This window comes from Carassius carassius, chromosome 27 (assembly GCF_963082965.1).
Source record: "Carassius carassius chromosome 27, fCarCar2.1, whole genome shotgun sequence".
Lineage (NCBI taxonomy): Eukaryota > Metazoa > Chordata > Actinopteri > Cypriniformes > Cyprinidae > Carassius > Carassius carassius.
The window spans coordinates 21,697,178-21,769,266 of NC_081781.1; positions in this window are offsets into that span (position 1 = coordinate 21,697,178).

The window sequence follows — 72,089 nt, forward strand, 5'->3', positions numbered from 1 at the left end:
CATGCATCTCCAACCCCCCCCCCCCCCCCCCCCGAAAAAAAAAAACCAGTGCAAAGTGTGGTTCATCCAGCCTTAGGACTAGGCTGTGTGTTCACCTCCAGCCCGATATTCATGGCTGCCCGAGAAAGCATGGCTGTCAACTCTGGGTCTGATTTAAATCTTCATCCTCGGAGGACGATAGACCATCCCCCGATGCTGCGATTGACAACAGATCCTCTGGTAGCACACCGAATTAAATGCTGGGACAGTCACAAGCTGGGCCAGCGAAATCCCTCGGGAGCAGCATGGGACATTTGTTGCGTGAGGAGTGAGAGGTCTGCGGGGATTGGGGCTCTCTAGTAAACTCCCTATGCTGTGCAGCAGCAGTTACTTTGACAGTCAGGATGCTGAACTTTGATTGCACATGAATACAGAACAGTGCAATGCACAAAATGACCACGTTTCTTTGCTGCAAGGTGGGTCACGTGGAGCACATGCTTCTGTTAAGCAGAAATTTTCTCAAGTACAACTGAAATTGAACACTTGTATTCATACTTAATAACATTTCTAAGGGAAAAATACTTTTTATATAGTTTCAAAGCACAAGGAATATATTCAAAAGTTTGGGTTCAGTAAAAAGAAAAATATATATAAAATAAATAATAGTAAGAATAATAATACCTCATTAAGAAACAGTATTATAGTTGCATAATTGAAGAAGGAAGCAGCTATTTTGTTTGTATAAATTCTTTGACAGACTGGGGTGGGGTTCAATAAGTTTTACTTCTCCCCACTCCATTTCAAGCATAAGTATAAGTTATTATTATTATTATTGTGTATTCTTCTGTTGTCAGTCTATTTGCTTGAAATAAATAAATAAATAAATAAATAAATAAATACATTTGCGCATGCTGATCATGCTGATTTGATGCCTAAGAAACATTTCTTATTATTATCAATCTTGAAAACATCTCGGTTACGTATGGTAACCCTCGTTCTCTGAAGGAGTGAACGGAGACGACACGTCGGTGACCGACGAATATGGGATATCGCTTCGATAGACCAATCTACTTTGAGTGTAAACTAAACGAGCCAATGCACATTGGCATGCAATTATTGCATCCAGCTGCCGCTGATCACTGCGTGAGTATAAGAGAGCAGCAGGTGCAATGCATACCAGTTTTTCGCTGAGGAGCCGAGCTGGGGACCCGGCAGTTCAGTGGCGGTACAGCAACCATGGCGACGGGACGTGGCGTCTCCGTTCCCTCCTTCAGGGAACGAGGGTTACCATACGTAACCGAGACGTTCCCTTTCAGTCGGTCACTCTCGACGCCACGTCGGTGACCGACGAATATGGGATCCCTATCAAAGCGCCATGGGTGCTGCCCCTTCCAGTGCCCTGTGCGAGCCGCCTGCACCCCTATTAGGTGTAGGCCGGGGCTCAGAACAAGTAGCTCCACTCACCATTGTCAAAGCACTACCTCACTGGGTGAGATTGGATAACACTGGGAAAACGTACCCGGTCCGCTTGGAGCCGGGACGCTGCGGAAGCCCCATCCTTCCTGAAGGAGGTCTCGGAGGCAAATACACATATAGCATCCGTTTAGGAGTATACGGAGAAATTTGAGGTGATTAGAACCCTCTTGGGAAGGCAGAAGTCTGCCGGGGAAACACGGGCTCTAAGGCTATACCGTGGACTATACACATATGAGTACCGCTTAGGTCTCAATATGGAACCCACCCTTCCATGGTTCTCACAGATTCATCATGAAGGTCTGGCGCCGGACGTTCTGCTGCGTCCAGCTGCTTAGGGTGATGGAGGATCTCAACAGGGTCTACAATACGGACACTCTGGAGCGGTTTAAGCAAGCTGACACTAACCGGGGCCTCTCAGTGCCACTACCCGTTTGAGGTGAGAACACAGGAGGATACCGGCTCTACACGAAGGCTATAGAACCTAGCGAACGTGTTAGGGGTCGCCCAGCCCGCAGCTCTACAAATATCTGTCAGCGAGGCGCCACGAGCCAGCGCCCAGGAGGATGCAACACTTCTAGTTGAGTGAGCTCGCAACCTGAACGGGCAGGGCACACCCTGAGCCTGACAAGCCAGGGTTATGGCATCCACAATCCAGTGGGCCATTCTCTGCTTAGAGACGGCACTCCCCTTCTGCCGGCCTCCGTAACAGACAAAGAGCTGGTCTGAGGTCCTGAAGCTTTGTGTCCGGTCTACGTAGCACCTTAATGCTCGGACGGGACAAAGCAAAGCCAGGGCTGGGTCTGCCTCCTCCAGGGGCAGCGCATGCAGGTTCACCACTTGGTCTTTGAAGGGTGTAGTGGGAACCTTGGGCACGTAGCCAGGCCGGGGCCTCAGGATTACCTGGGAGTCAGCCGGCCCGAACTGTAGGCACGAATCGTCGACCGAAAATGCATGCAGGTCCCCTACCCTCTTGATGGAGGCCAGTGCAAGCAGGAGCAGAGTTTTCAATGAAAGAAACTTTAGCTCAACTGAATGCAAAGGCTCGAATGGGCCCTGCTGTAGTGATTTAAGCACTAGAGACAGGTCCCAAGAGGGTATACAGGGGGGCCGGGAAGGATTTAACCTCCTGGTCCCTCTAAGGAACCTGACGATGAGGTCATGCTTACCCAGAGACTTCCCATTCAAGGGGTCATGGTACGCAGCAATAGCGGCAACCTGGACTTTGAGGGTGGAGGGAGACAGCCTTCGCTCCAACCCTTGCTGCAGAAAGGATAGCACAACCGCAATCGGGCATCTTCGGGGGTCTTCTCGGCGAGAAGAACACCACTCAACGAACAGGTTCCACTTCAAGGCGTAAGCGTGTCTCGTAGACGGTGCTCTCGCCGAAGTGATGGTGTTCACTACCTCTTGGGGTAGGTCACCTAGAACCTCCGCGTCCCGTCCAGGGACCAGACATGGAGTTTCCAGAGGTCTGGACGCGGGTGTCAGATGGTGCCCCGTCTCTGAGTCAGTAAATCCCTCCTCAGAGGAATTGGCCAAGGAGGGGCTGTCGCAAGGAGCACTAGTTCGGGGAACCAGGTCCGAGTAGGCCAGTATGGCGCTACTAGCAAGACTTGCTCCTCGTCCTCCCGGACTTTGCACAGTGTCTGTGCGAGAAGGTTCACTGGGGGAAACGCATACTTGCGTAGGACCCGCGGCCAGCTGTGTGCCAGTGCGTCCGTGCCGAGAGTTCCTTCGGTCAGGGAGTAGAACAACTGGCAGTGAGAGGTCTCTGGAGAAGCAAACAGGTCGACCTGAGCGACTCCGAACCGTCTCCAAATCAGCTGGACCGTCAGGGGATGGAGTCGCCATTCTCCCGGGAGCATTGCTCGAGACAGCTCGTCGGCTGTACGATTGAGCAGGCCTGGAATGTGAATGGCACGAAGTGACCTCAGAACCTTCTGACTCCAAAGGAGGAGGTGGCGAGCGAGTTGCGACATGCGACGGGAGCGCAGACCACCTTGTCGGTTGATGTACGCAAGGGTCGCAGTGTTGTCCGTTCGGACCAGCACATGCTTGCCTCGTAAGAGACCTTTGAGACGGTTCAAGGCAAGTTGTACTGCTAGCAACTCTAGGCAATTGATGTGCCAATGCAGCTGCGGGCCCGTCCAAACCCCTGAGACTGCATGCCCGTTGTACGTGGCTCCCCAGCCGGTGGTGGAGGCATCCGTGTAAACCACAGCATGCCTGGAGATCTGCTCTAGGGGCACTCCCGCCCGGAGAAATGCAAGATCTGACCACGGACTGAGGGTTTGGCGACAGGCCGGTGTAACTTGGACCCGGTGATTGCCACGCTTCCACGCCCACCTCGGGACTCGGCCATAAAGCCAGTGCTGGAGCGGTCTCATAAGTAACAGGCCGAGCGGTGTAAGTGCCGCCGCGGCCGCCATATGCCCCAGGAGCCTCTGAAAAAGTTTCAGTGGGACCGCTGTCCTGCCCTTGAACGTATTCAAGCAGGCTAGCACCGACCGCGCACGTTCCTCTGTGAGGCGTGTTGTCTGTTCGACCGAAACCAACTCCATACCAAGAAAAGAGATCCTCTGCCTCGGAGAGTTTGCTCTTCTCCCAGTTGACCCGAAAGCCCAGCAGGCTCAGTTGCCGGAGCACCACATCCCTGTGCTCGCACAACTGATCTCGAGACTGTGCTAGTATCAGCCAATCGTCTAAGTAGTTGAGTATGCGAACACCTTGCTTTCTGAGGGGAACGAGAGCTGCCTCCGTGATCTTCGTAAAGACACGGGGAGACAGGGACAGCCCAAAGGGCAGGACCTTGTACTGATATGCCCGTCCTTCGAACGCATACTGCAGAAAAGGTCTGTGGCGCGGAAGGACGGACACATGAACGTACGCGTCCTTCAGGTCGACCGCTGCAAACCAATCTTGGGGACGGACGCACCCGAAAATGCGTTTCTGTGTCAACATTTTGAACGGTAGCCGATGGAGGGCCTGATTCAAAACTCGCAGATCCAAGATCGGTCGTAACCCACCGCCTTTCTTGGGTACAATGAAGTAGGGGCTGTAAAACCCTGTCCTCATATCGGCTGGAGGGACCGGCTCTATTGCGTCCTTCGCCAGTAGGACTGCGATCTCTTCCCGCAAGACAGGGGCATCGGACGCTTTCACTGCAGTGAAGCGGATACCACGGAACTTGGGGGGACGCCGGGCGAACTGAATCGCATAGCCGAGGCTGATGGTTCGCAGAAGCCAGCGAGACGGGCTGGGTAGCGCTGACCAGGCACTTAAAAACCGTACAAGCGGGACCAGCGGAACCACAGCCATACCCGCAGTGGGGCAGCGAGGTGGAACACAGGGACCCAACTCGGGCGGCTTGTGAGCAGGCCGGAGTGTGGTGCGAGTGTGGGGTGCAGGGCTCACCTGGTTCCACGGGTTGGCAGAGGGAGCATGAGTAGGGCCTTTGTTGACGCTCTCGAACCGCCCGCTGCTGCCATCTGGCGAAGGAGGAGGATGAGTGGGGTCCGGAGCTTGGCCGTCCGCAACTCTCCGTGCCCCCTTGGAACCCAGAGATAAGGGAAATTGCTCTTTTATCGAGTATCTGGGTACTGTCGGCCGTGAGGCCAACGGCGGGAAAAAATTAAACAAAAGATTCTCCACCCGGCCCTCCTCCGGGGGAAGGAGTGGTGCGTTCACCATCTCCCGAAGAGCAAATCCCTCCATCTCTGGGTCGCCTGTCTCAGGGCCGCTTGCTCTTCCGTTTACCACCAGGTTTGGTGGGGGCCTGGACAGGCGGGGCTGCCCGCCCACGCCCGGCTCCACGGCGCTGCTTTGCTGGAGGCTGCTGCGGATGCGGCGCGGGAGCGGGGGAAGACGCAGGGGGCCGCCCTCGGCGACGTGCAGGCTGGGGCACTGCGGTCGGCGGACGGGAGGAGGCAGCAGGTGCCCGCCGGGGCAGGATGTGTCGTATCGCCTCAGTCTGCTTCCGGGCAGCCGAGAACTGCTGGGCGGAGCTCTCGACCGCGTCGCCGAATAGGCCAGTCTGGGACACGGGGGCATTGAGGAACCGGACCTTGTCGGAGTCCCTCATGTCTGCCAGACATAGCCAGAGATGGAGCGGGCGGTAGCAATGGAATTGTGTCCTAAGTCCGCCTCCTCCTGGCGTGGAGTCCCGGTGCTTCCTTCCCGGGCCTGTAGGCACTCGTCTGGTCTGACCGGCAGTGCCTATACGGCTTGCGGGGAAGCTGCTTCCGCCTTACACGCCATGGCGTTACTGATCGCGGCAGAGGCAGCGGGACTCCGCCCCCCTGAAGGTAGCGGAGCCTGGTTCGCAACTCCGAGATGGTCATCTTCCCGCAATGGGAACAGGACTCATCCACGAAAGCCACCTCAGCATGCTTAACGCCCAGACACGTGAGGCAGCGATCGTGACCATCACCCGGTGCCAGGAAACGACCGCACCCAGAAACGCACGGGTGAAACGGCATCCTTAAAAGGACGACCCGTCGTCTTTAAAAAGACGCACCCGTGAAGCTCTTTTAGAGAAAATTTGCTCTTTTAGGAAATTGCTCTTTTCAGTGCTGAGGCGCACAGGGGAGATGGCCGCTTGCCACACGACAGGGGATAGTGCAGCCTGAAGTGTGCAACCCACTCGATACTGGAACGACCGCCGCTGTAGCGCCGTCCCGCCAACACAGGAAGCTTCCCAGAGCGTGCTGAACTCGCAGTTCAACGTAGACACAGTTCAAGGTAAGCAGAACGACACTGTCGCTCGGCTTCGAAGCGAAAAACTGGTATGCATTGCACCTGCTGCTCTCTTATACTCACGCAGTGATCAGCGGCAGCTGGATGCAATAATTGCATGCCAATGTGCATTGGCTCGTTTAGTTTACACTCAAAGTAGATTGGTCTATCGATGCGATATCCCATATTCGTCGGTCACCGACGTGGCGTCGAGAGTGACCGACTGAAAGGGAACTGATTTTTTTTTAAACAATGTAAAAGTAACAATTTACTGTCAGTTTTGATCAATTTATTATGCACATGCTGAATAAAAGTATTCTTATTCTTATTCTTCTTATTATTTATTTTTTAAAGAAATCTTACCCTAGATTTTGAATGGTAAGAATTAAATTGTATTAAATTAGAAAGCTGCAAAATAGATGCATTTTCATAAAATTTTTTGGACCTCAGTACATTTCTTAAGAAAGAAGTATCTCTTCAGCATGGGATGTCATAAATTCAAATTACTTGTCAATAATTTCCACTCCAGTATTCTCAACATATGCTCCTATTTTCACTTCTTTTTAAAATAATGAGGACAAATTTCATGAAGCCATAATTTACGAAAGATTGTCACTTAAAATGCATAAGAACTAACAGTGTAGAAAGGTGCAGATGGCTTTTATGTCCATTGCTTTAATTGTTACGAGCATGATTCTGCTCTTAAATTTTATGATGTCATTGAAACCAAACTGTAAGCAGAAGCATGACATGAGCAGCGTTATGAAATGGAGGTTTCATATGCCAAAGCACAGTGCACAAAACAATGGTATTATCATACGAAACTAGTGCAAATTTAAAAAGTTGAATTGAATGGAAAAGTTAAAAGGCTATTTTATAAATATTTAAATAAATCATTAAGTATAGACATTTTAAACTCAGACAGCAAACTTAGATCACCATACTCAGTATGCAGAACTTTTTTCAGTTTCTTTTGTTACTTCATAAAGACTTGCTGTTCTTAAACAAATTCTCATGAGTCACCCAACAGTGATCATCTGAGGCCAAACTTGTCCAAAGAGATCGATAACTTAAGGCTTAGAAAAGCTTAAAACATCCGCAGGCAAAGACACAGCACAAGTAGCATTGTTTTTTTTCTCTCAAAAACTGAAAGAGCTTTGATAAAACTCTCTGGAATCAATACAAAAGCCACGTTTATCTTGCTGCTGTATAGTCATGTGGACTTGGACTGCTGTCAGACAACCTTAAAGAGCCATTTCTGGAAGAAGAGACTGTTCTAAACCCCAAACTATAAAGCTGTGACTTGAAAGCAAGGATTTATTCATCTCAATTTCTGTCCTCTTGATGAATGTGTTATTATTTTAATACGAAGCTTTATTTTAAGGTTACAAGCAGTTTTACTCAGAGTTTAATATTAAGCAAAAGATTAAAGTTATATTAAATGTCTCATTTAATTTATCATGCAAGCATTGAAATCATAGTGGAAAATAAATGAAGCCTCCACAGTATCTGATGTCATTGTTTTCCATTAATAACTCTGACCTGATTTACAGAGAGATACGGTTTCCAATCTCCCCCATTTCTTCATTTAAATCAAATAATATCATGAACTAAACTAAATGTTTATTGGAGGGTCAATGCCCCTTAATAAATTCCTAGAAAATTGATGATAAACAAATCTCTCAGTGGGACATGGCAAAGAATATAAAACAAAATCTGCAGAGCCAAGTACAATAAATAAATAAATAAATGATAATAATAATAAAAATAAACAATAAAAAGTGTGTACATGTAAAACCAGTGAAATCCTCTTCAGAAAAATTGTATATTTTTAGTCTTAAAATCCATAAAGTTAGGCCAGGATGAACTGATAAACTGTGCCCGGATCAGTGATACAGTATAACTTCTTCTATAACTGTCAAAGCTGACTTCACTGTGACTGTTCATACTGGATAATAAACATTTTCTACATGGTTTGTGGATGATATGGTTAATCATCTCCAGCAAAAGATGACAGACATATTGATAGTCACATCAATATATAATTTTACTTAATTATACAGAAAGATAATAAACATTATTGCTTTTTCATGCAGAAAATTAATAGTTTACAGATTTATATTCCAGTAAATATCAGTTTACTGCAGACACAAATAAAACTGTGAGTCATTCAGCCAGGAACTCTCTCTGTAGGGAGACGCTGAAATATTTCTTCTGTCTCTCTTAAATAATTTATTTCAACAGCAGTGCATCTCAGCTGTTGTACTTGTCTGATAAAATTGAATTACAATGTGGTTTTGCCTTCATACACAGTCTCTCACTATCAGTTTGCAGACAAATGAAATGACAGTAAAATAAAAAAATAATTCTAAACATTGTTTTTCATTTTAACGAGTGTGCATCTAATTAAATCTCCACAAATAATCCCTGCAAAAAGAAGGATGAGGCTTCGGTGTTAGCTGTTTCTTTCATTACTCAATTTGGTATTAGATGCACTTAAAGGTGCACTAAACAATATCTGAAAAATGCTTTTGATCACTGTGTTGGACTGAGTCCCAAAACACACTTGTAGCCTGTCAGCAGTAAGGGGCGTGTCTAGTAATGATAGAGAGTGCTCAATTTGAGTAAACAGGTCGGATATTAGCAGATCGACTATAGATAGAGAGAGATGGCTGAGGATAATATCAGAGGAACAAAACTATAAAAAGAAAGGTTATGATCAGGCAAGAGGTAGGAGGGTTGTGTATGTACGTATGGGGCGGAGACAAATTAATAGGGGCAAGGTTTAGGTGGAAAATGGGCATGTTTGTTTGTTGCTTTCAAATATCAACATCATTTGGCAAAATTTGGTTAGTGCACCTTTATGGGTGAAGAGTGTCATTTCTGTACCCCGTTACATAACTGCAAAAACAATGACGTTTCTCCCCTCCTATTGTTAATGGAAATTAATTACCCTAAACTTTTGGTTGAGTCAAAATGAAACAAACAAGCAAACAAACAAACAAAAACAAGAAGGAATAACAAAGAACCAAAAACACACAAAACAAAACACAAAAATGAGAATGAAGAACAACAACAACAACAACAAAAAAACTAACAAAACAAAACAAAAAAAATAAAATAAAAAATAAAACAAAACAAAACAAAACAAGAATGGAGAACAAAGAACAAACAGTAAGAAAAAAGCAACACACACACACACACACACACACACACACACACACACACACACACACACACACACACAAAAACAAACCAACAAGAAAAATAAATAAAACAAATAGGAAAATAATTAGATTTTGTATTAGTATTAAATTTAAGGTGTCTACTTAAAAATGAGGTGTTCAATTTCTGTGACACCAAATAAACTAACAAAGTCACAAAACACAAAGAAAACAAATAAATAATTTACTTTCACTATGCATGATGTGTGAGAACCAATGAACCAATGGTTTATGTCTCTTTGCAAGACTTGGATGCCTTTTATGATTTTTTGGATTTAAGTTTTGGTTACCTAAACTATTAATAGAGATCTTAATGACATGAGAGTGAGTAAATTATGACAGAAAACAATTTTATGCTCAACGTTTTGTGCTCCATATTTGTTTCAGTTAATCAAACGTCTAATATATCTAAATGTGAATGTTTTTGATCTGAGTAAACATCTGCTAGGATGACACAGTATTTCTAAAAACAAAAAAAAAAACAAAAAACAAAAACAAAACAAAAACAACAAACAAACATGATAATGTTTGTCCAGTTATAAGTGTGTTCAGAAAGAGAAATTTCATTTGGAATTTTATTCTTGTTTTGACGGAGGGTATGAGGTGTTAGTGTTAATAATTAACTTCCTACAGTTTGGGTCTTGGGAGACAAGAAAAAGAGAAATATTTTGATGTCTGGAAAACGCAAATTAAAGGAATCAGCCAGTTTGAGTTTTCAAGCCATCAGTCTGCCCTGGCAGCCTGAATTCACAGCTCAGCCAGGGCTAATAGTGCCAGCGCTGTGTCTGGGGAAAGGCAGGCATGAAACGACAGCGCAAATGCTAATGAATCACACATCCCTCTCCAGCACGAGGGAGACCATTCACACACTTTCCATTTCACACCAAAGACAAGAGAGGATCCTTCATCAGACCTGAACTCACTGTGACGCACTCTACCGATACAAACTCAAACACGACTGCGCTGCTCCACTTACAGTCTGTTAGCTGTCAGATTCAAGCGGCGATAACTCTACAATTTATCTGAAATGCTGAAGAGTACTGGACCAAAATGGGAATCTGATTTCTGTTTGTCTTTCGCAACATTTCCTTCCAAATCAACAAATAGAGCTTAATTTTGTATTTTTATCTTAATGCATTTTAATATCGTTTGTCCAAATCCATGAAATACGACCCATCAGAGCGTATACTACAATTGCGCCCCTATCGGCAAAAGGTCGTTTTCATATTAATGTTTTGTACTCTTTTATTTGCCCTCTGGTTTGCGTTTCGTGTAGCTCAGTTAGTAGATTATTGTGTTATACCTTGATATGTAATCATGCTATCATGGGTTCGATCTCAGGGAACGGATGTGCACAAAAATGTATATGCTCAATAAATCATAATTTAGCATGATTTCTGTGAGGGTTAGGTTTAGGGGTGGGGTTAGGTGTGGTCATTCGAACGAATAAGCCACCTAGTAAAATATGTAGGAAATATTGTGAGATCGGTGTAAAACGCCCACACATTGCATTTAAATAAACGTGCGTTTTGATTGATAATGACGTTATACGTCAATTCATGACGACAGACGCAACGCGATACTGTCATTATTTTTACGCCCGCTAGAGGGCGCTTAACTTTAAAACATAAATATAGGTCGTAATAAATGCTTGCACAAACGACCTATATGGTCGTTTTTTGTTGGAGGACAGGCTCCTCTGTCTATATTTTTGCAAAACTCCATAAAATGTACCTATAAATGCAATTTGCTGTAGTTTATAGTTAAAGTTGAAATGACCACCAGTGACAACAACCTTTATTTTAGTTTTATGTGATTCCTTGCACAATACTATATTGCGTCTGATTTGTAAATTAATACATTTTGACGTTTGCATCACATAACCAGGTCCATTTACATGGCTTTTCTCATGTGGTAAACTTGCTCAGTATCACACCTGGTACAGCATTTCACTTGTGATGTGGAAAGTACAAGTCCTCTTGTTTATGTACTGTTCACAATAAAACACAAGTTATGATAAAATAGCTCAAAGACTTGAACACAAATGTATCTTTATCTCACGTTTGCATTAACTATCAATTAGGTTTAGCGTTAGAGTTTACATTATTTTCAAGCACGATAAAGCATTAATCTTTTATCACCACTCACTAGAGATTTCATTTCCAAACAGCTGTGATACATACAACAAACAACATAATAAAATGCTGCCAGATTCACATCCAACTGTCTGTCCATCTGCCTTTAGTGCTACTTACTGGACATTTCACTTTGAAAGTGTTGCAAAATGTACAATAATCAATGTAATATAATTTTACAGAAATGTCACCACAGGCACTTTTTTTCCTGACACAACAGGATCATTTTTGCCACCACACCACAAAAAAGTATTTTTGTTTAACTTCTGACTCTTTATTATCAGCACAAATTGCAACTGGATTTGATTAGATGATAAGCATTTTCACACGTTGTCACTCTATTTTAAACCAACATCAAAATATTACCTCAATACTATTATATATTATCAAAACTTTCTTTGCATTAGAGCGCAAAACAATAAGAAGCTGCCTGATGAAAGTATAAATCACTGCAGGCAGTGGGAGGATCTGCCTGACAAAATAAACTGTTTCAGTAATGCTTATGGGGCTTCCTCCCACTCGGGCCATTTTTAATCCACTCATAGTTTAATTAAAAGGATATTTCCTCTTCTATGGCCTATTTGGATCAAGAACTACACTTAGACAGATTAGTGGGATTGCCTCCAGGTTGTTAAAGATGAATAAGTATCCCAAACATTAGGTGGCCTACAATACTTTGTAGGTGCCATACAATATTCCTTTTTAGAAAACTCTGATTTTATGAGGCACACTCAGGTTTGTTATAACAAATCTGGTTTTTAATAAATGACATGGGGGGCGGCAGTAGTGCTTCATCTGTCTTCTTTTATGGGACCTTAAAATAGTGCCAACATTATTAAACACAGCAGTAATGCTCTTGACAGACTTGTGACACAGTTACAACTCCACCAGGCCTTGAGCTCTTAAACAGAGGGGAAAATGAGTCTTTTTAAACTTTAACATAACTCATGAAATGAAAGGGCCATGTCAATTGGTCAGCTGTGTTGCTTGGTTAAAGGACATTTTATCTCATATGTAAAAATGTAAATGGCCTGATCATGAATGTACATCCTTTAATGCTTCTAAAACAGTTGTAGGTGTTTCCATGCACTTAATGGCTAATTTTCCATCATTATCCAGTCCATCTCACAAAACAAAACAAAACAAAACAAAACAAAACAAAACAAAACAAAACAAAACAAAACAAAACAAAACAAAACAAAACATGCTTAATGAATAAAGTGAAAATATTTCGCCACAACCTATAGCTGGTTTAGTTATATTAATCTCTGCATGTTAAACTGGGATAAAATGAGGTAGGTTAAAATATATGGATCACCTTTCTAACCGAGAAAATCCTGACCCTGTACAATTACTGGAAAATAAAGAAGGGCTGTCTGAATAATCCACAGAAAAATCACAAATAGTTCAGCAATTAGTACAGTATAATGAACTCAGTTGTGCTGAAATACAGAGAAAAGTGGGTCAGCACAGCACTTTTTCATTCTCAAATGAAGAAGATAAAACAGAGGCTGGGAGATGACGCTGTATAGTGAGAAACACTATTTCTTATTGGCCTTCATGCATTGTGTCTCTAATTATGCTAGAGTTGTGGATTTTCTTCTGATAATTGAAGGAAGAATGTTTCTTTAATCTTCTGTGTAAGCTATAACTGTCTGTAAAACAGAAGACTGCACTGGAATTAGAGCCCTGGTCAATAACCAGTCGATAGATGAGTGTTTATTCGGTTAGAAATAAAGGGAAAAGTCACCGCATTTAGCTCATGCCAAGGACACATATAATTGCCATTTTGTTTGTATGAATTGATGTATTTAGATTGATTCAGTGATATTAAATATCTTTCATTAAAAAAATCAATTTAAATTAGCATTCTTTTTAAAAAAATCAGTTTTCAGTGTAGTGGTGGGATTTAAAATGGTCATTTGCAATTAATCAATAAGAAAAAAAAATAACCAAGTCATGTTTAATTTCAAAATATTATATTATAGTTATATGAACCGATATTTATCAGAACTGATATTAATATCTAAAAAGCAGTGGCTTCTTGTTGCAACCCAGGCTCATGGGGTAAATGTTTCTGCACTTTTCTGATAACCCTTCCACAAGAGGCACTATAAACTACTAAACTTTTTTTTTCTCCGTTGAAGATAAGGGTTAATTAAATAACACAGTTTCATGAAAAAATTTAGCTGTGGATACAAAATAGTTGCAAAATAATATTGCGTTGCTTATAGCATGATTTGCAGTATGAAAGTGAAATGTCCAGTGTCTGGTGCTTTCTATGAAACTCAAAAATGTTAGAACTCTTCAAACTATTGTGTTTGAAATTAACAAACTACATACACTAAAACCTTAACATAACCATGGTGTGAAAAAGGCAAATATAATATTTGCTGAAGCAACCATGCCATTTTTCCTTCTTTATACAATATTTGATCTCTTTTGTGGAGTAACTGTGACTCACTAAATATCACAAGTACAATGCTGTACCAGGTGGGCTGCTGAGCAAGTTTACCATATCAGAAAAGCCATAATATATGCAATATGGATACGTTCAAATATATTAATTTACAGATCATGTGCTACGATAATAGATCAAAGGTCAAAACTTAGTATGATACAAAGAATGTGCCCCTGTAATAATAATTAGTGTGAAAAGTAACACAAGTTGTTTGTCTTTTTTACTTTACAATGGTGAAACGTTGAGTCAAGAAAGCGCACATGCAAATGTACAATGTAGGACATCAGCCGTTGGTTATCGAAATGAATAAGTACTGAAGATGATGTGCAATAAAGACAACTCAATGCAGAACTCAAATTCACACTGACTCAATAAGAATCTCTCACAATCTCTTGTTTGTAAAAACTGTTTTTTTAATTATTGTTCCTAAATCTCACACTCAGTATGTATTATAACAGCGGTTCTCAATTCCATTCCTCGTGCCCCCCTGCTCTGCACATTTTGTATGTTTCTTTTATGTTTCAGGTATTTGTTCTATTCGAACGTAAGTGTCCTGTGAAGTGGACATCACAGGATATTCCGGCATGATTCCAGTTAGAAGCAAACGTTCTATTGTTCTATTCAAAGTGCATTAAAGTGTGCGTGACATGAATTTTAATTGTGTTTATTTACAGAGGTATATGATGTCACACTTGTCCATGTGTGAAGACATTGCGCAGCGCAAATCCGTGAATGAATGTTCGGAAGTAAGGTATACTTCAACAGATTTCCCCTGCTCAGGGAGTAGGGATCAATGAACACTGTGTAGGGACCATGTCAATGGGAACACAGTTCATGCATGGAGCTCACATCCACAAGCTGATTATCTGAATCAGGTGTGTTAACAAAGAGAGACATGCAAAATATGCAGAGCTGGGGGGCGTGAGGACTGGAATTGAGAACAGCTGTATTATAATATACACAGAGGAGCCGACATGAGCAGAGGTGTCAGTGACAGGAAAGAGAAATGGCGGGCAACAGAAAGAGGGCAACGAGAGGAGCAGCTCATGGCAGCTTTGATGGATGGGGCTTGTTAGGAGGCCCAACTGTTAACTAAGTGACAATGACAGCTGGAAAAGGCCTCCATTACCACTTTTAAGATGTGGCTAAAATCCCCATCATCCCGTTGAAGCAGATGTCGATAACCCAGGGTGAGAGTTCTGTCAGCAGTGATGACAGTTGCAGGAAGTGACACATTTTCATCAGACTGACGGGGCCACAATCCAGACACTAATGTATACAGTCAGCACAGCAATAACATCGGAAAGCACTTAGCACACAAGAGGTTGTGCCAGGTCCTTATAGATTGTGCAGTAAGTGCTTTGCATGTAGAACAAGGCTGAGGAGAAATGAGAACTCAGCTCAGTCTGCATGCATGAGTTCTCCACACCTCATGACACGACATCCATAAGCGCAGTGACCAATGCCACTCACACCGGAAAATCGACAACCATTAGCGATGCTATTTTATGTGTCACGCTTACACAGCCAAATATTCTTCACATAGTCTTAATTACGCTGTTAATGCACAACAAATGCATAAAATGATGTCAACGTTAATGGGATTTGTGATTTTAAAGGCAGGGTAAATGTTCATTTGTAACATTTACATTTACTTTTGCATTGCATTCCATCAAATAGTTTTTGCTTTATATTACTTTCTCTGTGTAACTTCTTGTTAAGATCTTCTAAGCCCACTCAGTTCTTAAGTTTAATGTGTTGGAAGTGGGGAAAAAAGGGGAAGCAAAGAGATCTGAGTGACTGTGACAAGGCCCAAATAGTGATGGTTGGACGACTGGGTCAAAGCATCTCCAAAACAACTAGTCTTATGAGGTGTTGACAGTATACAGTGTTTAGTACCTACCAAAAGTGTTGCAAGGGAGGGACAACCAGTGAACCGTCATCAGGGTCATGGGTGCCCATTACAATGTATGAATTCGTAACATTTGGCTTATACTCTATATTTTGTCTCTGTTTTTATTCAGAAGCAACAATGACCCAGAGAAAAGGCCAAATACTGTTGTCAGGCACAGCACATCGACCCAAATGAGGCACTCTTCATTTGATTTAGTGGGCATTTTTCCCAACATAAATAGGTCTGAGAGCTTCTGGAGAGTTGTTGTTTATCTTTCACTTCATTAAAAATGGCAAAAATTTAAAAGTACTGCAGTCAAATACCCAGATTTTCCAAGAATATTTATTTTGGGAAATCATCCACATGGATAATCAATACTTAAAAATATAATGATGTCTCAGAAAGCTCAAGGCCAAGCATGATGAGGATGCCAACACATCCAAAGATATTTCAGTTACAGAAGAGCAAAAGAAAATGTGAGTAAGAGACATTTGTAAGAAATGTTGATATCAATACAGATTCTGGGAAATGTAGAATGTGACTCTCCAGGCTAAAAAGAGTTTACATGAATCAGTTGCATCAGTAACAAATGATCGTTTGTCAAATATTTGCATGCATGTTGCATATTCTGTTATTATTACAAAACACAAATTACATAATTACATGTTACTTGTCAGTGGGGTTTGTTTTCTTTGCAAATAACAAAAACTAATGCAATTGTTCATAATTTTTCAAATCTTTTCAGTCACAACAATAAGGAAAAGTGCAGTGAAGTTGGAACTATCTGAGGTCTAAAGGAAATAGTCGAGACAAGCGGTGACTAGTAAGCAATCGGCAAGTGTCATTGATTCTTGTGCTTTAGTCTGTTCCCTTGACAACTCAGTGGTCAAACAGCACAGCAACACAAGCTATCACTTTGTTGTATACCCTTTTTCTCTGTTCCAAATGTTTTTCATCACCTGAACAGAGACTGAAGGTTGTGACCATAGGTGTAAAACTCATAAGAAAGGGTCGGAAGCGACAGCCAGAACAGTAACTGCAAAAGGGTGCTGAAAACCTCCATCAAATGTAGAATCTTGGCTACTTCCTTATGCTGTGGACATACAGTACATATTAAACAATGCATGCCAGCAATCTGTTGAGAGTCCAAACACAAAGTTCATGGTATCCAAACCATTTGCTTTGAGGAGAACACTCCTCTACGATATTTGTTTTTGTTATTGTGGATTCAAAAAAGGTGTTTCTTGCTTGAGTAATTATTCACTTCTGAAAAATGTAAAGGTATTCATCACCCTCTAGATTGGTTCTTTCTTTCCTGAGCTAAATTCGTTCCCACATGGGCCTGACGTACTTTGGCACTGGCAGCTCCATCTGTTCAAAAACTGTGCCCAGGCTTGACTAAGTTTCATCTTCCTTTCTATTATCGTTCAGGCACAAACCAACAAAACACCTGCTTCTCTTTTGGAGATTTTAGGAGGAATTGTATTTCTCTAATGTAATTTACTAACATATGTAACACTGTTTATAGCAGAGATTAGAACTGTTTTTTTTTTTGCTAAAACATTTCAGTGATCATTATTCATTTAAAAGTAAAAATGCTATAGCAATTTCAAAGCATAAATATTTAAAAACTGACAAGTTTTGCTGCATGGAACAAGGCATGGGGTTTTGTCCCTTGCTTCAAGAATAAGTGAAACAACAACCAGAGATACAAAGCTGTAATTGGATGTCACAAACCAAAAATGGGAGCGGCTCGCATACAGAACCCTGTGGAACATCCATTGAGTCTGTGAGGCACAAATGAGTCATACAGCTGATTTTTGCCATGTGCTTATTTACAGGCATAATGTTAAGCACAATAATGTTGTCTATCATATCCCATGATGCTGTTGTTTAGCTATGTCACATTCAAATCACAGTTTCACTATTGTACTTGATACACTGCTCCGCTGCCACCTTTTTTTAATGTTTTGAGAGCGAGTAATTGCAAATGATAAAAACTCTGGATGTTGTGCTCTCTGGCCTTTCCTACTGGTTGCTTTATACCAGGACTGGAGTGACATGCAAATGTGGCACAGGGGTGTTGGTGACATGCACCTAGCGATATGCACACAAAAAGTACGGTAGATTTTACACACATTAAAAAAAGATAAGTCATTAAAAAATATATATAAAAACAAGCCATTCAAACACAAAATCTATAATGGGTTCAAAGCTCATAAATGTTTTTTTTTTGCAATGCCTCACTACTGAATATAAAACTAGTGATCTTCATGATGATGTTTATACATAATCTACAATCAGGGGCTTACTTGACAACGTTAACTAGACAAAACTTGACACCCTGACAGCAGCCAACTACAGTTTGCTTTTTGTATCCTACATTTAGGTTCAGATAAATCTGGGATTGATGGCACAACAATAGTAAGCAAATGGTGCAGTTCATGTCTATTTGAAGCACTGAAGACAAAATAACAGAAATTAGACTCTGGTTTAGTTAATCCCAATTACCTCAAACATAACAAAAAAAAAAAATAAGTAAAAAATAAATAAATAAATGCCATGTCTATAACACAAAAATGTTGGCAGCACCCTTGTGGGCCATCTGACTCAAGAAATGAGTGAGTACGGTAAATCCTGCTGAATCATAAATGCCCCAGAGATGCCAGATGCTAAATGTAGAAGCAATGGCACATTTATAGAATAGCTTCATTGTCAGTGAGTGCTATGACATTAACGTGTGACAAATAAAAACTTTAATCTTACACATTGATGTTATTATCCTGAATATGGAGCAGTCATGGTGCTGATAAAAGGATGAAGTCTACCAATACATATAAATAAAAAGTATCCAATTTGCTGAAATATACTGTAATTAGCTATTTTTATCCATTATAACATGGTATTTTTAAAAGTAAAATTCCTTCATGTTTCACTTTCTCTCACACATATTCAGATAATAAAAGTATTTATTTATTTATTTATTTATCAACACACTTTTAGTGTGTTCGGCACTATACATTACTATCTTCATTTTGTTTTTGTGCACTACAATATTGATGCATCTGACTCCACTATTGTTGTAAAACTTGTCTGCTCCGCACTAATGACAACAATAAGCACGTCTCAATTGTTTGAGAACTTCAGTTCTGTTCATCAGTGTGAAATGCAAGGGCTTGCAAGAAACATAGTCAGCTATTTATGGCATTCATTATGGATGCTGCACATTATTCTATGATGGGAAAAAAATGTCAAAGGAGATTACAGCTTGATTCTACAGTAATGAACAAATGCAAACTGAGCTGCCCACATGGGAGGAATTAAGTTTACAAAGTTTTAATAGATATTGTGCAGGGTAAATAAATGTGATAATGATAAAACATTTTAAACCTATGCATGCAATTTTCACATTTATTTGGATGCTCACAAGGGATTACACTATTACATTATGTTAATACATAATAATTGTGCAATTGCCTTGCTTGATGCTTAATGCTTATGTCAGGTCTTGTGTGTTTTGATTAAATCCAATGGCTGTGTTATTTTAGGTTCATCTTTGAAATAAGATACCTTATTTCTTGATAAGGTAATTTTTAAAAGTATTTTGAATATATGGGGAATTTAAATGCCAATGCAACCCCTTTAACTATATATCACGTTCCTCAAGTGTGTATGTGTTAAAGTAACATCATATGAATGCCGGGACCCAAGGTCACACAGCCAAACATTTTCCACATCACAACACTTCCTCTGACAGCAGGCCTTCTACCCATAGTGCATCTGGCTGGCATTTCTTCCCTAGGTAAACAACGCTCATGTATCCGGCCATCCACCTGATCTAGAAGAAAATCTGTTTCATCAGACCAGGCTACATTATTCTATTGCTCCTTGGTCCAGTTTTAATGCTCACATGCTCATTGTTGGCACTTTTGGCAGTGGGCATCATGGACACCCTGACCGATCTGTAGCTGTGCAGCCCCATATGCAGCAGACTGTGATGCACTTTATGTTCTGATACCTTTCTATCAAGACCAAAATTAGGTTTTCAGCTATTGGAGATACAATAGCTCTTCTGTGTGATTAGACCAGACTGACTATCCTTTGCTCCCCACATGCATCAGTGATCCTTGGGTACTCATTGACAACAGGTTCAATAATTGTCCTTCATTGCACCACTTTTGGTAAATACTGACCACTGCATCCTGGGAACACCACACAAAACTTGCCATTTTGGAGATGCTCTGACTCAGTTATCTAGCCGTCACTATTTCGTCCTTTTCAAAGTCACTCAGATTTTTTTTTGCTTGACCATTTTTCCTGCCTTCCAAAACATGAAGTTCAATAACTGGCTGTTCACTTGCTGCTTAATATATCCCACCCCTTGACAGGTGCCACTGTAACAATCAGTGCTAATCAATTCACCTGTCATTGGTTTTATTGTTGCGGTTGATCAGTGTATGATTTAATCATAACATGGAAACACAACTCAAAGACTATCACTATAGTGTCAGTTAAAATCTTTTAATATGCAGCCTATAGGTCTATAACCTATACATTTTGCATAAGCATATCTGCTAGCTAGACCATACCCAATGGCTTAATGTTGTGTTTAGCTCATATAAACATCTTCACATATCAAAGGTTGGTATTAGTTATTCATTATTAAAGTTATGTTTTACTTATAATTAGTTCAGTAAATTTTTAAGGAAGTGTTCAGCAGTGCGTTTGAACCAGCAGCAGTATGTAACAACATGTCTCCCAGAGACCCTTTATACCTTTCAGTGGACTTCGAATGAGCTCGCTCTCATTCTCTGCACTTTGTCTGTCTCGCTTCCCTTCCTCTTTGAAATGTGTTTGGTGTGGTAAAGCATTGGTCTGCCGTTACTAAAGATTCTGTCTGAAGAGCAGTCCTCTTGTGTATTGAGGCAGGAAGCTCTGAGCTCAAATGAAATGCTCATTATAAAGGCCCCTCAGCTGGACACACCTAACACAGGCACATCTCTGCATGGCTCTTCAGATGAGCAAGGAAGATGGCTAAAATGCTAATGGGATAAAACTGGGGGTCAAGTGTTTGAACTGACATTTCACAGATCAACTTAGTGAGATGCCGTAAGATACTGTATGCATGTTCTCATTTAAAGTGCAGTTTGAAGATTTAACTTAACAAAATTACACAGATTCATTCAAAGAAAAGAAATATGATTTTCTCATCATGCATCTTAGCTATTAACAGGTAATAGATTAAATGTTTCAAAAGAAGTTTTATAAGGCATAGTCCAATTTTCATTGTCTAATCTTGCATTATGAGTCTCACACTCTGAACCACTTGGAAAAGTGGCTCAATGTTGCCAACATTTTACTTTAACTTAATTCTATTTAATTAAAGTCAAATTGTAGTCAATTTAAATAAGTGTAAAAAGTTTTGATAATCCAAATACAGTTTGCAAGATGATGGGTCTATATTTAAATACTGTATTTAGCATTTTTTTTTGTTAGAGAAACCATAAGAATGACAAAACGCCATCTATTTTCAAATGAAAGACATAATCCCCAGCATACTTGTATATTTACAGTAGGATGCCAAATGCATAGCTCTAAATTGGGTGCGGAAACGAAACTGCAGGTTATCACGCATGCTGAAATTCAGAGCAACAACACAACTGATTAATAAAAAAGTAATTTAAGTTGCATTTTCAACACAGAATTGCAAGAACTAAAGCACAATAAACTGCTTCAGATCTCTTGAGTGGTGTTTCATACCTAAATGCACTTGTGTGTTCAGATGAACCAGCTGTGTAAATGAATCAGTGACTCATTCATACTTGTTTTGTTCATGAAACAAATCTTTTAAATGAATGATTCAGTGAACTACCTATAATATAGGCACTTGTCGCCACCTACTGGTATATCTATGTAACCCGCATTAAATTCTTTTGAAAATCCTGATAATCAAAGTACAGATTGTGAATGTAATCTGGATGTAATCCAGACATTTACCATACTGTCATTGTCACATGACCTACAGCATCAGTTGCGTTACTTCACTGCTGTTCGCAAAATCCTCTCCCAACGGTCCCTTCATATACTAGTTGGGAAGTGTGCATTATTGAATGTAAACACTGTCATACTTGCAGTCATTCTCATACTGTCTGATTGTATATCAGCACGCTTTGAGTGCAAGTTCGAGAATGTAGCTAACTCTTATATCATCAAATTCATGGTTCAGTTTGCTGATAGTCGTCAACACCCTGAGCTCTTCTATGATTTGTTCTGAAAAGCCATTTTCTTGAGTGAAAGAAAAGCCAAAATCTGCTAAAAAGTTCTCTACTATCAAACATCTGGCTGGATATCAGTCACAAAGACAGAGGCAGATGGTAATCGGGGGACGACAGCAAACAAGAGAAACATTTTAACTTGGTGAGATTAGATATCAAGATAAAACAATGGATGGATTTGCATAGCCCAGGGTTGACTGTGGCCCACTTTCCACTGCCCTCCCCAGACATTGCATGCCATTATCTGTGTTGAGGTTCCACAGCTGGTTGGCAGTGTTACAGCCTCCAGTGTTCGGTCCCATAGCCTACAAGAAACGAGTGGCCCACATTTGTTTGTGGTGTGTGGTATGTGTCAAGGGATGCTTTAGGCATTTGGAATGGAGAACATGTCATAGAAACATATCTTCAGAGACACCACAAATAGGGGCATTTGCAAGCCATGACCAAACATAAGGATTTGACCCAGATAAACAAAATTTCATCAAAATGTTTCTAGGGTAAAATATTGTAAACTATCTCAAGTATTTTCAACTAACAAGTCCTTCGGGAAGAACTAAGGAGCATCATAAATTATAGTATCATCTAGAAATAATAAAACTCTGCTATCATTTACTCACCCTCATGTCTGTAGTACTTTATTCTGTGGAGCACAAAAATCCATTCAGTGAAAGTCAAAGGACTCTAGTGTTGTTTTACAACACTGATGCACAATGGTAGGGTTAATAAGCACAAAGATTAGTGTGACTTTCATTAACAGTGCTCTTTACTAAAAGCAGTTCACACACAGGTCACCATTTCAAGTTTAGTTAGTCCATCCATTTCCAGCAGTTTGACCCATTCAACATACTCACACAAATGAGGCACAAATGAGACCAACTTCTTCCCTCTAAATCTTCATCCACTAATGTGGGCTGTTGGATTACTGTTATTTTAGATAAATTAGTTGTTAAGGCACAATTTGTTTTGTGAGAGAAATAGATCTTGGTATGCTGCTACGATGAGCTAAACACTTCATATGGGAAGATAATTTCCTGTTTTGTGGTATGAATAGCAATTCCACTCATTCTATTAAACATTTGGATGAGGACACAAATGCTTGATCAGATTTCATTCAAACATTCAGGAATGAATTAAAGTATGGATTGATGCCCAGGGGCCTACAATGGGTGGTGGAAGCTCAGGAGACTCATTTTAGTATCAACAGCATTTCAGATGTTTCTCCTCAAATTCCTTAGGAGAAACAGAAGTAGACACAAATGAGACATGAGAATATTTGAGAAAAAAACAAACAAACAAACAACAAAAAAAAGTCAAAACTGAGAATGTGGTGGAAAAAATACGACAGGCACACAGTATATCCTACACGAGTTTTTGTTGTTGTATCAAACACAAAATAAGATACTGTGAAGAATGCTGATAACCAAACAGCTGCTGCTAGCCACTGACTATATAATTATATAACTAGCAATTCTCACAATATAATCCCCCCCCCCCCCCCTCACAATTCTGGCTGCTTTTCCAGCAGTTCTACGGAGCCCCGTACATGACATGCAATAAAAAAATTAATAAATTGTGTGCACGATTTACTAATTCTTTCCCTCACTGTACTAAAACGTGCACACGGTTTACTATTGTGTTCCTTCGATTTGCTATTGCGTTCCCTCGAAAATGTAAAAAATTTTTTTTTTTAGAAAATCGAGGGAACAAATGAGTAAATTGTGCGCACAATTTATAAATTGAGTGAACGAAGTAGTAAATCGAGGGAACGCAATAGTAATCGTGTGCACGTTTTAGTACAGTGAGGGAACGAATATGTAAATCGTGCACATGATTTAGCCTACAGTTTTTTTCTGCATGTCATTTGCGGGGTTCCGTAAGTTCTGAGACCCCCCCACCCCCCCCGCTTCATAATTCTGACGTCTTTGCAAGAATAAAAATGTGAGAATTATGAGATAAAATCTTCTTTTGTGGTCAACGGAACAAAACATATCATACTGGTTCATACAGGTTTGGAACATGAGCAAATAAGTAAATGATGACAAAATTGACATTTTTGGGTAAACTATTCCTTTGAAGATAGAGGTTAATTTGAAGGATGAAATCGATCATTAATATTTGTCATTTCAAATCTGATAAGACGTAAAAAAAAATTAATGTCCCCATTGTTAATATTACTTCTTAAGTCACTGTCAATATGGTTACAGGTGATATATTCTACTTGAAGAATCAATAAGAATCAGTACAGACAATATACTTTGAGTGGCGATATAAACAGGATATTCTGACACTCAAATACAAATCTGTCAATCAATCAATCAATCAACCAATCAATCAATCAATCAATCAATCAATCAATCAATCAATCAAATAAAAACAAATGTCTAATGAGAGTGACATTCTCCAAAATGTAATTTTAGTGATATTATCTTCTTAGATTTTAGCTTAAAAAAAAAAACAATTGGAAAGAAAAGTTTCTTATGTCATTTGAATGTATCCATACATAAGCACAAATTCATAAGCATATATATATATATATATATATATATATATATATATATATATATATATATATATATATATTATTTTTTTTATTTTTTTTATACACTATTCTAGCTTCCAGCCGTCCATATGGAAAACTCAAGATTGGCTTTGCTTTCCTTTTCTCCATCATGTGGAATTACCTTCAAAAATCACTTATGACAGTTATGGTACAGGGATGGTATGAATAACATGGTTAGGATACAGGCCTATAGAATAACAATATTCATGTTCCGTGACATTTACATGGTACTAAAATAAAAATAAAGCAATAAAAAACTTTTACTGGGGAGCAACAAACAGGTCCAAATGGACTCTTTAGAGCAAATTTTAAGAAGTACTGAGCAATAAACCTGTAGTATCCAATAAATTAAAGATAAATTAAAAATGTTAAACTTGAGAAGAACATCAATAAAATCCAAATTAAATTATATTTTTTATGTATTATACGAGTTTATTTAGAAAAGTGACCCGAGGAAACAGATTGAAAAACTGCTCATGAAACTAAGGCAGAAAGCACATATTAATCAAATTAAAAACACTCTTTGATCTATTTTTTTTAAATAATGCAATTTATTATGTTCATATTAAATAGGATCTGCTCATAAATAAAATTAGAAAAAAAATTCCCATCGACTCTAAATGGTGCTGTCATGATTCAATATGCTTTTAATGGCATGCATTAAAAAAAAAAAAGTTATTCTGTACTTTGCCACATTGTCCGCCTGTGCCAGACTGTCAGCTATTAAAAACTTTGACACATTTATATACGTTTATTGTGATGCCAGACCATCTATGTAAGCTCTGGCAACAATGATCACTCAATACCAAGGGCAAAGTGTGCGTTTCATTAAAAAAGAGCCTCTCCTGGACATTTTATTGTCCCTCTCTTGTCTTCATTCTCCACCACAGCATGTCTAGACAGTCTATTTAGAAACATATCTATCTAAACGACTAACCAAATGCAGAAGATAAATTACAACTGTTCGGGAGCTAGTAAGGGTGAAAAGGGAAGTATGAATGTAACAGTGGCACTGTCTCAATTTTACTTCCAGCCAAGGCTGGGCACAGAGCTACATTTCAGATGAACCTGAGCAGAATTGTGTATAACTCATTAAACATTTAACTGGAGCTGCAGGAATTGTAAAATGAGTATGCAATTTTATGCTTCTATTCTGGTTACATAATATAATGTTCATTTAGTCCTTAAGTTTAGCATATTCTCTTTTGTCATATTAAAACAAGACCCTTGGTATGGTCAGTGGAATATATTAGGTGGTAACTAGAGATTGGTGGTATACCCAATATATTTAAAGTTTGACAAAGAAAAGATTGTTCTTTCTATCCTCAGTTAACTAAAAAGGAGCTGAAGAGAGAAGCAACATACACAATAATACACTATTCTAGCTTCCAGCCATCCATATGGAAAACTCAAGACCTTTTCTCCATGATGCTGAGTTACCGTCAAAAATCACTTACAATGACAGGAGCCTGTTATGGTACAGTGAATAACATGGTTAAGATATAGGCTTATTAAAAACAATATTCATGTTCCTAAAATAAAAACATGAATAAATAAAAACTAAAATAAAAAGTAACAAAATACAGCAATAAAAAGGTCCAATAAAAATGTGACAATGATACTTTTAATGTTTTTGTGCTGGTGTTTTAGTCATTCATAAGCTGCACAGACGACAGAACACATTTTTAGGTTGTTTTATCTGAATGCTGGTAAATATATGTACTCCATCCAGCACCAATATTATTTTAAAGCAACTGTGTATTTTTGGGACCTTGGAGCCCCTACTGTTACCACTATTATAATTACAGTGTGCAGCACTACACAAGCATTTGTTAACAAGTTAAAGATTTCAAAAGCTAAAGCAATATTCTGACCAAAAAAAATACTGCGTTAATGTTTAACATAATGAGAAACCATTTCAACCGTTTCACTGAATGAGTGAGATGTTTTGCTAAAGCTGTGTCTACTCGGGGCACTAGCTTTTGTCAGAAGAAGGACAAGGGCATAAAGTACCTGGACACAGAGCTGACAGCATCAGTGATTATAATGGGTTGTATTTGCTTTTGCCGCGTTATCCATTCATAAACCATTTGAACAATCCATGGAAGAAAACCAACTCAAATAAGAGATTCCTTTTTACACAGATAAGTGATTCAAACTACTCAAATTCTTGAAGGGGATAGTTGACTCAGAAATTAAAATTTGCTGCTAATTTACTATTTACAGTGTGATGTAGTTTAATATCTTTAGCTGAAACTGTGGTCATTTGTGCCAAAATACCAGCATATATGATCAGTATAAATTAAATTAAATTAAATTAAATTAAATTAAATTAAATTAAATTAAATTAAATTAAATTAAATTAAATTAAATTAAATTAAATAAATGCATTTAGCAGACACTTTTATCCAAACCAACTTATAGTGCATTCAGGCTATCAATTTTTACCTATCATGTGTTCCCGGGGAATTGAACACCAATGCTCTACCAGTTGAGCTACAGGAACACTATAAAAAGTATAAAAAGCTGTTTTTTGCCTACTCATTCAGTGCTCCAGTTACTCCAACGGTCAATGGAAACTCAAATTCTTTCTCGGACTGCAGAAAGATGAGCCAATGTGTATGATGTGCACATGCATGAACAATTGCCTGAGGCTATTGATTACAGGTAATATTGTTCTAAACAATGATTTTTTAATTTTTTGTCTCTCAAGTGCAGGTGGCCACCGACTTGCATTTTATGAACCACCAAAGATTACGATTTCTTTTCTACAGAAGAGAACATACAGCCAAAGACTTACTAGGGTTTGTTCAAGGACCAAATTGGATTTTGTATTGTTAAAATTGCTACAAAAATACAAATCTGAATTGAATATTGAGTAGAAGAACCATCAGCCCACTTAGTCCTCAACAATCAATGTGAGCAAAGCATTTCAACAAACAAGGATAAAAAATGTAATAAAACAATAAAATGAAATTTCCTGGATTCCATTGTAACCTGAGCTCATATAGGTTTAAGATCCTTTTTATTCTTCCTCAGCGTCATGAGAGTAACTTTGAATAAAGGATTCATTTTCAACACATCCAGTCTGAATCTTACTCCTGCAAGAAATGGCCACAGTTCCCTAGGATCAACTACATGAGTGTTTGTTAGCATCAGATTTCCATTCATCTCCATATGAATCTACTGACGGATTGCATTGGAGCAGATTTTGTAATGTAAAAGGGAAAATTAAAGGTTAGAAAGGTGCACTCCAATGAGAGTGCTATTTTTGCAAGGTTTCATTGTGGCAGTTGCCATGGTGAGATTTTACAAGAACACCTAGAAACAGCACTATGTTCAACACGATCAGTGTGACAGGTATGAAGATTTCTGTTGAAAGGGTCCATAATTCCTTGAGTGGGCCATGTGCAGGCTTTAAAGCGGTTGCACACAGAGGGAATCACACACATATACTCATAATACACACTCAACACAGCAAATACAATTTTTTTTTGTAAAATGGCTCTCATGCAGTACCATTTCGTATACTTTGACGAGTGGGGCGGGGCCGAGGGATGTGGGAACACGAGTGAGGCCGGTGGAGTGATTGGGAAATCCGCTACACCTGTGACCCACCACCGGTCTTGAGTCCCACAGAGGAGATGGAAGGATATAAAACTGGAGCGACGACAGTGAAGGACGAGAGAGGACCAGGCCTGGGCTTTTAGTTGTGTTTTGATTTTTATTTGAGCTCACCAGTCGTCCGTGAGGGGCTGGTGCGCTGTTTTGTGTTTATTTTTGAATTATTAAATGTTATTTGATTGTCCGCCGGTTCCCGCCTCCTTCTTGCCGATGACTGGGATGTTTTAATTCATTACAGTGGTGCCGAAGCCCGGGAGAAGGAGGGACGCGCTGCTGAAGATCCCTCGCCGCTGTGGTGAATCCGCGGTGCCATTGAGCAGGCGAGGAGGATGCTGCCATGGACGCTCGAGGCGGTGGACTGGAGCGAGTTGCCGGGGACGGGCGAGCTCGCTGCCGACCGCCCACGATAGGGAGGGGCGGCTGCCGTCCGTGAGGGAGCGGATTAGTCGGCGCCGTTCGCCAGGGTGCCGGAGCCTGCTGCCTCCATGAAGGAATCCGGAGGAGCAGGGAACGGGGGACTCCTGCCGGCTGCCCAAAACCGGAGGAGCCGTCGCCGTCCACCGGGCGGCGGAGGAGTGTCGTGCCGTCCGCCGAGGGCCGTCCAGTGCCACCGCCAGGCACCGCGGAGGAGATCACCCAGCCGGTGGAGGGCCGAGCAGCAGTGCGTCTGGGAACCGGAATCTTTTTTTTTTTTTTTTACCTCTCTCCCCTCTCTCGTCTCTGTCGCTCCTCCTTCCATCTCCGTTTCTCTCGCCTCGTCTGTCCTACCCCCAGGTTCCCGCAGGTCCCCGTGAGTGGTCCCCCCCGGAGGGAGGGGGGGGGGAGTAGAGCGCAGTCTTGAGGGTACCCCCCGGCCTGCGAGGGGCGATGGGGGTATGTGACGAGTGGGGCGGGGCCGAGGGATGTGGGAACACGAGTGAGGCCGGTGGAGTGATTGGGAAATCTGCTACACCTGTGACCCACCACCGGTCTTGAGTCCCACAGAGGAGATGGAAGGATATAAAACTGGAGCGACGACAGTGAAGGACGAGAGAGGACCAGGCCTGGGCTTTTAGTTGTGTTTTGATTTTTATTTGAGCGCACCAGTCGTCCGTGAGGGGCTGGTGCGCTGTTTTGTGTTTATTTTTTGAATTATTAAATGTTATTTGATTGTCCGCCGGTTCCCGCCTCCTTCTTGCCGATGACTGGGATGTTTTAATCCATTACATATACGATCAGGGAAAATGTAACTAGTCTAATGCAAGTCTAAAGTAGCTCTCATGTCACATAAAACTATTCCTTAAACTATTTTCTTTATAGTTCCTGCTAGACTTTGAGAAAAATGACTGTGATATTAACCAACACTCACAAATCTTTCCGGCAGCTTCTGCTTCAATTCAACAGAACTTGCTAAAAATCATCTAAAATGACCTAACATTTAATTTGTTCACTCAGATTTCTAAAACATTCATCCCTTGAGATAGATCTCACCGTAATGATTACTTATAACTCCTCCCCCTTTGAAAAACGGTACACTTGCCACTTTAAAACTGAAGATAATGTAAGAAATACTAAGAAATAGATGAGTCAGTGAGAAACACAAAGGTTTTGATAGACAGGTATGTGTGCTTGAGTGTGGCGAGAGTGCAGAAAATGAATGCGGGACCTTAGGGGTCTTGACTAGATGTGCTGAATTAATGTGCTGGAAAACTGAGGTCAAAGGGGAATCCAAGAGCAATTAAAAGCTGTTTAAAGAAGAGGATTTGAAGAGACTCTCGGGCCCTTGGATCTACCACTATTACCATATCACTGACTAAATCACGTGCTTATATAAATACTTGATGATTAAAACGTGACTTTACATAATTCCATTATTTCTCAGAACCAGAGAATAAACGCTGAGAATAAATGTCTTCTGGATAAGGTGAAGTCCAGTGATATCCTCTTACATAATCTCTAATACTGTACTCATATACTGTATTTGTATGCAGGTGTAGTAAAAGAAAACGTGTTTATACTCTAATAAGAATATTTGTCTGTCCAAAATTATGGAATGTGATTATTTTACAGACAAAACTCACAGTATACAAAACTATATATAGAGTTTTGTGGCCTTCTAGAGGAGGAGTATAACATATAATTTAACATAACATAGGCATTTAATAATAATGATAATAATGATAATAATAATAATAATTTTCAGCTTTTATATTGTAGCTGCAGAAATATCAATTGCAATATTATTGCAATTTTTACAAAATAGTTTTTATTATTATTATTATTATTATTATTATTATTATTTTTGACCGACTTTGATACATCAGGCTTTTATGGCTTTTATAAAAAAATAATATAGGAGATGATGGAGGTCATACTCCAGGAGAATAAAAAACAAAACAAAAATTGGAAAGTTGGTTTATAAGAAGTTTATTCTCAACTGTCTGTGAGGTTGTTGACTTTATATGTACAAATTATGCCTCTTAGTGAGATATTTACAGTGACCCAGTAGTGCACAACACAATGAAATCTTCACAACACAATTAAATCTTCACAACAAAACATAAACCAGCAACCACACATAGGAAACAAGCCGCAACACCATTACATTTCCACAACAAAACGCAAACATCCCATAACACATCAAATTAGCAAAACACAGCGGAAACAAGCCACAACACAATGACATTTCTACAACACAACTAAAACAATCCACAACACAACAAAATTAGCACAACACAATGGAAACAAGCCACAACAGAAACAATTCACAACACAGTAGAAACAAGACGCAGCACAGCAAAATTAACACAGCGTGCTTTCTCCTCTGGAGAAATTATGATTGCGATTGCGATTGGGTTCGCTGGGGGCAGTTAACGCCCCCTCCCCACTGTTTGCAGGGCCCCACACAATTGCATGATTTGCAGGGGGTTAAACAAGCTACTGGTGTTATGTTGCAGAGATTTCATCATGGTGTGGGGATTTCGTTGTGTTTGTGCACTACTGGGCCTCCGTAGATATCTGATTTCCCTTTAATGTTCTCTGCTTGCGTGGCTAAATGAGTGCATAAGTGGCACGACTGAACTCTGATAGTGTGTCCTCTACTGACAGCTCTGTTACTTGTTTAGTGCTTGATGCTTGTATGTGTAAATGCCCAGCGTCGATGTCCTTCACTGCGAGTGCTGAAACTGACCTGTCACTGCATGGCCATTCACAAAGTGACACCTTAATGAGCAAAATCAAGATGCTTCCCTTGCCACTGTAGAAAATCTGCAGTAAACAAGGAAGATTTGTTAGGGAAACTAGGAACTTGTTTTCTGAGCACTTGCTTATGTCTAGATCGCACAAGATGCTGCCTTGTAGAGACTAAAAATAAATGTATCCCAGATTGCTTTAAATTTCGATTTTAAATTAGAGTAAAACCAATTTGTATACAGTACAAAGTGAGTATGACTGTCCTAGTGAGCTCTATTATATCACAAAACATCTGCCAAATATATAAATGTAAATGTTTTACGTCTTCCAGTTAAGAACCACTTTTCTTTTTCATACGCCAGCGAAAGTATTCTGTCAGCTCTTGTATGGATTGTCTTTTTTCTATATGCATATAGTTCATGCAGGCACTACATATCCTAGGGATTTTATTACCTTGCAAAAACATCAGTCGACCAACCTTTTTTCCTATGATCTTCTGGCAATCACATTAAGAGCAAAGCTCAATCGTTGCAGTGGTGATGTAGAGAGGAGAGATTTGGAGGGGTTAGATGACATTTTCATTAATCACAATGAGAATACACAGTTCATAAAAGCTCAAATTACAGCATATAATGACATAATAATATGATAATGTTGCCCTCTAAAAAAAGTAACCATCAATGTTTACTTGAAAAAAAATAAAAGACTATCTGAATGTAAATGATTAAATGATGTACATTATATACAGTATATACACTACTGATCAAACATTTGTAATCATTACAATTTTTTGGATCAAAAGTACAGTAACTGCAGTAATCCTATGATACTTTTTGTTACAATTTAATTTTAACGGTTTTGAATTTGAATGTATTTTAAAATGTTATTTACTCCTGATGACAAAGCTGCATTTTCTTAGTGTTTCTTACAATGTCTTAGTGTTTGGTCTCTTTTTGCTTTCCAGGGAACAGCTCTCAAGCTGTATGAACTCCTTAAGCTTGTGTAAATTCAGATGATCATGTTCCACTTTCATACTCAGAAGATTAAGATTTACCCAGTTTTCTCAGTAGCTATAGTGTCCTCAAAGCACATCATCAGTCTCGGTGCTGTTCTCAGTCTCTTTGAGGTCCTATATGTACTTTAAACATATGAGAAAGTGCTGACTTTAGTTTTCATGGTAATGACAGTGCTATCTGTGCTGTTACTGTAGGCGCTATGCAAAGTTTGAGAATTAGTTAGAGGCAGAGACAGGCAGTTCGCTGAGTTTGTAAATGATAGGAGTAGGGGCAAAATTTGTAATTTAGCAAAGAACATACTTTCCTGGGAGGGCTGTCCACAGACTTCTGAAACAAAGCAACAAAGAACAATCTGTTCAAATCAAGCTTTATGTGATTTTAAAAAGAAACTTTGAAAACTTGTCCAAATGGAACACTAATCTCTGTAGTGGAACTTACAGCACTATGTGGAACTAAACGTGGAACTACAGCAAAATTACTTTTATAAGACATAACAGATTACAAGAAATACAAAATTTTGCCTCTACTTCACTGGCTTTTTTGACCAACTTGTTTGATGTCTATTAAAATGACATCATGTATTTCAATATATTTGTAGTCACACATTTGTAATGGTGATGTTGCAATTTAGTACATTTAAAATGTATTAACTTTAAAAGTAATATCAAATGACACTGATCTGTTACATTTTTAATTCATTACATTTCAGTTTGCTTTATTACAGTGTTATACAACATACTGTATCAAAATAAGTATACTCCTTGGCAAAAGGTTTTTTAAAGCAAGACTATATTTTAAACCATAATTAAGTAACAATTTTGCTTGACAATATTACAATCCCTTTGCTCACCACTGGTACACTCAAAGCCAGATACAAACAAAGAAGCCTTCAATACCTGGAGAAAGCTATTTGCTAGCATTTCCATTAATCTCAGTGACACTCTCAAGTCCATTCCACACTTTTAAGAGCCCCCATACACAATATGTAAGAATATCTTCAACAAATACACTTGAAATTCATTTGAAAGGCCATATATGAAGAAAAACATTTTGCCCCCAAATGATGTACTTCAGCAGAAGTTAAATAGGCCATCCAAACTATGACCTCTCTCGACCATTTCATTTACATAGCCACAAGGGGGCACTCTTATCATATACTTCTTGTTTTGTGTGTGGGCTCATGCAGATTGATGTTTTCAGCCTCTGGATGCACCTCACATGCTCACACACTGGTAATTGCTTCCATTCGCCCTCTTTTTCTGTGTGTCTCCTGATCTGTCGTTCTCTCTTGTGTGCACATGCACAAGTAGCTCTATTCGTGTTGCCATACTATGCTCCTGTCAACAGGACAGCGAACTAGGCCCACTGGAAACATACTAATGTGGGTCATACCCAGCAAAATACGGTTTGTAAGTGTTTCATTCTGAACCAAACCTTTTTTTGTACATATGCCACATAACGCTCAGGTTCTGGAATAAGAGCCAGTTGAAGCATTTGATAAATCTTAAAGTCATCAGCCATTCTGCTTGATTTAAAGATGAAAAGTTTACAACCTGGCCCTCATGGGCTCTCTTTCTTCATGTTGTCCCACTCGCGCACACACATAAACACACAAGACTTTTTCTAGTAGTTTCTGCCGTAATTCTTTTAATAATTTATAATTACAAGTATTTCATGTGTTGCTGTTTGTTTTGAATATTTCACTGCATCTAGTTTCACATGCAAAGAGAATGTCAACATACAGGCATTTTAATGGCATAGCAGAAAAAAATATTCTTCAGAGAGAGGGTGGAAAATAAAATGAAATCAATGGCAAGTGGTTTTCACAATATACGAAAAAATCATGATGTTAATGTTTATGTTATCTCAATGTCTCCATGCCTTACAGTCCACATTTAGAGCTGGGCGATAACGTAGTTTACATTTTGCAACAACACAAATAATCATAAAAACAAAACAAACATGGGAGGTATGCCAAGTTTCAAATAAAAACATTAGCATGCATAAAATGCATAAAAACACACACACACACACACACACACACACACACACACACACACACACACACACACACACACATATATATATATATATATACCATTTAAATTGTTACTTTTTTTTGTGCATTTTGGTCAGTTTTGAAAAGGTTGTTAAATTACGTAAAAACATGATAATAAAACGTAGCATTGAAAATTTATGTTAATGATCAGATACAATATGGTTTAATTGAAAAAGATTCAATTATGACTCTTTTATAAGTTTACCCAGGAGTGCAAAAGGTGTATAGTTCCTCTTCAGGAACTCGAGCTGCGTCGAAGCGCTTTGGGGAACGCGTTCAGCGTACGCGACTCTGAATATCGTGTGTAATCAGTCCAATGGAAGGGCGTGACGTCACCGACGTGGTGACGTAAGCGACCAGGAAGCTATAAAAGCACGTGCCACGCAGCTGGCGTCAGCTTCGCGTCTTTCAGCAAGCGCTCTGTGTGTGAATGTCATTTGTCCGTCTTGTGAGTCTTATTTACTGTTGTCTGTCCAGTTAAAAGAGCTCCTAGACATGCCAAAAAGCAAGGCGAAAGTTAAGCACTCAGATGGCGATTCCAAATCGCGTTATAGGCTGTGTGTTCCTCCCTGCCCGAGATATATATAATGGGTGGGGATACACACAACCTGTGCGTGGTTTGCCTGGGTTCGAAGCACGCTGAGTCGGCTCTCGAGGGGGCCGACTGCCCGCACTGTGAGCGAATGTCGGTGCGGCTGCTTGTTTCCCGGAGGGCCCTCTTCGAGGAGGGGGCCTTCGCCAGCGTTCCCCGCGGTGCTGGTCCCGCTTCTGCCGAGGCAGAACGGCGGCTGCACTCGTGGGGTTCGCAAGTCGATCTGGTAGAGGGAATGGAGACGGGCCAGTCCCTATCTCCTTCCACTTCTGCCAGATCCGGCACCCAATCCCTAGAGTCGGAAGCACGCACAGCGGTTCCTTCCACTCAGGGTGAGGGATCGACGCTCTGCCTCTCTTCCTCCAAGGAGGTCGATGTGGAGTCGCTCGATAGGGATTCGCCACCACACTCGCTACAATATGAGGAGCTCTTAGAGGTGGTTACTCGCGCGGTGGCCAAATTAAGTATCGATTGGCCCGCCGAAAAGTCTACCGAACTGCAGAGAAGCAAGCTGGATGAACGCTTCCTGCGCGCGAGTCAGCCACCTCCCAGCCGGGGCCTTCCATTCTTTCCCGACCTGCATGATGAGATCGCCAGGTCGTGGAAACGTCCATTCTCGGCCAGCCTCTACATCCCCTCGTCTGATTACTACGGAAATGTAGTGGGGATGGGAGAGCACGGTTATAGAGCGATGCCCCGGGTGGAACAGACGCTTGCGAGCTATCTGTCCCCTGGCGCGGCATCGTCTCTGAAGGCCCCGGCATTGCCCTCAAAGCCACTAAGAACAACTTCGGCTTTGGTGGGCAAAGGGTATGCGGCTGCAGGTCAGGCTGGTGCGTGTCTGCACACCTTGGCGGTGTTACAGGCGTACCAGGCCGACCTGCTTAAGGAGCTAGACGAGGGAGAGGAGATCAAGTCCCATGATATTTAAGAGTTAAGAAGGACCGCTGATCTCTCCCTCCGCGCCACCAAGGAGACCGCCCGAGCGATTGGGCGGTCCATGGCAGCTATGGTGGCCGCGGAGAGGCACTTATGGTTGACCCTGTCCGATATGAAAGAACGGGACAGGGTCTGCCTCATGGATGCCCCGATCCAGCCGACTGGCCTGTTCGGCGACGCAGTTAATTCTGTCGTCGACAGGTTCCAGGAGGCCCGCAAACAGGCGGCGGCGTTCCATAAGTTCCTCCCTCGTCGCTCCCTCGGGGCATCTGGGAAGGAGATGCCCCAGCCGCACCCTAGCTCCTCACACCTCGAGGCCCAGAAACAGAGCGTCGCTGAGACTCTCGTCCCCGACGCGGAGGAGCACGAGAGGCGATGCTCTGTTTCTGGGCCTTGAGGTGTGAGGAGCTAGGGTGCGGCTGGGGCATCTCCTTCCCAGATTCCTAGGCCGAGGTCTTCTAAGCCCAAATTAGATTTAAGGGCGGTTATCGAAACTAAGAAGTCCTCGGCCAAGAAACCCTGACACCAATGGCCCGGGGTTTCAGAGGGCAGCCTCCGCTGGGGTAGAACGGTACACACCGCAGTCCACGGTGCCCGTCCCACCTCAGTGCCCTCTAGGGGTCGTTCTGCCAACCCTGCCAGTGCTCCAGGGCGCAGCGGGCCAGGGCGAGCATCGTTCTCAGTATCCTCCGCCCGTGCGCGTAGCGGGGCTGGGACGGTCGCAGCCCCTGCGGGGGTCTCTTACACCAGAGGTCAGTCTCGAGAGACTGATTCCCTTAGTAGATTATTTAGCAGCGTGGAAACTACTGCCAAATGTATCTCGTTGGGTCCTGCATATAGTAGAAAAAGGCTACCGCATTCAGTTCGGCTCCGTGCCGCCTATATTCAATGGGGTCGTTCACACGATAGTGGGCCCCAGGCAGGGTCTGGTTATGGAACAGGAAGTGAAAACCCTATTAGAGAAGGGGGCCATCGAGGTGGTCCCTCCTCAGGACAGGGAGTCCGGATTTTACAGCCGGTATTTCATAGTTCCAAAGAAGGATGGGGGGCTGCGTCCGATTATAGACTTGAGGGTCCTAAATCGTTCAGTTATGAGACTGAAGTTCAGAATGCTCACAATCAAGCATGTTGTAGCTCAGATCAGGTCCAAGGACTGATTTGTCACGATACATCTCAAAGACGCATATTTTCATATCTCCATCCTTCCTCAACACAGGAAGTCTCTGAGGTTCGCTTTCGGGGGCGAAGCCTACCAATATCGAGTACTTCCCTTTGGCCTCGCACTCTCACCCCGCACGTTCACAAAGTGTGTAGATGCGGCTCTGGCCCCCCTGCGCATGCAGGGCATCCGCATTCTCAATTATATCGACGATTGGTTGATTTTAGCTCAGTCAGAGCAGATTGCGGTTCGACATCGAGATGTCGTTCTCGCACATATGGGGGAGCTGGGTTTGAGAATGAACGCCAAGAAGAGTGTACTTTCTCCGGTTCAGAGAACCACCTATCTAGGCGTAGTATGGGATTCAACCGCGATGCAGGCACGATTGTCCCCTGCTCGTATCGAGTCGATCCTCATCTCAGTCAAGAGAGTCAGAGAAGGCCAGTCACTCACTGTCAAACAATTTCAGAGATTGTTGGGTCTGATGGCAGCTGCGTCCAACGTGATACCTCTTGGCCTGCTGTACATGAGACCCCTACAGTGGTGGCTCAAGACCAAGGGATTTTCCCCGAGGGGCAATCCACTTCGCAATATCAAGTTAAATATGGGAGCAGACATACTGTCGAGGCAGGGGCCGAGGCCCGGGGAATGGAGGCTTCACCCACGGGTGGTAGATCAGATATGGAGAGTGTTTGGCAGGGCTCAAGTAGACCTTTTTGCGACTCAGGAGACGTCACAATGTCCCCTCTGGTTCTCTCTAGTTCATCCAGCTCCTCTGGGACTGGACGCTATGGTACAGACCTGGCCGAGGCTTCGTCTGTACACTTTCCCCCCTATCGCTCTGCTTCCGGGAGTTCTGGCGAGAGTACGCCGGGACGGGGTCCGTCTGTTATTAGTAGCCCCGTTCTGGCCGGGCCGAGTATGGTTCTCAGATCTAGTCTCGCTCCTCGACGGCTCTCCGTGGGAGATACCGATCAGGACAGACCTACTCTCACAGGCGCAGGGCACGATAATTCACCCTCGCCCGGAGTTGTGGAAGCTGTGGGTGTGGCCCCTGAGGGGCCACAACTGGTAGCAGCTGGTCTCTCAACTGAGGTTGTGGAGACCCTACTCCAATCCAGAGCTCCCTCTACGAGGAAACTGTACGCCCGTGGGACTTGGTTGTGGTGTTAGAGGCTATGTGCAAATCCCCCTTTGAACCTATTCAAGATATCTCAGACAGACATCTCACATTTAAAACCTCTTTTCTGTTGGCTATTACCTCTCTGCGGAGAGTAGGAGATCTTCAGGCCCTCTCGGTGGCCCCTTCTTATCTTGAGTTTGCACCAGGCATGACTAAAGCGTTCATATACCCTCGAGCGGGATATGTTCCCAAGGTTCCCTCTGTTACACTACGACCTGTAGTGCTGCAGGCCTTCTGTCCTCCTCCCTTTCGGGAGCCCGACCAGGCGAAGCTAAACTGTATGTGTCCGGTTCGAGCACTGGACGCATACGTCCACAGAGCTGCCCTGTGGAGAAAAACTGACCAATTGCTTGTGTGCTACGGTCCCCCCAAGAGGGGTTCTCCTGCTTCTAAACAGACTATTAGTCGTTGGATAGTCGAGGCTATCAACGTCACCTATGAGTCCTCTGGTTGTCCCCCGCTGCCGGGAGCCAAGGCTCACTCTACTCGGGGTATGGCGGCCTCTAAGGCCTTCTTAGCAGGTGTATCCATGCTGGACATCTGCAACGCTGCGCGGTGGTCCACGCCCTCTACATTTTTTAGGTTCTATGGCCTAGATATGCCATTTACTCCAGGCTCTTCTGTCCTCCTGTCCTGAGCTGTGCTCTTCGGATACACACCAGGCAGGGGTTTGGTAGTCTGGCGGCGTTAGGACTCGTTCCCCAAAGCGCTTCGACGCAGCTCGAGTTCCTGAAGAGGAACGTCTCTAGGTTACATATGTAACCCTAGTTCCTCGAGGGAACGAGACGCTGCGTCTCGGAGCCATACCCCCGGCACCCCTGCCGGCGCTTGCTGGTACTCGAAGCTGATGCCAGCTGCGTGGCACGTGCTTTTATAGCTTCCTGGTCGCTTACGTCACCACGCCGGTGACGTCACGCCCTTCCATTGGACTGATTACACACGATATTCAGAGTCACGTACGCTGAACGCGTTCCCCAAAGCGCTTCGACGCAGCGTCTCGTTCCCTCAAGGAACTAGGGTTACATACGTAACCTAGAGACGTTTTCTTTAAATGCAATAGTAGGGTTAAATTAAAAACAACTAAAAAATGTATTGTATGACCCCTTTAAAAGCAATATATCATGTGCTGCTGATTACTGCAAAGTACATATTACCCTTTTAATATCATAAATAAATACAGAAGGGCTAATTAGAGATGTCGTACATTGGATTTGAGCCAAATACTATAACACACTTTTAATATATGTGGAAAAAACAAATGGGTCATGTCTAAGACTGTGGAAATACAGTATAGGGATGGGTGATTGGACTTATTTTGTTTTCGATATAGAGACCGATACTTTTCATTCCAGCATCGTCAATATTGATACTGATACCAGTACGATACTTTTAAACTATACTTGTAAATTGTGAAATTTATTAAATTATTAAATTACTAAAAGTAAAATGGGTAATGATAACCAGAATCAAAATCAGAAGAGCTTTATTACCAAGTAAGTTTACACAGACAAGGAATTTGACGACAGTAGCTTCCAGTGCAGAAGAAAGTACAGACATAGTTCAGACATAATGCAGACATACACAAGAATAACACAGTAGGGATGGAATATAACACTAATATAAGAAAAAAAGAGAAAATAAATTAAATAATGTACTATAAAAAAGAAATAGAAGTATTGAAAAAAAAATTGTACATTTGTTTTTGGATTCTGTGTATAAACATGCCAGTTGTGATGGACGATGTATAAATATGAACGTTTAATTGTTCGGACTGAATATAGCCTGCGGAAAAAACAAAAACTGTTGTAAAACTCTGTAGCGCAGACCAGAAAGCAACAGTTAGATGAGGCAATGCAGGATGAAATGCAGACTGATGTTGACTACATCATCCACAGACCTGTTTGCTCTGTAGGCAAACTAAAGAGGATCCAGCAAGGGTCCAGTGATGTCCTTCAGGTAGCCAGGACCAGTCGCTCAAGTGACTTCATGACCACAGATGTGAGAGAAAAAGGTCTGTAATCATTAAGTCCAGTGATTTAGGGCTTTTTGGAAACTAGAATGATGGTGGAGCATTTGAAAAAGCAGGGAACTTAACACAGCTCCAGAGATGTTGAAGATCTGTGTGAAGATGGGGGCCAGTTAGTCCACTTAACTTTATAACCACTTAACTTTAAATTTGAAACGGATTTTAACATTCAATACAGCTTAATTGTAAACTAGTAGGTTATGTTTTTGTTTACACATGGTTCAAATATGTTTTTGTTTGTTTGTTTACACATGATTCAAATCTAAAAATACTACAGGTGAACTATGGTCACTTTTGTAAAACCATGGTATATTTTCATAAGGGAATGCCAGAGACAAGCCTTTGCATGCATAAATTGCAACCCTTTTTATTCTGACAGTATATGATTTCTATTAACATTATAGAATATAACTTGATCAATATTATCTTTCAACATTCAATTTAAATAAATGTAATTGCACAAACTATGTAAGCAACGATTTCAGTTTTTTTTTTTAAATAACTCAAACATATATGTTTTTTTTTTATCTGATAAGCCATTTTACAATACTTTTTGGGTTTTGTCTTGCAACATTTGTGTGTGTTAAGATGAGCAGGAAAATATTCCTAACCTACAAAATTATATACTAACAAAGATTAGTTTTTGTTAAATGAACAAAATCACTGCTAAATAAAACACACCTTAGTATTTATTTATTTATTTATTCTTTTTTTTTTTTGAGTATCGATACTTTCACCAGTATTGATATATAGATACTTCGAGATCAATACGCTCATCCCTAAAATACAGATTCCTCTCAATATTTAGCATGCAGGAAAACAGTGAAAGATGATTAGAGCTTTCCATGTAGCAAACTCTTTTATCCAATGCAATTCTCATACATTGAAGGAACAGTCCCTTTGGAGGAACCTGGGGTTAAGTGTCACTGTGATCACACATGGATTGCCCCTTGTGAGACCTGAACCATCAACAATTTGGTTGTTAGTCCAGAATGATAGCCATTAGGTTACACCACACCATGGAAGCCATCCAAATAGATATCCTCATCACTGTTTGTAAAATCTCATCCGGGCATTGCGAAGTGGCCAAGAATGGTGCTATATCTGAGTCAGAGCATTACAGTGAAGAGCATGAATGGTGGCTGTAATTTGGACACCAGTGGGACAGCATCGCATGGCTTCTGTGCTCTAGTTAGCCCTCCGATCACTCGCTGCAAAACACCACTGGCAATGCCAGTCCCTTTTCTTCCTAAGGGCAATGAGGAGAGAGTTGTGGGAGGGCGGGCAGAACTCTGCAAGATTGAAGGCCATTAGTACAAACACCCACAGATATCTGAAACGGGCCAAAAAACAGGCTCAGTTCCTGAGTGAATGACTTCCATGGCACCCCAGAGCCTCCAAAGATGTGCAAATGAGCCCTTTGAGTGCAGGAGGATAGGAACCATGAGAGCTGTTGAAGCGGTGCGGCTAAAGTTAAAGGATTCAAAGAGCAGAGTAATAGCAAAGAAATGCTATTGCCTCACTTTGTTGTGTTCATCATTTTATAATCCGGAAGCTCACATAAAGGTTAAGTCCTATAAAAAAGGAGTTAAATTGAATAATGTACAATGCATTCATGTCTTTATATTAAAAATCCCATAAAATTGCTTAACAGGTGCAATTTTCTTTCCTGTGTCAATGTATTTCCTCTTGCAACAGCAACAGAAAGTTTGGGTGGAGCAAAGAATGTTTTAGAGGTTTAGTTTCAAACCTAAAAAACCTTTTTTTTACTGTGTTTAAGTGTTTTTGTTTTTAACCCTATTGTTTTTGTGGTGTGATAGTTATTTAGCTCCTATCTAAGAGCATTTTTTGTTTTGTTTGTTTTGGTTTCAATTTAACATAGTATTTAGTGATGTTTTAATGATTTGACTCCAACTAGCAGTGCTTTTTGTTTTGTTTTGTTTTGTTTAAGTGTATTGGTTTGAGTCTTTGTTGTCTTTTTAGTGATGTTTAAATGTTTAAGCTCTAGCCTAACAGTTGTTTTGTAATGTATTGTATTAATGTAATGTATTGATTTTGTACCAATATATATATATATTTTTTTAGATGCTATAGTGTTCTGGCTCCAACATAATCGTGTTTTATTTATTTATTTATTTATTTATTATTATTTACATATTTGTCGCAATGGCTAATTATTTCAAATTCAGAAATTAAATCATCCTTATCAATTTTCATTATCTTTTTTGTGTGTGTATGCACAGGACATCACCAACGCAGGAATCTAGCTTTGTTGGAAGATGGAGAAGCCCAAATCAGCCCAAAACAGTGGCTGGAAATACAGCCATTATTTAAATTTTGTAGAAAGAAAGGATGACATAAACATCAATGTCACATGTAATTAGTGTAGTGTTAATAACACATTGTCTACTGCAAATCTCATCTTTTTTGGTTGGTTCTACCTTCTTGAGCACTGCTCCAGATTTAACTATGTTGCTGATTTATTAAATAACAGAAGTTGTTTAAAATATTGTGACTTGTCATTAGTTTTTAGCCAGCTGTGCTATTTATTTATTTGTAACTGTCATGGATTCAGAGGCTATTTTTGGGAAGTAATGGAAAAGTAAATGTTACTAGTAGTGTAAATAATTACTGTTGGCTAGGAGTGATAAGTAATGTAATAATATGCTTTTTACTTTGTTGTTTTGGTTCCAACCTAACAGTGTTCCTCCTATCTTTAATGATTTTGCTTCTACCAAGCTGTGTTTGTAGTGATGTTTAAGTGATTTGGCTCCAACCTAGCAGCATTTTAAGTGATGGTTAATGCTTTGGCTCCAACCTTTATATGACTTGAATACATAAATTAGTGTAGATTAATGCTTGGTTTTAACTGATAACCTGCAATAATAATTGAATATTTCAAATGCTGACATGATTTGCTTTATGCACATTGCCAGGAAATTTCACAGATAACCTTCAGGAATTAGCCACTTAGTTAATGAACCATTTTAATTATCTCAGGTCATCTCATCTGATTCCTCTCACTTGTAGAATTTATATGCACCTCTATTGTCCCTGCTAGTAATTAACATTACTTTTAAGATATTAGCTTAAGAATAATGTGGAGTAATTAAACAGGCTTATTTGATAAATGCACTTATTACACTTATTAATGTCCTCTTCATGAATAGTCTACAGTACATCTATTTGTACTTGGCATATATGCCTCTTGTACTGGCATAGCTTTGAATGAATGTCAGTAATTAGTGTGTTTAATATTCTGACTATCCCTTTGTATTCCAAACACAAAAACTGGCAGCACTCAATAATTCTTAAAAAAAAAAAAAAAAATGATCCACTTAATACATGCTTCCATTGGACATTTAGCTTAGTGCAGCATTATTTCTGAAATTGCATTCCTGACAGAAAGATATAAATATTTTGGTGAGCTTCCTCAACCTACAACAGTAATAGTTCCTGTTCAATGTTGCATGCTATAAAATGATGCTAATTTATGCAACTATCATCTGCCACATCTACACGCAAACTTTGGTAACACTTTAGTATAGAGACCAGTTCTCATTATTTACTAGTTGCTTATTAGCAAGCCTATTAATAACATATTTGCTGTCTATTAGTACTACTAAAAAAGGACATATTCTGCATGTCATATCTTAACATTCATTCTGATTGTGTGCCTCTGTGCAATGAACATAAACAGACTGTGTAATTGACTTAAACTGCCATTCTGATGAGGGTTCTTCACATTTATTGCATGCCATTGTGTAATAAGGTACAAAGGCCTAAAATACCACTTTTAGAAACTCTTTTGATTCAATGTTGATGGTGAAAAACAATTTGCACATAATAACATGGTAAAATAAATTTTTGATCAAAAGCTAGAGGGATGTTTTACCCCAATTATGAACAAAGCCACTGTCTTTCTTTCAACCTAATCATAATTTTGGTGGTGTTTTAGTGATTTGGCTTCAACCACAGTCTGTCAGTGGTGTTTTGGCTTTAAACTAAAAGTGCTTTTAGTGGCTGTTTAATGTTTTGGCTAAGTGTTCTAGCTTCAGCTTAACAATATTTTTTAGTTTTTTGGATAGTGTTCAACAATGTTTTCGGAATAATATGAGTGCTTTTCACAAGTCTACCGGGGTTTCTTTCTTTTTTTTAGTGGTGGTGTTTTAATATTTAGGCTTAGTGTTTTCAGTAATGTTGGTGGCATTTTAATGGTTTGGCTCCAAAATAAGAGTGGTTTTGGTGGAGTTTTCAGTGGCAACTACACTTTATTTTAAAGACCAATTCTCATTATGAACTAGTTGGTTATTAGCATGCATATTACTAGCATATTGGCTGTTTATTAGTACTTATAAAGCACATAATAATGCCTTATTCTAAATGACCATATTTTACATCCTTTAACAACTATCTTATTAACTATTAATAAACAGCAAATTAGGAGTTTGTTCAGGGAAACCCTTAAAAGTGAATTTGTGTTCCCTAATTTAAAAGTTACTATGACAGTTTGGTATTTTGGTACTTTGGTTTTTGGACAGTTTGTATTATTTTTTGTGGTGTTTTTGTAGTGTTTCAGTTGGAGGCTCTAGACCCCATGGGCTTTTATGGATAAGGAAAAACGGTTGATTGAATGATTGAAAATTAAACTGAAATCAAGTCAATTTATATCTGAAATGAGATCTATTGTCTTTATTTATAATAAAATCCCTGATCAGGTTTTCATGATAAAACAGTGGTGGTTTTTGACACTATTTGGAGCTTTAAAAAAAAAAAAACATTTATACTGTAGGGCCTTTTACATGTACTCTGCCTTTAGCAGTTTTGTAAAATAAAATAATAATAATAATAATAAAAAAATGTAATAATAATAATAATAATAATAACAGATTCACACTTGTTTTTGTGACAAAATATTCTTAACCTGGTCACAAATGATCCCTGTCTGATAAACCACAATAGAAGCGTTTTAGGTTGCAGGCGTATGTATGATATGGCATGAACAGGGTGAGGAACTAGATATTAGAATAAATCAGTAATCCCTTCTGTGTGCCCCTGTTGATCATAACACTGCTTTAACATCATTCAGTCTAGTAGAAATTTGGCTGTACGTGAGCAGCAAATCTTCTAGCTGGTCTGTTCACAGCTGCCACATGACCCGTCAAGCACATCCAGAATGCTGCTGTGTTGTATTCTGCCTCTGTAAATTCTCATCACGCTTTTGCTCACAACTCTGCACTGCCCTCCCGAAGCTGCCACTATCAAATCTGTTGGTGATGACATTCAGTTTCTATGTCTGGCCAAGCTCCTCTATCTCTCCTCTGTTTTATTCTATACACTTCTGTAGCTTTGTTCTTCAGGGGATCAACACTCAGTCATTTTTAACATCTTTTCAGGATGACATAGTCATGTTACAAGCAAACATCAAAACTAATGTGATTGTTCCATTTTTGCACTTGTTTTAATTTGTTTATCTTATATTGAGTAAATTTGTTTCCTTGTCTGAAATCTGAGATTCTTGAACACCTAGAGCCACATTGTGAGGAGGTTATGGCATTTTACTCTTGCTGTACTTGAGAGAAATGATAAGGCAAATGTCAAAGGACATAACTTGCAGTCAGTATATAGCCAGTCACCATTGACCCTCTGTTCCTATTTTGAAGGTTCAGTCAAAGGTTGAAGTTTCAAAAAAGGTTTCGAGCTCAGTAAGAAGCTGAGACAGATGGTCTTTCAGATCCTAGTTTCAGAGATGTAAATCCTCAGTCTGTGAAAAAGCCTGGGGTACTTCGTCATACAAGATAGCTACATTATTACCTGAAGCTCCTTAATGGCTGATGTCAAAATCGTGAGATTTAATGTTAAATCTTAGTAGATCTGCACTTTAACCACTGTTTTTGGTTAGGTTAGGCTCTGATGGATTGGCACATCTGAGTATATATATATATATATATATATATATATATATATATATACATACAAATGCACCACAGAAGTAATAGAAATGATGATGTTCCAGGAAATCCCTTATATGGCCCAAAGCATCCAGATATCTCTGTGCCTAAGTAAAAAGAATGTAGAAATGCTTTAATTGATCAAAAATAAAGACAACAAACAATCAACTGCAACAATCTATGGTTTATCTGAGTTCTTCAAGCCATCTCAGGTATTTTCATAATAATTATGTATATAAATCATTGCTAATTGACATTGACCCTTTTTACAGTATAGAATATATTTATATATTTACCACTTCATTCTGTGATGAAAAAAAGGGAAATCGGATCACAAAGGAACTTTTTTTAAACAGTCGACTGATGTTGTGGAGTAAAAACATGTTAACATAGTTTCTTTTGTTCGATTCACAGTTTCTTGTAACGATAGGCCGTACACATTTGTCAATTCTCCCACTTGCTATTTGGGAATGAACCCAGACCTCTGATTGGTTGAACTCTTTTTCTTTTGCTGTTGCTCGATTTGAATAGCACGTGTGGATGGAGGCATCACAAGGTTTTTGTATAGTTTGGAGTGACAAATCGTACCAGCGTACGTTGAAGTCTATATGTATCTGCTACACTGAGTGTGTACAGGTTGGCAGGTCTGGAAAAGTTAAGGTGTTGTCACTAAATGAGTTGTCCAGTTAATATGAGCTGTTGTAAAATCTGTGGATACTCTTTTTTTTTTTTGCTCTCTCGAAGGTTATCATTATACACAATAAGAAAACAGCTCTATACTAAATACAAAAAAAAATCACAAAACTCTGACAGCAACTATATTTCGGCCATATTGAAATTAGAACATTGAAAGGACACATACTATAAATAAGTGAGCTCTCTGTGAGTTCTTTTAGGCCTATAAACCTTTTTTTAAAAGAGAATGGAGATAGAGCCTATGGCCATGGGCCAGACTGCCCGCCTTTATACCGTCCTTGCTCACTGTTGGAGTGAAATCAACCGTTTAACCACATCTACATCTACAACTACACAAATGAGAGAGTTTAAGCCTTGTACTACTTCAGTGGAGCACCAGAATGAGAAAATAATGAGCATCCATCAATCCAATGCAGTGTTGCTTCAGGGAGACGCTGAGGGCAGTTTTTAATCCTCTGAACGTGTGGCTTGAAAAACTCCCACAGCAGTATAAACTACAGTTTTTTATCTCACACTTTCCAGAGCCAATATATGGAGAAACTGAAGTCCTCAGGAGAGTCTGTGGAAAAAAGAAAGAGGAAATCAAGTATGTTCAAGATGAAAATAAAATTTTCACTCGAGTTTCTGAGAACTCCATTGTTTTTGTATTGATTTTTTCCCCTCTGTCTTCTGCCCTAAGTCCTAGAAACACCAAATTTGGCAGGATCGTCCCAAATCCACCCCACTACTATGCGTGCACGCACACACACACACACACACACACAGACACACACACACACACACACACACACCCTGATCTGACCACAGGTGGTGCTATAATAATTACTTCTGCGGTTTCGCTCATATCTCTGCATCCATAAATTCAAATTTTCCCTGATTCTCAAGTTGAACAAAAATTATATTTACGATATAATTGCATTGCAATTTTCCCACTATTTTGAGATTTTTTAAATAAATGGGAACAAGCTGCATCAGGAGTGACACAATAGGAAACACCATAGCATCACTGTTGATGCACTTGAGTGTAACTACAAAATGGAACCTATTTTAGACTGTTTACCCAATTGACCCAAGATTTTGCATGCATCATCTAGAGGCCTTATGAAATGCTCATGCATACAAATCCAAAAGTGAAAGGGAAAATCCTGTTGGGTTTTGTTGAGGGAACCAGGGTGATGCTAACTGGGTTCTGAGCTTCTGGGATGGCCAACTAAAATACATAATCCTTGCAGCACTCTAGGTTTTGTACAGGAAACAGAAATGATTTGTTCTCATCCAAAATCCCTGCCGCATCAGCATACACGAGTTCAATGACCGTCCCACAGTGAGCATGCTTTTTATAAGCATTGTCAGCCACTTAGATTTTACAGTGGGTGATTTGGTTTATACTGTGAGTCAGCAGGGTCTGTGGCCTTACACAGAGAAATAACCCGCAAGTCTTGTTAAGGTAATGATACACCTCTAATGCACTTTTGTTTATATCTGCAACAGAAAATGAGGTTGTTAATGAGTGCAGAGCATCTTGATCCCGAGGGTGGATATAAAAATAGTCAAGACCTCTTGCATTCTTATTCTGCAAAGTGTGTTACACTAATTACCAAGACATGACTGACTGCAAGAAGAAGAAAAAAAAATCAAGTAAAACTACACTATTAGATAGAAATGAAAAGTTAAATAAAATGGAGCCTAAGTGAGAACAAGAAGAAAACAACAACAACAACAACAACATTGCTTTTTTCCCTTTTCCTATGTGATGTATTTAAATGTGCAGAAATATTCGTAAGTCATTTGTAGGTTGAACATTGGCAGAGATAGCAACACTAGCTCAACCATTTTTGTGTTTGGGACAGGACTATCCATTTTTCTGAACAATATCAGACAGGTGAGGGCTTAGGAAACCTGTTTGAATAAAAAACAACTGTTTGTAAAACAGCTGTATGCCTTTTAAATACCGCTTAGACTTAATACAATTATTCTAAATCTAAAAACTTTAAATGACCCCGCAATGCATGAGTGTTTTGGGATAATCAACACTGCTGTTCATTTACAGCTATGAATTTCCCCTCAATTCTAATGAAAGATGGAAATTGCCTCAGTTTACTGGAATTGTTTAATGTGTTAAAAGTTTTATGGGCAGAGCGTTAAACATGACACTCACATCACTGAAGCTCTTTACTCCTTATTTACTGTAGAGTAACCTTGGCTCTCTGTAGTTCTGGGTGATTTATGAGTGTTTTGTAAGGTGTATGTTTATATTCAGCTGTGAGTTGTGCTGTTGTTTTTATCTCAATGTTTTTGGTGTTTATAGGCTCAGTTCACCCAAAGATTGTAATTCTGTCACATGCTCTCATGTCATTCCAACCTTTTTGTCTTTTTGTCATACAATGAAGATCTTTTTTTAAGAATGTTTTGGTGACCATTGACTTACACTGTATTCAGATATTTCTCAAAATCTTTTATTTTTTTAATTGCTCAGCATCAAGCTGGACCATACTTACAGTGGTATGTATTTACAGTACTTTAAGGTTTTGTGAACATTACCTGTTGATCAACAAGACATGTAACATTAGGTTTTCAAAGGTGCTGTATGCAATTTTTTGACTGTAAAAAAAAAAAAAAGCATAAAAATGCCATAGCATGTTTGAAGATATTTAGAAAACATACTAAGTTCACATACTGTACTTGTTTCTTTGGAAAACAGTGGCGCAGACAGTTCAGTCTACTGTCAGAATGTCTGTTTTGCTTTAGTTTGTGTGATTTCACCCATTGCCAATTTACCCAACAGTATCTCAACACCCTGGGTTGCCAGGTGGCAGAAAACACAGCATATTATAGCCATGAAAGCCAGCAAACCAATTGGTTTAGAGACTGCAGATTTGAGAAAATATATAAAGCCTCGGCAACCATCTAAAAAGCTTTAAAACATGGCAAAAATCAATTAATCAACTTGCAGTGCAAGGTTTACCTTCCTTTTTGTGTTGCCTGTCCTTAGACTGGAGACTCTCGTAGTTTGCCAGATTGAGGGGGCTGGAGAAACAATGCTCTCCAATATTTAAAATATGGACTGCAGTACTCATTTCAAATGGCTAGCTGTTAATATTACACACTGCACCTTTGAACGTTTTTGATGCAGAAGATGACAATTTTTAGGTAAACTATTCCTTTAACCATCTGTTACTGTTTTGACACCAAAGAATCTGTTTGACTATCGTGTGATGACGGTTCCCACCAGTGCTGTTTCACATGAGAGTACTGTAGATTTATGAAAAACATTCACTGAAGCCTATACACATCCTGTTTTTCAGCTTGAACACATTTATAGGCCTTTGGCTGGTCAGTGTTTTAAAGCCAGTGCCTTCTCAACCCCCATTCGGAGGACTGTTCAGATTTCAGTTGTTGCGAGTGTGCAAATGAGAGACACCCCTTCCTCATGACGATGAAAAACGTCTGTTGTCTGTTCTTTGTCATTCATTCAGATCTCCTTCTGTACCATGAGTCTGTCTTAAATCTTTCAAGAGATGACTTTAAGTCACGTATGAGTGGAGAGGATACATTTTAGGCAACGTTTTCCAATTGTCTAGCAGATTATCCTTGTCTGGGCACATCTGGTGAACATTCAGCCATGCTGGCACTGCCATTTAGCACAACGGCAAGCGCTTCTCAATCACTCGATAATGCTGGCATGCCGATAGTCCAAATAAAACATATTAGTCAGCCAGTGCCAAACTTAGTGGAGGGGAAATTTGAGCTCAGTGCACAATCAATGCCAATAAAAGGAGAGTTCAACCAAAAATGAACAATTCTCTCATTCACTCACCCTCATGTCATTTAAAAAATCTATGACTTGGATACATGGATGCATGGAAAAAATGTAAATGTTACAAAAAAGTGAATCGACAATATTTTCTTAACTGTATTATATATCACATTTCATACACAGCTTGGCGAATTATTATGGAAGACTGTTTCTGCCATTGAATAATGATAAAACAAATGAATTGCAACCTTTTATCTTACAATTCTGAAAAGTCAGAATTTAGTCTTTTTGTATCTCGCAGTTCTGACCTTTTTCTCCCAATTGCAAGTTTATATTCTGACTTTATTCCTCAGAATTGTGACTGTATATCACACAATTCTGAATTATAACACAACTTTATAACAAAACCTTATTAAAACAGTTATAAAAATTGAAAGAAATAGTCAGAATTGCGAGACAAAAATTTGCAATACCTTTTTAATTTAGCTTCCATGGATTATACATTACATCACATCACATCACATCACATCACATCACAAAAAAAATAAAAATAAATAATATTGTTAAACGTTGACACAGCAAACATATATATATTAAATGATTTAAATGAATGTCATTTTATGCTCAATACAGTAAAAATGATTACATTATTTAATCAATAAATATAATTAATATGGTAATTTAATTTTACATACAAACTGATTTATGTTTTTATATATTCAGTCAGACAGTCAGTCAGTCATATTTATTTATAGAGCACATTTAAAAACAACAGCTGTTGGCCAAAGTGCTGTACAGAATTTAAGCATATAACAAAATACAAAAGTCAACACAGAACACGGTGACAGATATTACACTACAGTTATGCCACTGTATACTCAGTATACTCTCTAAAAATCTATTTTTTTATATGGATTTATATTAATTTTAATTAATATATTTGTCCATGTTTAGTAGTTTAGTAGTATATAATTATATCAATATTTGTGTTATTTATAACCTTATTTCAGAATTTCTGGACATTGGTATTGTGGAAAGGGTCATTATAGTGATTTTCTATGAGCATTAAATTAATATAAATGCTTTGAACATTATAAATATGATATAAAATACTTTGGTACAAACAAACAAATGTATGAATGTCAGGCTTTATACCCAACAAAAGCCTTTCTTCTGGCACAGACACCCACAGCACATCTGGTCTGCTGTCAGTGTGTGCCAGCACATTTTGTGCACTTTGTGGATCTGTATTAAAATTTTAACTTCAGGACACATGCTCCCCTGAATGATGCACTGTTCCATAAATAAGCAGTCTTCTTGAATGAAAACTCAAAAGAGAAAGGCAGTATCCCTAGAGATAATTTAAAAACTATTAAGTAATAAAAGACATCAATAATTGTTATATCTTCCTTTAGCCCACGTACACCTGTAATAGATCCTTGCAATTGTAAGTTCAGGAAAATGGGCACGAAGGGTTTGTAAACCCCCGAGGGATCATTATTCCATAATTATCGTCACCTCATGGTTAATGAAAAGGGCTGACATATTTCACTCATAGTGGTTACTCTTTTCCATCATAATTGCATTTCAAATATATCTCAGACTGCGTATGCTGGGTCGGTAATAATGGAGTATAATAAGCTTCCCTGATGTATGTGTTGTACACAGACACATGCTAAATGCTACTTCACAGCCACAGGATTAGTCAAATTAGCTCTGCTGAAAGAACTCTCAGCATTTATTTATTTATTACAACATGCATGAACTCTGTTCCTGTACTATTCATTTACTACATGCATTATAACATCTCCAAGCTATTTCCTGAGAACATCAAAATGTGTAAACTCATCATGTATGACGTAATTGCTCATGATAATACATAAAACTATAAATGCATATACAAATTAAACATATCACTATCACATATAATGAAAACTAGGTAACACTTTATTTTAAGGTGTCCCTGTTATACGTTACATGTACTTACTATTATAATAACAATTAAGTATGCATAAATACAAGAAAGTAAGCCAAACCCTAATCCTAACCCTAAACATATAGAAAGTACATGTAGCTAATTAATGTTAATCAGTACTTAAATGTATAATTACACTGTAACAAGGACACCCTAAAATAACCGAAGATCATCACACTGAATTTGTCATATACAATTTTAATGTATTTTATGATACATTATGCTCACTACAACAAAATACTATTGAATTAATTATGAATTACTATTGAAGTCAACATCTTTGATTTACAAGAGAGAGAGAGAGAGAGAGAGAGAGAGAGAGAGAGAGAGAGAGAGAGAGAGAGAGAGAGAGAGAGGAGTTCAGCAGGGGCGATTCTAGGATTTTTTCAACTGGGGGGCACAAGAGGGGCCACGATTAATACAGAGGGGCCAATCTTGTGTTGTTTGAACTGTATATCCAAATCATTTCAAGAGTTCAGTAACCTATAAAATCAGTAATAAACAGTGATACCCTATTATATTTTAATAGCAGTTATTCACTGCTCTAAATCAAAACAATCAAATACAATTTGTATTAACTTTTCACTTTACAAAAGTGAAAGAAAAACTGTAATAAATAAAAGAATCCAATGTATGAATAGTGTACAACTCACAAATAGTAATAATAATAGAATTTATTTATAATAGCCTTATATAATAACCTATATATATACATATATATATATATATATATATATATATATATATATATATATATATATATATATACATACATATATATATATATATATATATAAATTTAATATAATAAATAGGTTTTGTTTATTATCCACATCCCATTCAATTTGCATAGCAGCAGTTGCAGTAAATTTGCATTGATGAATAAACAAAATCTACTTATGTCAAGGCTAATTAATCTTGAGCATATTGATTTAAAAATATCATATATCCATACTTTGTTAGATAGCTACTTGTTCAAAAAGGTAGCTTTAGTTTAACATGTAAAATATGTGGATCCTATAGAAACAGTTTAGAATAGCTTAATTAGTCCAGTGTTATTTTAGTATTAGTTATTGATTTTGCTATTTAATCATGCATTAAATATTTATGTATGTTTTTTTTATTTGAGAATGTTTCTGGGTGTCATCAAATGATTTTTTGTCAATAACTTCTGTGAAAACACAGTACACGCCGAATTTGAGACTCATTTTACTTACTTTGATTGACACAAAATTCAAGAAAACTACAATATATTGTATAGCAAGTAAACATCAAGTAATAGAAATTACATACAATTTATTTTAGCCAAACAACTGTTAATACTGACCAAACAAATAAACAACAACAAAACCACTGTCCTGCAGACTAAATACAGTGGATGTAGTTCATTTTCTATGTAAAATGTGGCTTATAATGGGTTTATGTATCTGGTTCATTTAAAAAAAGTACAATTCTGTGATTTTTTCCAGGGTGCAGACCGCAATCGCAGAGCACCATGGTGATTTAGAACGCCAACTGAATTTATGAGAAATCTACAGACGCAAATAGACTAAAGGTGTAGTAAAATAAAGACCTATATGTGTATTTTGGACTTTTTTTTCACCACAAGTCTGAAAGAAGACATGTTATTGAAGACAAACAGCCCCAAATCTCAAAATTGACCAGTAAAAAAAAACTATGTTTTTGCATGTGTCTCACCCATAGACTGTAAAAAAAAGTCTCAAGTGTGGAGCGTTAGATAAACATCATACGATTTGTTTCGTCACCTCACTTAAGTGAAAAAAGTCGCTAATCGACTGCATGATTCAATAATGACTTTATTAGAATTGCAATTATAATTTTTTTAAACTATTGCTTTAAATTGCGTTGTTGCCTATATCGGCGCGTTCGGCCAAAAATAAGTAAATCGTAACGCAGTAAACCCCTTTTACATTCAGCATCAGAGGAGCATAGTAAATATAATGATTAGCATCTTGGTCTGCTCTAGGAGATAACATCGTCATCGAACCTGGTCTGTCTAACACCGAAAGACGTTAACGTTAGTACCAAACACTTGTTGCACTGCAACAACTCGCTAATCGAAAAACATAAGCTATATAAAATAGATCAACTTACCGTGTGCTTTTTTTTCGTTGGAAAACAGCAGCTCGCTATTCTTGGTCCTCGTTGAGAAGCGACGCAATCATGAGTTATTTACTAAACTGAAAGATTATGATTTGAATTTGTAAGTGACAGACAAGTAGAAGGGTGGGGGCACACTGGGGGGCCAATCAGTTTTCAGGTGCCCCCATGGCCCCTCCCCTGGCTACACCACTGGAGTTCAGACAAACAATATGGGTAAGGACGTAAATAAATAAATAAATACATACAGTACATGTCTATCTATCTATCTATCTATCTATCTATCTATCTATCTATCTATCTATCTATCTATCTATCTTTGCCAGGGTCATGCTTAAAAAAAAAAGTCTGGAGCTGAAAACGAAAGATGAACGTCAAAACCGAAATATGTTTCAATTACTTTCAAACGGTTGCTCTTATTAATACAAATCTAAGTATAAAACAAATATTAACTTTAGTCTCTGTCACTATGGTTACATCCATTTTTCACAGGCATCGTGTGAGGACAGAAAAGCAGCATGATTACTTCGTTCATACAGTATTTATGCCGCTCCAGTAAGCTGCTGTATGAACACAACAATTCAAGAACTGCCAAATCGAGAAGGTCGTCAATCCCAAACACTGACTGAGAGTTTACCCACAATCCTTCTGTTGTGTTCACAGTGGAGTTGAGCAGTCATTACCTCATCCATTGCATTACTCTGCTTTGAATGTTTGCCCTAGAGACATGTGCCACAGTGAGTTTGTTAAAAGCACATGCTTTTTTTCTCCCTTTTTCTACACAGTTCATTATGACTGAAGAAGAAATTCCCAGGGGGAGTCATTCGCTATAGCATTAACCAGTAAATCACACACTTGTGAATAAGTGACAACTTACAATTTGCAGTCTTTTCCCAAGCAGTACCCCAGCTTTCAAATGAATTGCTGTGATTCAATATTGATCTAAAAATGACAATTACAGCTATGATGTATGGCCATGGTATGTTTAATGATGGAAGAGAACAGAAATATATATGCTGTAGACTGTAGCTGTTCTGTGCGGTTACACTGATTAATATGGCTGTTATTCTGGCCCTGGTGGGCTTCGGACAGAGCTGTAAATCCGAAGCCTAATTTATTGGTTACTTTGCAGTGCAGGAAATAACATTTGCTGTATAAAACTCTAAATGTAAGTTTACAGCAGGAGACAAATAGAGAGCTTTAACTTAAAGTGCCTCATTGGTGGTAATTTATGAGTTTTCTGCTAAAGGATAAGATCCCCTTTGTGATATAATGATCACAGTGTTATTGCAAACACATTCAGAAAGTTTTGCTGTCAAGACATAATAGCCAGCACAAAGGCCTCGTCTTACTGTATATAATATGCATAATAAGGTGCTCTAAAGGTGCAATTTTCACACGCTTCAATGTGTACGTACATCAAAATAGCTGTGTTTGCATAAAAATATAACACACATTGCTAATAGAGTGTTCTAGTGTTGTAGAGCATTTTAACATGTCAAAATAGTATTCTAAAAGGAAATCTGGCTTGTAAAAAATTATAAAAATATATTGTGTATTTGTATGTAAGTTGCATATTTTTGTATAGGGTTTACTCTAGACTTTTTTTTCTCACAGTTCTGTAATTTGATATAAAGGTGATATATAAATGGAGAGTTGTGAGTTATAAACACATATTTGGAAGATAAATCAGCTATTCTGAGAAGAAAAATTAAAACAATGTTTCTTATTATTATTATTATTAATAACTAATGTGAAATTGGTGTTTTTAATCATATTAATGTTGCTGATTTATTACTCATGAGAGAGTGTGTGTCATAGTGATTTTAACACGGTTAAAGGTAGTTAATGGGAAAATTCTGTAATCATTTACTCTGACTATGTTTCTTCTGCAGAACACACACACACGAACATGGATATATATATATATATATATATATATATATATATATATATATATATATATATGTATATATTATGACTACATTTTGCATTTTGTGTGAACTGTTCCTTATGCAAACCATGAGTTTTCTGTAAAATAAATAAATAAATGTAATATAACACATTTAATGATATACAGTGGAAATAATGACCCCACAGTAGCTGAGCCATAGAAACTGAGTAATTAGAGTACCATTCTCAAATGTTTGATTGACAGGATAGAAAAAGATACAGGTAATACTGTACCAACAAACAGTAAAATAAACTGTAATCAAGTAGAAGGTTCACAAATCCAAGCAGAGACGAGTTAATGAACAAAATAAATCATCTTGTCATACATATGGTATTAATTTGCTAATTTTACCCCTTTTCCATGTATTTTGTGGTTTGCCGTCCAAAGTTCTGCCAACAGACATTTTTTTTCTTCTTCTCCCGATTCAAAATCCTGAGAACTGCACGCAATATTGTGTGCTTACATATAGCATTTTATATGAATTGGTTAAAAGATATTTTTAAGTGCAGTTCAAGAGAAGGTTATTTGATAGCAGAAGATCATAACTTGCAATGATTACAGCAGATTTTTCTTCTTTTTTTTTACTTCATAAAACTGCAATTACAGTAAAGCTTGGTTTTCTCTTTCACCTGACTTTATTGCATATTTTGTCTAAATGAGGCTGTTTCTGACAGCAGCAGGTTCTGAAATTATGCAGGTGTGTTAATGAGCTGTGTACTTTTGCAGTGAACAAAGAAAAGGCTTATGCATTATCATTTTTATTTCCTCTATAACCACTGTTAAGCTAAGGTTATGTCGATTTCAATAAACTAAAATCATTTTGCATTTATTTTCACAGTGTATGTGCTTTTATGAGAGGACATGGAGGTCAGTGGTGGAATCTGACGTCATCTAAGACAACAGAGGTGTTGCCAACTCTGACTACATTTTAGCCATGCTTAAATATATATGATCCTTAAGTATATATGATTTCCCCCAAATGTTGACCTGGTCAAGAACCACAGAAAGGCACGGCACATAAACTTGAAAGTTAAAAGTAGCTTGTAATTGAGCAGTGAAGCCCAGCTGTTCTGGAGAAACTGGAGCCAAACCCAAAACCCTAGAAAAATATATAAAATATCCATATATATGAGGAAAGCACAGCCTGTCCTCTATAGTGGCAGCAGGCTACACTTTAAAATTAAACTGAAAGATACAAGATGCCACAGGGACTGTACATTTTCCCAAAGAAAAGCCTAAAGCTGTTTGGAGTAGGCAGTTTATCAAGACTACAAAAAAAAAAAAAAAAACAAGGAGAGAGATTTAATTTAATTTAATAGAGGCTGTAACCATTTCTTCACCACATGTATAATGTTCCCCCTGATTTACAGATATTACAAAAATATCACTAAAAATGTGTCTTAAGCAGCCAACCACACACTGAGAGAGGGAGTGGAGAGGGGGGGGGGGTGAATAACCTTTTATCATTAACTAGATGTTATCAGGGTTGCGTTTCCCGTACAACGACGTAACTCCCTGATTAACCACCATAGTACGATAAATCGTTATGAAAACGAACGAGCTAGTCACGACTGTTTCCCGAAACCATGGTACCTGTGTCGCAGATCCATGGTTCAAACTACGTTGGTTTGAGCCGTCGTTCTTCTTCTTCTTCGATCTAATGGCAGATGGGAGACATGAGAATATACCGCCACCTTCAGTAATTTGGTTTTATTTTCTCTTTTCTTCGACTCGAATTACGCTTTAGAAATTATGTTACGTAGGAGTCGAGTAATAGCGAATCATTCATTTGTTCTGCAATACATTATACACACACAGAGTTAAAAATGTGCTCTTTTCTGATCCCAGTGTCAATAATGTCACAATTTCATATACATACTATTTCTTATTTAATAGTAATAGGTTACTTAACCACAATTTAAAAAATATGTTTTATTTTTAACTGTGGTGTACTGTTATGGACACCTGATGCTTATTTTGCTACATTTTTCCTATTTAAGTCTCCTTGCCATTATGCCATGTGTTAATGAAAATTACCCGAAAACCCACATTTTCAAAGCATGAAATTGCAGTTCTTTTGGAGGAGGTGGAAAATAATAAAGTCCAGTTATTTTCAAAGCTGCAAAACAGCATTACAAATGCTGACAAAAATAAAATCTGTGCAGAAATCACTCAAAAAATAAATGATGCTGGCTATGGATACGAACAAAGCCCAGAAGTCAGGAATAAGTGGAGGGACTTTGCAAGTGTGACAAAACGGAAGGCTCTGGCACGTAAGGGAAGCAAACAAGACTGATGGGGTATCAATTCAGTTCCTCCTGTCCCAGAGGAAGAGAAAGTTTTGGCCATCCTGGGGCCTGTTGCAATGGAAGGATCCTTGGAGGTATACATGTGCATCAACCAGGCCTTTGCCTTCAAAGTTCAGGCCTCCAACAGGCCCCCTCCTGCCTGGCCTTTCAACATCAGGCCAGAGGAAAATCCTCTTCGCCCATACCTCCTGACACCTGGGCAGCATCCAGCCAGACTTGACAAACTTACCGTTTTATTTCGCACAAACAAAACGATGGCTGCGTTCCAATCGGCATGATTAATGCTTTCAGAGGGCACTTCGAAGGGAGAATAATTGCGAGGGCCACGCTGCTATATAGTTTCAAACTGAATTTGTAATAATAATAAAAAAAGGCAAATTATCTAATAAACTTAAACCACAACTTTAAGTCTTTTAAATCACTCAAAGTGGATGGTGAAATCTTCTAAATCAATAGGTCATAGGGTCGATAACTCTTAATAGAACACACCCCAGGTGCGGCGCAATCAACCACGTCGACACATCAAACTAACACTGAACTATGCTTCTAACCACAGGTGGAGAGCTGTCGTTCTAACGACACAAGTTTGCGATGCAGTTTGCGAATGTTTGTTTGAACTATGGTTTCGGGAAACACCAAATCGTTGAACTACGTTGGTAACGACGGAACTTGCGACCATAGTTGGCTAACGATGCTTTCGGGAAACGCACCCCAGTTTAGCAGAAATTAATTAATTAATGAGTAATGGGTGTTTTTTGGGCGTAATGTGCAATAAACCAATCAAAGTCTCATCTCCCATCCCCTTTAAAAACCAGTTGCACTTGCGCCATGGCGGGTTCACTATTTATATGGTGCAGTGTTTTTCTTTCTTTTTTTTTTTGATGTTTGTGTGCTGCTATGCGTCACTGTGTGTGTAGTAAGCAAAGTTTATGCGCTTTGTGCACCTGCCTATAGGCACATATTATTAACATGCTCTTTAAATAACAAAGAAAAAAATATTGTGCCAGACTTTAGACCAAGTTTGAGTTGGTCTATGGCGCAGTCTAAAAAATTAAGTTTTGATATATTTACGGTAGGAAATGTACAAAATTTCTTCATGCAACATGATCTTTACTTATGATCCTAAAGATTTTTGACATAAAACAAAAATAGATAATTTTGACCCATACAATGTATTTTTTAGCTATTGCTAATAATATACCCCAGCAACTTAAGATTGGTTTTGTGGTCCAGGGTCACATAGACTCTATTTTCAGCAGTCGCCAATGGTGGAGGCTGTTTCTACATTCACATTACACTGTTTGTGCACTTAACCACTTAACTTAAAGCTTGATTTATGCAATGAAAAAGATCAGCGTAAAACATATCTTCATCCACTTAAATCAGCTTATTACAGGAGACACATTTTCGAATTAGCACAACTGTTTATTATTAGAGATTTTTATTGGTTTTTGGCATCTGGAAACATGAGCGATCTTTTGATTGGTTTGTCTATCAACAGTTTCGCTCCTCTCCCTTCTCTTCCCCTCACTCTGCTCAATCTCATCAAAACCAAACACACTGAAGTGTTGCTTCTTGAAAAAGGAAAAGCAGAAATGATGTTTGACAGCTGTCACATATCTGTGAGTGATCTGATATACTGCGGAAAGAGAAAACCTGATGACATGAATGACTACAGTTCATTTAACTCTTACCGATGTGATGAAAGGTGTTCACAGAAAACATGACATTAGTTTTTCATCAAATGTCAGGAGACAGTCAATAAAAATCATGTCAGTAGTCCCACAGACAATTTGGCTTCTCTGGACTGCTATATTTTGTTTCCCATTCTTGTTTCCATGCATTCACAATGAACAGCCACTAAAAAACTAAACAAAATGCAATAGCTTTGTGTGAAGTACACACAGAAACTGAGTCTTTTCAATGTATCTGAATATCTGGTTCACAAAATAATTCTAAATCATTCATTCATAAATTGGACTAATCCATTTCTCGGGTTTATTGAAGATTAAAGAAATATAATTTGGACCCTTTCTACAACATGACAGAAATACAATTCAATCTCAATGTTTATACAGTTGTTAAAGGGATAGTTCATCCCAAAATTAAAATTATGTTATTAATTACTCACCCTCATGTCGTTCCAAACCAGTAAAATCTTTGTTCATCTTTGGAACACAAATTAAGGAATCTGAGAGCTTTTCGACCCTGCATAGACAGCAATGCAACTGAAATGTTCAAGGCGAGGAAAGGCAGTAAGGACATCATTAAAATAGTCCATATAACATCAGTGGTTAAACCATAACTTTATGAAGCTACAAGAAAACTTTAGGTGCGCAAAAAAAAAAAAAAAAAACCTTTATTCAACAGTTTCTTCTGTGTTAGTCTTTGATGCATGTTCATGAGTTTTTTATTTTTTATTGTTTTTATTCCTTTTAAATAGGAGTTTCTGCTCCTATTTTGTGAACCATGTGTCTGAAGTGCAGCATTTAGTACTGTACATCTGGCCATATGTCATATGGCCAAATGTCACAGGAAATTAATAGCTCTGATCATGGATTGCCAAATATAACCTGAAAGAAACTTAAGATGTTTTCACCTTCTCTAAAGTATTTGAGCTTTGGATTTTGAGTCCCAATTCTGTATAATTGGTAGTGAAGTGGGGCCAGCTTTTAACATCTGATTTAAGTTAAGAAAGCCATTGTCATACCCCATATAATGGACTCCTTTCGTCAGAAAACCATCTCTCAGTGAACAACTGAGGCCACATATCTGCCCACAGAAAAACTTCCTGTCCTTTTTGTAGAGTAGTCTCCTTTATTTTTTTTACATTTTCTTTTTAGTCCTCATTCTGAAATACTGCCATATTTCCTAAGAACCTATTCTGGAGGGAGTGTAACTGATACAGAATTAAAGCCAGTTAATGATGCACACAGGACATTTGGTTGAGACATAGACCTTAGAAAGACTTCTAGAAGTCTCTGGTATTGGTATTGAACATCTGATTGATGGCATATAAAATGTTGCAATCTAATTACATTAAATTATTTACTGCTTACAGCAAGACTTGAGCATAATGTAAGTGGTAGGATAGTGCATGATGAGCAGAGTGAAATAAAGGTTTTTAAGGACTTCAATCCGAGCCAAAAAATGCCACATTAATTGTGAGATGCAATTATTTCATAGATGACAATTTGGAGATTTCAAGATAAGTTTTATTTATCATCTCAGTTTAATGTCTCGTTTTGGCACAAAGGCATTTCAACATATTGACGTCAAACCAAATTTTCTGTGTTCTGTGAAAAAAATAAAATACCATGACATTTGGCTTAAATGACTGAAACTGTTAGTTGTTGTTTGGACTCTGACTTGGTGGAATGTACATTTACACCAACAACACTGAGGTGTTGACCTTGTTGTAAGCAACTGTTCGTTTGTTATTTTGTTTTCTACTTGCCCCAGGCTTTATATTTTGATGAATTGTTAATGTGGTTGAGTGTCTTTTCATATCAGCAAGCATTAACAAATTGCAAGGTCAGAAAGACATCAAGCCCCGATGGCATTAAGTCAATAAACAGAGGAGTCCTTGATGTTCTTCAGAATGAACCATAAAAAGTAACTCTTTATTCTTTTTTTTTTCTTCACTGAAAGCCCCCATGATTTCGGCTGTGATAATTAGTTTCATTAAGTAATTAGGCCTATGTTCAATGCACAGACATCTGTGTGCTATAGCAGCCTACACTCATTCTCATTCAAACTAATTTGTAGTTTATTTGGTAGCTTGTGGTGTAAAAATGTGTTATTTTTGGTGAAGACAATGTAAGTAAAATTTTAATTATGGTAAAACATAAATACAGGGAACCGGTTTAGTTAAAGCTGAAGTGTGCAAAGCCAAAGTATATTTCATTTTCCACATTCTGCTCCGTCTAGCATGCAATTGAGCAAGCAAGCCTCTCCAATGACTGTGAGTGCAGACAGACATATTTGATATGTATGCACCCAACGGTGCATCGTTTTTGAGAGTACAATCCCTTGCACATGTGCTCAAGTCAGTAAGGAAGTGTGCACAGACATCAGCAGATTGTTTATGATAAAAAAAATACTAATAAAGTCACTGTAATTTTTTTATTTTTTATATATTTTTAAGGGGTCATATGATGTGATTTCAGATTTTCCTTTCTCTTTTGAGTGTTACAAGCTGTTCGTGAATAAATAAGATCCCTAAAGTTGCAAAGACAAAAGTCGCAAAAGTTTGTCATGTCTCCTATCACAAATGCAGACATGGTTTTATGTTAATGTGGCATGATGCAATGCAACACATAAAAAGACAGTATAAGTCATTATAATCCATAACTATGTCCCCACTGGATGCAACAAATGCCTTGTTTATAATGGGTTGTAATCAGGCACGTGCACAGGTAGGGCTCAACCTGTGCAGAGCACATGCCCTTTTTGCCCTTACACTCCGAAGTGCCCTTTTTTGGTGTTTTTTATTTTTTATTTTTATCAATGCTATTGGTCACCCTTCACGTCTGTACGTCTGTTTTACAAATATTTAGCAAATGAAAGTTCTTAAAACGAGCTTGCGTCAATCTTATTCGATCCTCAAGCTGTCAGTAAGCTGATAACTCCACCCCCTCTATATTCATTGAATCAACTGAAGTTCCACAGCAGCCGCACAGTACACAACAGCTGAGCTGAACAAAGTTTTGCGAAGGGTAAATAAATATCTTGTTGTTTGAATAAGTACTACTAAACACTATGTCTATAAAGGTTCATATTTTATTCATTTGATGTCTGACTGACTCACTGACTGAGACATGTGGGACGTCGCCTGAGAGAGAGGGCTAGCATTTGCCATCTAGTCATAGCCAATACATAGCCAACACTTAAATAGCCTGTGCATACAGTAGCATTTCATCTTTTATAAAATGCGATTTTGGCTAAATGCATTTTACCACAGGAAAAACTGAGCGCTCCGTCTATATAGCTACAAAAACTAGTTTGTAACCTGTAAATGAAAATGTGATGCCGGCAGCGGCAGGCGCCGTCGCCGTTTTAATGACAGACAAAAAAATAATAATTCACATTTGCACACATTCGCTGGTCAAAAACTATATATTGATAAGTAATACAACAACATATAATTTGTTTTTACCATCGGAAAATCATAACAGGTGCGCCCCCGCGCTGTTTCGTACTGGAACTTACACAAAGCGACGAGTGATCCTCGTCACCTAGATAACATATTTCTCTTTGATTTATGATTGCTGATACACTTAATTTATTAACATTTAGGCTAATCATGTTATGGTATACTCTCCCCTCGTCCTCACATGTATAAAATGTAGTAAAATATGGTTTTTTGTGAAATTTGTCTGTGAAATCTTTATATTTTATCATGCAGAATGTAATTCATGATTCATTCCAAGGCTTCATTTATTTGTTTCAAATTACAGCAAAAACAGTAATATTGTGTAATATTTTTACAATTTTAAATAACTGTTTTCTATTTGAATATATTTTAAAATGTAATTTATTTTTGTGATCAAAGCTGAATTTTCAGCATCATTACTCTTCAGTGTCATGTGATCCTTCAGAAATGCTTTCACTGCAACTGTACTTTTCACACTATTTTTATTTATTTTTTCATTGCTGGCTTATTTTAGGGAAAGTGTAGTGAATAAGAGACCTTCAAGAGACCAACATCCCTGGTCCACCACAGTATCAAATTAGGTAGGCAGATACATGTTGGATATGTTATAGTAACGGTATGGCTATAGTTTCTTATAATCTGGAATTGAGTTGGACATAATTACTTAAATTATATTTCAAAAAAGTTTGTCAAAAATACTTGACTCATTGCTCACCTTCCCCTCTCCTCAATGTCATTCATAATCATGTTAACCAAATAATACAAATTAGCTTATAAAACCAAACAGAATAGCTAAAAAAGAGAATATATATAAATTTTTTTCTTTGCAAAGTTCATAAAAAAAGTGCATAAAGTTCAATAAAAAAGATTTTGGTTTCTGTTTGGTTTTATAAGCTAATTTGTATTATTTTGGTTAACACATTTATGTATGAGTCAAGTGTTTTTGTTTTCTCTATAAATGCAATTTAAAAAAAGAGGGAGTACACAAAAGCAATTCACAAACACAGGACCCTACAAATAATACTGACAAAAAAACTTTTTTTGCACTTACATAAATTTTGATTACTTGGTGGTTGCAGTGCAATGCCCCGTAAAGAGAGAAATAAGAAAAAGAAGGAGAGGTAGCGACAGCAGGCAGCCAAGGGTAGCTGCTCACTTACTTCATGGATTAGGCCAGTTTGTAGCAGGGGAGAAGAAAAGGAAGGAAGTAGTAATTCAGATGTAGAGAGAGAAGCGATAGATGATGTACAAGAATTTGCTGGTGAACAAGATACAGGAGCCTCTGCAGGAGAGTTACCAGAAGGAGATATAAGAGAAGAAAGCCAGTATGGAACTGCTAGTGTAGATCAAGAGAATGTGATGGAGACCGGTGCGAGGGAATTACCTCCAGATTACTAAATAATCTTTATATAAAAAAAAGGGAGGGGTGCCCTTTTTCAGTTTCAGCACATGCCCCTCAAAAGGTCTGTGCACGGCCCTGGTTGTAATGTTTTTGTCTCATCGCACCGGGCATGACAGTATGGTAAGGGGCGTAACATTTCCGTCACACGTTTGAGGGATTTGGCCAATCACAACACACTTGAAAACTGGCCAATCAGAGCACACCTCGCTTTGTGGTTGAGGAAACTGCTCAACCACAAAGCGAGGTGTGCTCTGATTGGCCAGTTTTCAAGTGTGTTGTGATTGGCCAAAAAATAATATTTTACCTGATCCTTCATGTATACTGTGCATGTCTGTGTGTGTGTGTGTGTGTGTGTGTGTGTGTGTGTGTGTATATATATATATATATATATATATATATATATAATTTATTATTATTATTTTTTTCAGTTTTCTTTTCACTTAAAGCTACAAGTCACATCTTACTATGCCAGACCACTCTAAAAGCACTTACTATGAGTGTTACAATATCCGTTTTAAATGCAGAAGATCCATCTCAATCATGACTCAAGAGGCTCATAATATCTTGGTTTCCATTACCCATTTTAGTGTTTGTGTCTTTGTACCTTCCTGATCTCTAAGCTCTTGTTCCATCTCTTAAATGTCAGTATGTTGAAAATGAAGCACCGAAGACTTCTAAAATCACCTTGTGAAAACTTCGTGTCAGCTGTCCTCTCTCCTCTCAGATGTTGTGGAGTGGCTACTTTAAGAAGTACAATCTCTATGACCTTCATTTGACTGACTTTAGAGATGAAAAAATAAACAACTCCCTCTGAGAATGAAACAGTCATGCAAAAGATCTCCAAAAAGTGGGAGAGGTGTCTAGTGTTGTACTATAGCACTTTCTACCATGTATGTATGTATGTATTTGTTTGTGATAATAAAAGATAAAATTAAAACAAATTCTCTGTGCACAGAAGCACTTTTTTTTGGCACTGATAAAGTGTGTAATTTCTGTACTACTAATGGAATTCTGCAACACTTTTGGAATTCCCTGTGAAATTCTAAATATGTAAATCCCAATGGAATTCCACAAATGAACTTTCCAGCCGAGTTGTGGAAACAACTTTTTTTTTACATTTACATTTAATCATTTAGCAGATGCTATTATCCTAAGCGACAAACATATGAGAACAATAGAAGCAATAAGGCCAACAAGAGAACAACAAAAGTATACAAGTGCCATGACAAGTCTCAGTTAGTCTAGCGCAGTACACATAGCTATGTTTTTTTATAGAATAGAATAGAACAGAATAGAATAGAAACGGTAGGTGTTAGAGTTAGTTTTAGTTGGTAAAAGTGCTGGCGAAAAATATGTGTCTTTAGAGTTTTTTTGAAAATGACTAAAGACTCTGCTGTTCAAACTTAGATTGGGAGGTCATTCCACCTGCTGGGCACAGTGCAGGAAAAGGTCTGTGAGAGTGATTTTGAACCTCTTTGGGATGGCACCACAAGGTGCCGCTCACTTGCAGAGTGCAAGCTTCTGGAGGGCGCATACGTTTGAACTAGTGAGTTTAGGTGTATTGGTGCAGTGCCAGTGGTCATCTTGTAGGCAAGCATTAGTACCTTGAATTTGATGCGCATGGCTACTGGTAGCCAGTGTAACCTGATGAGGAGATGATTTTTTTGGCTCATTGAAGACAACTCTCGCTGCTGCATTCTGGATAAGTTGCAGAGGCTTGATAGAACATCCAGGAAGGCCCGCCAAGAGAGCATTACAATAGTCCAGTCTGGAGAGAACAAGAGTTTGGACAAAAATTTGTGTGGCTTGCTTTTGACAGGAAGGGTCTAATCTTCCTAACGTTGTATAAGGCAAATCTGCAGCACCAGGTCATTGGAGCAATATGGTCTGTGAAGCTTAACTGATGATCGATCACAACTCCTAGGTTTCTGGCTGTCCTGGAAGGAGTTATGGTTGACGAACCCAGCTGTACAGAGTAGTTGTGATGAAACGATGGGTTAGCTGGAACCACAATTAGTTCTGTCTTAGTAAGGTTGAGCTGAAGGTGATGGTCCTTCATCCAGCTAGAAAAGTCTCTCAGACAGGCTGCAATGCGAGCAGCTACCGTCGGATCATCTGGTTGGAATGAGAAGTAGAGTTGGGTTTCATTAGCGTAGCAGTGATAAGAAAATCCATGTTTCTGAAAGACAGATCCTAATGACGTCATGTAGATGGAGAAGAGAAGTGGTCCAATCACTGAGCCTTGAGGAACCCCAACAGGCTTCCTTAACATGCCTCCTTCTTCCAGTGGTTGGTCAAACAAATATCCCGCCCCAAGCTCACTATTACACATTAACCAAAAATGTTACATTTTATTGTTAAACAGAAAAAAAAAAATTATAAATAATAAGAATAATAAAAAAAATGAGGGGGCAGGCCTCTTCTTTTTAGCCACTCAGAAACTTGGCTCTTAACTTGCCAATCACTGTGCTTGTTTAAGTTTGTTGTCATTGGCTAACATGTCTTTAGAGGTTTCAAGTAGCAAAATATTACAAAATGAAATATTTCTTTCCATACAGTTTACTGTATTTATTGTATTTATGGACATATTGAAAATGGGAATTACACTGTAGAGCACTTATAAACTGAAATACTCAATTATTTAATGATAATAGCTTAAACGTGAGTAAGTCTCAGCTCTGCAAAGAATACTTTATATCCATTTTTTTTGACATGGTCGTTTACACATTAATGAAGAAAAAAAGCAGTTTTATGAATTTGACATCCCACCATTTACCTATTAAAGCTGCACATTTCATTTGACTTAAAACATAAATTGTGACGCAGTCTTGCATGATCATTAAATCCCAATTTGTAGCTAAAAGATGTCAGTGTAAGCACAAATCTTTCTTTTGATTCACAGATCACAGTGGTAGTCAGTATTGTACTTCAATCATCATATTAATGGTTATTTAAAAATATGTGCCCTTTGATCCATTTTATGAAACCTGAATATGGCTGACAATTCAATAAATACAGCAATTAAATAAAAAAAATAAATAAAAAGAAAAAAGTCAAATTACAGCCCTACAATACAGTGAATATAGACCTAAAAATAATTATTTAAAATGGGGTTGGTTGTTCCTTTTCTAAACAGCTTTTTGATTTTTGTGGTTAGCATTTCTGTGTGCTCTGTCTATAGTGTCAAATGTGCTTGTTAGCGTGTAGGTTTTTGTGTGTTTCCTAACACCTTGTCATAATTCTGGTTTTAGGTGATTATGACACTGGTAAAGATGTGAATGCGGTTGGTTAAGGTGTGTAATTTTTTCTGTTTAAACCTAAGCCAGGAAAGACACCTTATGAACGGTACTTCAGGTGCCATTTAAAAGGCCTCACATTTGTTTCTAATTCCCTCCAAAACATTTGAAACCTCAAACTGGCAGAAGTGCTGTTGGAAACACTGGAATTTGAATCACCCTCTTTCCATAAACGTTTTGTTTTAAGAGTATAAAAATACGTTTGACACTCCATCTTATTAAAGCTAGCAGTTGCTCAGATGGGTGTCATTGTTAAGTACATGGTGACTGCAGTGCAGGGCTCAAATGTGGCACTTTTGAATCAGTGAAGTTCAGCTTTATTTATCCGGCACATTTAACAATAGAAATAGCAGAAAGCAGTTTTACAGGTTTCAAGCATTACACTCCTAGTGTGTGAGCACATGGAAACCATTGCAAAAAAACTCCAAAAACTGTTAAAAATTAAAAATGTTTAAAAGTTTTATTCTTAAAGAAATGGTTATTACTCTAACATGAGAAGGACTACAGACTGCTTGTCATTCTTCTTGTCTTTATGAATGGCTCATTGAGTCACTGATCCACCAGGTTTATTTAAATGGGTTTTTATTTACCTTTTTTATAGCACTTTGGCCAACTAAGGTTGATTTTAAATGTGCTTTATAAATAAAACTGAACTGAATTGAATTAAAAGAAAGGGATCAACACCCAGAAAAGACAGTAAATGGGAAATTGGGGTTGGGGGATGTACTTAAAAATGACAAATGTTTTTTTTTTTCTTTCTTTCTTCTTAGTCATGCCAGGGAATACTGAACAAAGCATGGGTCAGGAAAAGGTCACAGTTAGCTGCCCATTTTAAATTAATTTTCTCTTTCATTTAGTTTACTAATATAATTTGAGGATTTGGTTACAAAACACAGCAATAAGCTTCAAATGTGTAAGAAGATCGTATTCACCTGTAACATTCAGTATTTTGCATTGCCTTCAACTTTTAGGATGAGAAAAAATATTAACATTAATTAATCTTGCTGACCACGTGTTCCTGAAGCTTAAAGAGATTTCACCCATTAATGAAAATTCCATCATGATTTACGCATCCTCAAGACGTTGAAGATATTTTGAAGAATGTTGGCAAACAAACAGTAGATGACACCCAATGATTTCCATATTATAGAGGGTTGGAGAAAAAACAAAAAAAAAACAAAAAAAAAACACGGAAATCAATGGCTACCATCAACTGTTCTGTTACCAACATTCTTCAAAATATCTTCTTTTGTGTTCAACAGAAGAAATAAAAAACTCATACAGGTTTGAAACAACCTGAGCGTGAATAAATGACAATATTCATTTTTGGGTGAGCTGTCCCTTTAAATAAGTCATACTTACACAAATGATTTAAGTAGCCTATATTTAGGAATGAGTTAGTGGTTTGTTCAAACCTCTCTAATATGAGTAATGATAATAGGGATGTTTGCAAGAACCAATAAAACCAACTTTGTTGTGATGGGAATAAGTGCTCAGTTCAGATTTAGTAATGTTAACTGCTGTCCTTATGTGGCCGACCTGCTACTTTAGACTCCTCTGGATCCCCTGCTGTTCATTTGAGCATGCACTGAACCCAATCATATGCTCTTCTCATTTATCAAACTGACTCTTAAATGTCTTCAGTCTCCATAAACCTGAATATTCACTCTCAAAGGGCCAATCTGCTAGTGTGGGAAGCAACATTTCAGTAAGTGGGGAATAAGATTGTTTGCTTCTATTTTAGCATTTCTCTGTATGCAGGACATCATTTTTCACTAGGGGAAATCTAACTCATCTTTCTTTCTCTTGCCTGTTAAGATAAAGGTAAAGTAGTTTATATATGTGTCCTACAGAGCAGTTTATTTTTCTCTCATCAGATTGTATTTTTTTTTACATGAAACGGTACCTCAATTAAAATTATTATCATTAACTAAAATTGTAAGCTAGTGGGGAAAAATAATTTGTAAAATTAAAACAAACTAAACTTTATCATAAATGTGGCATAGAATACTAACACATTGTAATAATATTTATAGAAAAAAACAAAAAAACAAAAAAACAAACACGGTTTAGATGTAGTAGATGCCAGACAGACAGAATAATTTCTGTAGCTGTTTCGTAAGAAAAGAAAATGAAACAAACTAACAAACAAACAGATATAGCAATTATTTACAACATACAATCAGAATAACAATTATTTTTGCACCATTAATACAAAACAGCAAAACTGAAGAAAAAAAATATGACAAAGCAATGAAAGTGAAGGATAGAAAACAATGGCACTATACAATAGTGATGGATATACACTGTAGTTTAGCCTTGACAAACTTTCAGCACCGCCACAACCAATATCTGTATGCCACTACTCTGCCACTGTGTGCTTCTAATCCTACAGTACACATAAACCAAATGTCACACTGAGTGTGGTTCTTTCACTGACGGCCTTGAATGGCCAGCCAATCAGAGCACAGGATAATATGAGCCTCCTGTGTTTATATGCTGAAAGTCTGTGTAGGTTACCCTTTCCTCTACAAATCCTTTCATGATCATAACACCTTTCAGAAAATCACTTATTTCTCTCAAAATGCAGCTAGTAAAGCTCTGGAGATTCATTTCTGAGTAAATTTAGCAAAAGAGATAAAGACATAAATTGCAATGGAGAATCTTTTATGAAATGTGCCTATACTAACATTATAGCATGTTCACTGAACTGTACAAAAAATACATATTTATATATTTATAAATAAATAAATGTACAAATACTGCATAAGTTGTACGCTTTATAAAAAATGCATGAGATTGCTTTCATCTGAAGATCTGTTTCTAAATCATCTATAACACTCAATTTACTGTGTTGATTTTTCAAACATAAAAAAAATATATTAGCATTAATTAATTTCGCTTACTACATGATCTCAAAGCTTAACTCTTAAAAGTTTAAAATTACCACATATTACAACTGAGGT